Raw genomic sequence first — 54,024 nt, forward strand, 5'->3', positions numbered from 1 at the left:
CCTGATGTTCAGCTTTAACTCGTTAACATATTAAACATTTAGCCACATATTCCACTATATCTCTTTTCATACCTGGCCACCAATATAGTTCTAGTAAATCACGATACATCTTTGTTCCTCCGGGATGTAATGTAAAAGAACTGTTATGTGCTTCTCGGAGTATTAACTCTTTCAATTCTGAAGTAGTTGGAATACAAAGTCGATTTTGATATCTCAAATAATTATGTTCATCAATGCTAAAATTTTCTATCATATCATTCTGCACCATCTCTCTCTTCTTCATTAGCTTTTCATTTTTAACTGTGCTGCTTTGATTTGATCAAACATTACTGGTTTTACTCTTAATTCAGCCAGAAGAATTCCATTATCAACAATACTGAGCTGTGCAAACATTGTTCTCAATTCAGTTGCAACCTTCCTACTTGATGCGTCAGCTACCACATTAGCTTTACCCGAATGATAGTCAATAACACAATCATAATATTTTAAAAGTTCTATCCACCGACGCTGTCTCAAATTCAATTCTTTCTATATTAGAAGATACTTGAGACTTTTATGATCAGTGTAGATATAACACTTCTCACTATACAGATAATGTCTCTAAATCTTTAAAGCAAAAATCACCGCTGCTAATTCTAGATCATGAGTCAGATAGTTACGTTCATGCGGTTTCAATTGCCGTGAAGCATAAGTAATTACCTTTCCATTTTGCATCAGTACACACCCGAGACCATTTAAAGAAGCATCACTATACACAACAAAATCTTTTCCCTACTCCGGTAAAATAAATATTGGTGCTTCTGTTAACATTTGCTTCAACGTTTCAAAACTTTTCTGACATTGTTCACTCCAAACAAATGGAACATTCTTTTGTAGTAAATTTTTTATCGGTAAAGCTATCTTTGAAAATCCATTTACAAATCTTCTGTAATATCTGGCTAAAACCAAGGAAACTACGTACTTCTGATACATTTTTGGGAATTTTCCACTGAATTATGGCTTCAATCTTCTTTGGATCTACTCTAATCCCATCTACTGATGCTACGTGACCAAGAAATACAACCTTCGGTAACCAAAACTCACACTTACTCAATTTCCCATACAATTGCTTCTCTTGCAATATTTGCAAAACAATTCGAAGATGCTGTTCATGTTCAGTTTCAGACTTTGAATATACTAGAATATCATCAATAAAAATCACTATGAATTGATCCAAATATGGCTGAAAATTTTAGTTCATAAGATCTATAAAAGCAGTCGGAGCATTTGTTAAGCCAAATGGCATTACCAAAAATTCATAATATCCATACCGTGTACGAAAAGCTGTCTTCGGTACATCACTCTCCTTTACCTTTAACTGATAATATCCCGACCTCAAATTAATTTTTGAAAATACATAAGCACCCTTTAGTTGATCAAAGAAATCATCAATACGAGGTAACGAGTATTTATTCTTAATAGTCACCTTATTCAACTGTAGATAATCAATACACAACCGCATCGAACCATCTTTCTTTTTAACTAATAACATTAGAGTTCCCCACGGTGACGTACCAGGTCGTATAAACCCTCGGTCCAATAAGTCTTGCAGTTGTACCTTCAGCTTCTTCAACTCAGTAGGTGACATTCGATATGGAGGTATTAACACTGGATCTATACCCGGGTATACTTCAATTACAAATTCCACTTCCCGATCAGGAGGCAATCCAGATAATTCTTCAGGAAACACATCATACAATTCACATACATTTCGGATTTTACTACACTGACTTTCAACTGAATTGGAATTAATAACATATGCTAAGAAAGTAGCACATCCTTGATAAAGAAGCTTACTAGCTTTAATTGCTGAAATAACACGAACTGATCTACTGGTCTGAATACCATTTTTACTTCAACCTGATCACCATTCTCATTCTGAACAGTAAATTTCTTTCTATAACAGTCTAAAATTACTCCATGTTCTGACAATCAATCCATACACAGTATAATGTCAAAGTCGCCGAATGGCATAATTAACAGATCAACAGAAAAGATTTTATCCTGAATCATTAATGGACATCTTCGACATATCTGATTCACTAATATAGTTTGCCCCAATGGACTAGACACTTCTATCGTTATTCTAGATAATTTAGGTTTTAAATTTCTCGTCTCAACTAGTTTTGTATTACATAGGAATGTGACGATCTTGGATCTATTAAAACATAAACGGGTTCTGAATGTAATAAGAATATACCCGTCACTACATCATGAGCATCTCCCTCATCTCGAGTTCTTACAACATATGCTCGGACCGAAGCTCTTACTTTAGATTGTTGTGTAGCATTTTCACTAGTATTTCTAGTACCTCCTCTAGCAACTGGACCACTTTGGCCTGATCCCTGGCCTATAGAAGCAGATTCAGATCTTTGTGATACCGTTGGTGCTACCTTACCAACCTTCAGACAGTCTTTTACAAAATGATCAGTGTATCCACATCGGAAACAACCCCCAGTTAATCTTCTACATTCATCCCTATGTCTGTTCCCGCAATGTTCACATTCTAGAATTTCAGTATAATCATATTAGGGTTTTAAGGCAACTAATAAAATCTTTTAGGGTTCATGTGTACGGTTCACATAAGGCTGAAGCAATAAAGTTTTGTTCGAGATGTATTACTATAACAGTTCAATTTTCATTGGTGCTAGAAAAAGTAGTTTTGGAATCTCATTTTCATAAATTGGACCCGTAAAATATTTACGAGTTTGGTATAAAAGTTTATTAAAGTTTAGCCCATCAATTTGTCTATTAATTGCTTGATTAACGTATATGGATCAAATTGTAAAAGTCTTATCACTATAAATTTTTAATTGGTCAAAGAATTAGATACTTAAATTACAATTAACCGAAGGTCCCAAATGATAATTAAATCATTTTATTTTATGACTTAGTGGATTATGATGTAAGAATCCACTTGTTTTGATTAATGATGATTATGTTTAATTAATTAAAGTTTAATTAAAATAATTAAGTAATTATAAAATTTGGTGGAATTTTTCTCTTTTTCTTCTTCCTATCTTCATCGAAACAAACGTGAAAAACCTAAGGAAAATCATTTTTTAGCTAAAAAATTCTATCCCTGATTGGTAAGTTTTTGTCTTTTTTTTTTGTAATTTTTATATTTTTAAGATTATGGGAGCTTAATTTAGTTAGTTTGTATATCAATTGTAAAATTGTTAAAAATTTTTAAAGTTTTCATTGTTGGTTTCTTCGAGAATTTGGTGTTAAATCAATATATTTTAAGCTTAAATATGAAAAAGGACTAGATTATAATGTTTAATTGTTAGTTTTGTTAAAAAAATCAAAGTGAATAAAATGTAAAATTTATGTGAAAAATATTAGTAGTAATGAATAATAGAGGATCCCTAATGGATGTAATTGAGATCGATTTTAAAATCAAGACTTAAAATTGAATAATATAATTTTTTTAATTTCAAGGACTAAATTAAAATTTAAGGGGCATTCAAATGGTACTTGTACTTTCAATTTATCCAATTTGGTATCTATACTATTTTTCCGGTGTTAAGTTCTGACAATAAATGACTTGTGGCCCACTGTTATAATGCCACATGGCCTTGTGGGCCACAGCAAAAATTGAACGTTCTGACCATAGGGACTTGGTAGAAATTATCCATTTTCATTTTTAAGGTCAAAATCATTTTTTAAAAATAAATAAATTAAATTGAAACGAACTCCCTTTTGGTCGCCGCGGCTGTCGACCAGACTTCCAATTACTTAATCCGATCACTGGCACCAACAGAGTCTTCCTCCTCCTCTCTTTTGCCTCTTTGCCTTCTCCATTATTTGGATCACCATCAACCTTACCACTCTCCTAATCTCCCACACCTCCACTGCTCACCATCTCCTCCTCCCAACAACACCAATTTTCACTCTCGCCCCCTCCCTAAACTGCACCACTCACATCCCTTTAAAACATCCAATCCCTTCTCTTGATTCCCACACCGTCTTTAACCCTAAATACTACAACTTACACTGCCCACCACCATTACAATAACCACACAACCTCAAAGCACCACTCGATTCCCATACCCACCACGATCGTCCCCCAACCCATTACCCGATTCCATCTTCTAGCCCCAATCTTGTCAAAGACTCACCTAACCCATCATGAAAACCCAATCAAAATTCAACCAATAAGCTCAATAAAAACAATCAATCTTCAAAGAGAGAGGAGGCTTCAAATCTAGCGCAAACTGGAGAAAGAAAGGGAGGCTCTAGATTAGTTTACAAGGATAGGAGTAATCAAGGAAAAGGGAAGGGGTAAGGAAAAAAATTATTTATGAATTTTAATAATTTTTACCTAAAAAATAGTAAAGGGAAATCTTTTATCAAGTCCTTATTTTGCTTTTTAAGTATGTTCCACAATGCCACACTTCTATGTTTTAAATTAGCGGTGTTAGATTGGAGTACCAAAATAATAGACGGAACAAAAGTACAAGTATTACATTGAACAATTGAAAAACATAACTACCACAATGAAAGATTTGGTAGAGTACAGGGGTAATTTTTGCTATTATCCCAAAATTAAATATACTTTTAACTATATATAATGATAATAAAAGATATATAAACGTTCTGCAATCAAATTTTTATATTAAACTTGACATTTACAAATTTCAAAATATTTCAAAAAAAAATATTTTCGTTGAATCTGAAAAATTATTTTTTAACAAACATAATTTTGAAAATGATTTTTTGGTATAAAAATAAATTAAGTCATGCCTATAAAAATAGCAAACTTAATGCTTCTACCATCTTCCACTATTATCTGGTAGATATTCTAATGTGGTGGATAATCAAAAATAACCAAACGATCTATTTTGTCTTCATCTACTTTAGCTAAATAATCAATAACTTGATTCTCATTCTGAATGCACCGAAATTTAACTTATCGATTCTTGGAGCACCATATATCATTCTAATCTCATCAATGTTACTTACTGCTGCTAGATTGTTTCGAACAACTTTCCAATTCTACTTGTCTAAGTTAGTTTCAGTCCTTCTAGGACAGCCCAAGCCTCTCACCACCTCACCTATTGCCGCCCTTGATCTGCTTCTTAACACTGAACCATCCCTGTTGATCTTAACCCATCGAGGAGGAGCCGGTGGTTGCCATCTTTTTACCGTCATGGACTTGAAAATGATATTAAAATTGGTGAAAAAGCTATGAAATCATTTGTTTCCATTTTTTTTCAAAACCTATGGAATCATGTGTTAATCAAGAAGTGATGTTATCTTTAATAGCTAATGTTTTTTTATTCTCCTCTACCCAATAGAGAAAAAGCCAGAAAAAGAAAAAGGTGTTACTGTCAATCTATCAAGATTCTGGGAATAAAAATCTATGGTTTTAAATTAAGTTTGAGAAAGTTTTTTCTTTTTAATAAATATTTAATCAAAGTGGCCTGAAAAATGAAATTTGAATGTTGGCCACCACTTCTTGTCGTCGTTTTGACAGCAACTGCAGCATCCTGTTTTAGACTTTTGATTTTGAAGTCAAAATTATCGTTTTGTGAATTTCGATTCACTGTGAATCACAATTTTTCATTTTTTTATTTATTTAAAACAGATGAATGTGCCAGAATGAAATCCAACAGTGGAATTTATTATTGATCTTCTATATGTTTACGCTTTTAATACATATTAAAATTATAAATATGTGAATATATTATATTAAAATTATATATACTAAAACCATGTTCCTGAATAAATTATAGTTTATTAATAAAATAAGTTGATCAAATTTTCTTATAAAACCTTATATTGTGCTTAAATTATAAATTTAATCCTTGTACTCAAATATAATTAATTTTAATTATTATATTTTTTGAATTATAAAACTTAACTTTTAATTTAAAGTGTAATTATTGAAACCACTAACTAAAATAGTGTTTGCTTTTTTTACGAATAATACGTAAAAATAATAAATTAACGTGACATTTTATATATATGATAATATGTTTATTGCATAAGATTTTGAAAGTAACAAATTGAAACAATTTAATAGAATCACTTATATCGTTATTAAAATTTCAAAATTTCAAAATTTGCAAAATACAACTATAATTGACTAAATTATAATACAAAGCAATGTTCTTATAATCAAACTGATGATAAAACAGTGAGGTGATCAATACTCTATTCAAATGGTTCAACCATTACAAATTAAAATTTTTTAAAAGTTTTTCTTTATTTTTAATAAAAATAAGAAAAAATTAATTAACACAAATAAATAACAACATAAAAATTCAATTTATAAATTATAATAAATTAAACATTTATTTTAAATTAAATTCGACTCAACTAACACTTCACTTAACCAGTTGAACTGATTTTACATAAGTTAAATCCTTCTCCAAATTTATGGTAAGGATTCCATCACCAATTTTTAATTGGTTACAACTGAATTACAAAGACTAAACTTGACAAGGATAAAAACAAAACAAAAAGCAATTATAAATGAGTGACATCCATGATGCTAGACATTAGCAGAAGTAGATAAGGCAAATTTGGTATCTCCAACAAGCACCAGTTGAGACTAACAAGTCAAATTTGGTATCTCTTTGATTTCTTTGTCTTACTGAGAAAGAGATGTCTACTTTTCTTTCAATTTCAATGTGGGTTGATGTCAGCCCACTACTTTGTACCTTTTCATGCTTAACACCTTAACCTCTAGCAGTAACTAATATTTATTACCATAAAATGATGTCAGAATCTGTAATTTTTTTAAAGATAATTTGGCGGAAGAGTGCAGTCATGTAAGAATGTTCCAAACATGGTGGGGGTGGAGGGAATAATTTGGATAAAAAAACTGAGGTGGGCAATTAAAAGAATATATAATAAATGTCCAGAGGTGGGAAAGGGAAAATGGAGGGACCCCAACAAGACTTTCAAGGCAGCTAAGCGCTATAATGGTTGAAAGAAAATAATATACATGTATTCATACAAGAGTTCAGAAAAAGGGACACCCCCCACTAATACTATCATTAGGACTAGATGCACACTCAAATTTCTATTTTTCATTAACAAAGCTGCAAGATATTTGTCAAGAAAGAAAACAAGGGTATATATATTATAGGTCAAATTATGACATTGATCCCTATAATTGGATTTCTCCACTTATATATTGTAGTTAATTAATCCAAATAGTTAACAAAGTTAACTATTCCAATTAAAATGCTAGAGTGAGTTTTTTTATTTATTTACAACTACCCTTCCAAAAACAGCAATATGTCAGCTCAATGAGTTAAAATCATTATTACGAAGAACTGACTAAGATATTGGTCCAAAGAGTTGCTTTAAACCATTAGATCAAGAACCAATACAAACCAATTAAACTGCTGATTGAACCGTGTTTTTCTATTTTTTAAAATTTTTAATCAAACCTATTAGACTGGTCAAACTGGTGGCTAGACCAATTCGACCACCAATCTGAATTTAAAAAACATTGGTTAAAATAGGTGTTTTTAAGAAAAATCCATGATAATATTTTAACTGGAATAGTTAACTATGTTAATTATTTAAACTATTTATAATGAGACTAACCTCAAATTTAAACATTTAAACATAGTAGAGAGACCAAAACCATAATTTAATCAATATAATATATATACACACATCAAAAGTGTTGAAAAGAAGATATGAACCATGAAGAAGTGCAGAGAAAACCAGTTAGTCTATAACTATGAGATATGGGTTTTTTTTTTCCAATATTTAAGGTAAAATTATATGAAACAAAAGAATAAACAGACAGAAGGAACTACTGCATAAAGATATAAACGTATGAAAATGGTGGGATGGAACTTGCCTTGGGAGGGAAAGAATGGAAAAATAAAGGCCAGGGCAGGGCAGGCTCAGCAAATAAAACTCAAGCCACTGCACCACTATCATATCCCACAAGTCCCGTCATCCACGAAATCTTACTATTCATGGTGGAGACAAGTCCGTCCTAACTTTTCCTCTTTGAGGTCCAGTAACTCCATTAGTGTGACAAACAGGTTGAACCAACGACATATTAGTAAGAGAGACTTACCAGAATCAAGGGGTTCAACTTCAATGTTTGAAGCAAGGTCGACCAAGAGAATTCTTATAGTAGCATATATGAGAGAGACCAACAATAAGAGGAAGTTCACCCATGCCAGGGAAATTTCATTATGGAATTTAAAAACAATAGTCAACATGAAGGATTCAACTTTGAGCATCAAAATTTATGTTGCTAGACTGTCGACTAAATCTTCTGCAATATATTCATGTTCCACTGAGTGTAGGCCATACTATCGCTCCAAGAGCATTACCATTTCACAGTGTGGAGTATGCGGGAAAAGGTCGACAGCCATGGCTTTTACAGGTTGGAAAGGCTCTGAAATAGGCATAGACTTGGCTCTGTGCCGTGCTAAACCGGCACTACTCATGTTCCTCCAGCCCCGGTTGTCTTTCTTCCCTTTCTCAACTTTCTCGGGAGATGGTGTGCAGAGCTCAATGGCATTTGCCACTAAGCTTTCGGGATTGCAAGAAATATACCTACGAAACAGAATGAGGGTCGAATTCAGGTTTGCTAAGAGAGGGAATGAAACAGCCAAAATAATAAAATAAAAAGCTCATAAGAACTTACACAAGCCTGCGTAATGGAGCATGAGTTCTTAAAACTTTGACCACCTGAATTTTCAGAAAACAATAAATGAGATCGAAGATTACAAGATGAGATAGATTTGCATTTAATTTTTTTTAAACCTATAGGTTTGCAAAAATTAACTGATAGTAGAACAGTGTCTAATACTAAAGCCATCCAAGGTTTTCAAACTGGACCTGTTGTCAGACAGGTCAGGCCACCAATTCTCAATCCGACTGCTTTGGCCGGTTCAATTGAATAAATTATTAAAAATCATAAATATTAAAAAAAGAAAAAAAAAAGGTTCAACTGCTGGTTCAACCAGTTCGTGGGTCAACTGGTCCAACCCCTTGTTCCGGACCGGAACCCAAGCTAATTCCTGGTCCGACCGGATGGTCCGGTCTGGTTCTGAAAACAGTGAAGCAATCTAATTTTAGAGAGAACTCAGTATGGATCCAGAATCTTCAAAATAACTGCTACTTGACAGGGATCAAATTTAAACAAGGCAATAGGTCATAATCATAGAACTTAAAGGAATTGGAACAAATAAAACTGCTGGTATATCAAGAGTACAAATACTTACAGTGGGATGAAGTCCCATACGTGGAGGATCAACAATAGCAACAACATTTTTGAATTGTGGCACCAAAGAATTTCCATCTTTGGATGTGGAACTTTCCTGAAGTTGATTTTGGATCTCTTTTCCATCATTTTCTGAACATTTTTCAGGCTCTTGGCACGAGCTCTCTCCATCATTATGTGCATTGGTTGCGCATGTATCTATCTCTTCACCGGTTAATGTTCCTTTCTCACTACTTTCTAAGGCACTTGAAAGTTGACCTTGTTTTTCAGAAACATTGAGGTACTCTTTCAACAGAGACCCTATTACATCCTCAGCCTGTTCCTCATGGAGAGCAAATAAGTAAATAACGAAACAAAGAAATGCAGTTGGACAACTATACTCCCTCCCCCCCCCCTCCTTTCTCTCAAAATAATTAAATCAAGCAAGGAGGCAAGCAGGAAAATCAAACCTTTGAACATATGAATCTACAATTTTTTATCCCATTAATCTCAGCATTCTTATACGCATCTTGAACTGCAGAAGCATTCATTTCAATGCCAATAACCTGCAGATTTTAATGCCGAGACAAGTTCAGCTATTAAAAACGGAGAATCGGCTATGTATATACAGTTTAACTGAAATCATAATCAACTAGTTTAATACTTCACAAGAACAACATCAACAAGCCTCAGCATAGTAACTCTTTTCAATTATTATCCAACATGGAGCTCAATCTATGTCATATATTCAGGGATGTAGAGTCTCAATCGTGCATGATGAAGGGAGGGAATTGGATGGTGTTATTACCATACCAACACGATGCGCTAACGTGAGTCCAATCGTGCCGGTCCCACAGCATATATCAAACAGTAAGGTATCAGGACCCAAACCAGCCCACTCACCAGCAAGTGAGTATAATTTCTCAGCAGCAAGAGTATTGACCTGCAATAGAGTTGCAGTTGCAAATTATCCAGATTTACCACCAAAAACGTTTCAACCAGAAAAGAAAGGAACTCAGGCTCAAGGTCCTAACCTGAAAAAATGCTGTTGGAGATATTGAAAACCGAAGGTTGCTTATACAATCATGAATTCTAGCTTCTATGATGTTATTGGCTGTCTCTAGCTGAAGGCTGCTTTCCGTCTTCGGGATGGGTATTGAACGCAATGGAGCATCAGTTGGTGCCACGTTTGATATTCCTTGATGATCCTGGACGAAAACAATGACCACAGGGAAGAGCCATTAGATGAGGAGACGACATATGCTACCTGGCTTAGATCACGCAATTACAATGGTAGAGAAAAGAATTATGACTGGATGCAAATATAGAATTCTGCAGAATACAAAAGAATTATAATGGAACAAGTACCTGAACAACAAAAACATTTAAAGGCAGAGGAGGAGAATTTGCGGCAGCACCTGCTGCAAATGCTTGAGCGAGCCTCTCAAACTCATTGGTTACTTGTGCCTCATCAAGCCCAACTGAGCAAACCTAAGCAATCAGTACATAACAAATAAGTTAGCAGATATGTAGTATATGTTTGTCTAAGGTAGTATATTGGTCATTTAACTTCATCCATGATGAAAAACTTAGTCTACCCACCCAACTGAAAAGATTATAGCAACTTGAGGCTTAAGTATTTTCTCCTTCCATTCTTAATCAGAGTATTTCCATGCATCTTAATAACAAGATACGGCTACAAAAGTAACCTGAAAGATAAGAATTGAGCTTTTGGAATAGACACAGACCTGAACAATGAGCATGACCTCTGAAATATTGGCCTCAAAATTTTCATCTGCAACCTTCCCAGCTGATCTTCCTTCCCGGACCTTGTAAATTGAAATAGAATTTGAACATACAATTAAACAGACTTTACCACCAATTTGATTTAATGCAGCAGAACTAAAGGCAGCAATAGTACTAGTACTAGTTTGGTAAATTTGTTATGCTCAAAGCCATTGCTCAAGAAAAAACATACCGCTAACTGACGCCAAAATCCTGTATTTTTAAATCTGTTCCAAATTGGGAAGCTTGAATGTTGCAAAAACTCCTGAAAGATTGAAGCATATCTGCAAGCAATTTTAGAAACATTTGGGCAGTCCACAGGTTCTTCAACAGCTGTCACACCCTCCCTGAAAGGATTATTGTCTTTAGAGGCAAATAGCAGCTAAAAAGAGGTTCCCAAGCAGGTTAGAAGTATTACCTAAAATTCCCAAGCATGAACCCCACAGTTGGTTTTCCCTGTTGAGAATATCCAACAGAAAACTCACACTTATTACGGTATCCATTTACAACTGGTGATTCAATTATACCTTCTACTTCACATGGAAGACCGCCTATACAAATCAAGATTAAAGACAAGCACAGCCATTAGTAACCCTACCATTCATTCTGATTTAAAGAAGAACTGATGAAGTACTTGTTGAACTGCAAATTAAAATTATTATAATCAACATATAAGCTCAATGAGAGGATCAGTTTTTAATGAGTAAATGTGAAACATACCTCTTTCCCTAGATTGAAGAACCCACTGAGGAAGTGAAACACCGTTAGGACATGCTTTACGTGCATTTCTCGTCTGCCAAATAATAAAGGACAGTGAGTCTGATATAATTAATAACGAAAATCATCCTAGCAAAAACAGAGCAGAAGAAAAGCCTTTCTAACAAGTTTTTTGAGCATCTGCATGACAGAATTCTTCTTGTGCTCCAATTGATCACTATAAGGCATATGAGCAAGGGGAGTGACTGCATCACGTGCACATTTTGCCTTTGAGGTGGAATCATCAAGTGCAGAACCATCATCATTTGTAGCACCATCTTGTACCTCGTTTGAAGCGATAGGGACACCTGCATTCTCCTTGATCGATGCATCATCAATAGTCTGTTGAGAGCTCAGAGTCGCAGCCATTGCCGATTTCACTTTCCTCTCGAATGGTCGAGGAACGACGTTTGCAACTTTCAAATTTTTGTTGCCAAAAGATTTCCCTTCCAATTCCTTTCAAATTGAACAGAATTTATTATGCCAGTCAGAAACTTACAATATTGGATCACTGGGTTTCTATATAACTGAAACATGAGATATACCTCAACTGCACTTTTCAATTGTTCTGCACTTTCAAAACTCACAAAACCAACCACCATGCCTTTCTTTTTCTTTGCAGATTTAAAAGTAATTCCCTAGGAGAAGAAAACAATTCATATGAAACACAAAACCAAAAACAAACAAAAAAAAAAACTTCGGGATACATTCTGTTGCAATGCATGGAATTTATCAAATTATGCAAGTCATGATTGAACTTTAACTATCAACAAACTAGATCACTTGTCCAACTTTGGTGAACTATTTTAATGTAAAAATTGCCTTAACATGATTTAGGACTTACTTTCTAAACAGAGTGACAAATATATTTGGAGCTAACTTTTCATGAGAATTACTTAAAATTAACATACATGACTTAATTTGTTAATAATAGATCTACGTGAAAATTAACATTAAATTAACTGTGTAAAATATCCAAGAAACTTCAAAACCGTTTATATGAAGACTTCAAAATTAATAGAACACACTTACTTGTTCACTAAGAAACTTCCTCAAATTATCCGCATGCCATTTCCTTGGCAAATGCACCAAGCATTTACTCAATTGAGGGTCTCCACACGCTTCACCATCCTCCCCGCCATCCATAACCATCTCCGTCATCATAACCTCCTGCTCCTCGTCTTCCTTCGCTGCCACCTTCTCCCCATTCTCCCCTTTCATTGCCTTCTTCGCTCGCTCTGAGGTCGGGTCCCACGTGTTATCCAGACGTGGTCGGAGCTCCTCCTCGCCGTGCGCGTACTTGCACGTGCTGCCATGAGTGCAGGACCCATCTTGACGCCTGAAGTAAGAGCAAAGGGTGGTTTTCCATAGAGGGTGGGGAGACGAATTCTGGGTCGGGTCATCGTCGTCCCGCTTGCGCTTCTCTCCGGGGTTGGTGTCGGCCGTTGATTGGGGATCGGACGGCGGGACTGATTCGCAATTAGGTTGGGGTGAATCTTGGCCGTTGGTTTGGGCGGCCGAGTCTAAGGTTTTAGTTTCAGAAAGTTGGTTTTTTGGTGAAGCCGCCATGGGAGTTATCGGAGGACTACTAGGTTTAGTTCAGTTCAGTTTCAGTTTTTCTAAAGTGACAAACGTGATTTTATTTATGCCCAAATAAATGGTTATAGGTAAATAAAAGTTAACTTCTTTATTTTGTGGGTTTTTTTAGATGATAATAAAAATTTTAATTACGAAAATGAGAATGTTGTAAATGATATATTTTTTATAGTGAATTTAGATTACTTTTTTTTTTTAACAAAAGAGATAGTAGTAGGCAATTATAATAATCAATTCATAAATTAGATGAATCTAGATCTATTACGATCTTCAACTAAGAAATTTCTAATTGAAACCGGCAAAACTATAAATAAACGGAGCAAAGAGTCTCTTGTATCAGCACATTTAGTCATATGATCAACAACCCTATTTTGATCCTCAAAATATGTCAGACACGAACCTCTTATCTTCACGGCAACAATTGATGTAATAACCTTAATTCCACTAATCTACTCATCATTCCAAGCATCCTCAACAACTATACGCTCCTCGACAAATTGAGAATCACCCCTCCATAAGAGTTTTCTCGAGGATCCTTTTAAGGTCACAAACCAACTCTTTTATTGTCGACTTCAACTCAGCCGAATCATGCAAATGATTCCCCATCATCTCATCCGATGGTCTTCCTTGCTACCCGGAAATTATATTATGAACTCTCAATTGCAACTCTTGAGAGGTGTCACTTTTTTCACCGAATCTAAACATCTCATTTTCCTTCCCATTATGCGCATGCAGCGTACTTCTATTTCTTCAAATACAATGACACATCTACTGGTTGTATGGCTATGTTTTTTCCCCAGTCAATAACACCCACAAGTCCTAGCTTTGATCCATCAACCAAGTCCCATCTCAGGTAGGGCTAATTAGATTAATAATTTTAAATTTACCAATCAACCAATTTTTTTATATTTTAATGTATTTTTATTTTATTATATACACTTTATTATCTTTCCATCAATTGTATATATACTCACAATTTAATCTAATATTTTTGTACATTTTATTATCGTACATATTATTTCATGTGTTATTATGATTAATTAATTTCAAACCATATGTTTCATTATTTATTGTATATTATATATAAACACGCGCCTATATTCTAAATCTGTGGTTTTCATACGCATACATGTTATAGGATCTTTAATTTTATTTAAGAATTATAAATTCTATCACATGCCTACGCTCGTGGAAACTAGTATTTAAAACACAAAGGTTAGTTTAAAATAATATATAATAAATAATAAAATGTGTGGTTTGAAACTAATTAATACATTAAAGTGTGAGTAAAATAAAATTTAAACACGTTAATACATCATATTAATAATACCAAATGCACTATAGTTATTTATCATAGTGTTGTCATCAATCTTGCATCGATGATCACTTGAGTTCGTGTCGATTTAACTTGTGACATCAACTTAATCAACAAAATTATTAATACTTAAAAGTATGCTAAATTAAACATGTCTGTTAGGATCGACCCGATTAAGCAACGAATAAGAAAAATAGTAGAATAAATTGAGAAATTGACAGACAAATTTAACGTGGAAAAATCCCTCCAAAGAGGATAAAAAACCACGGGCAAAGATAATTTTACTATAATTGCAAAAGAACAAAGAATACAAAAGATGGAGATAAAATTGAACCCCGAAAACCCAAAAACAAAGAACCCTCAAAACGTAAACGCAAAATTCTCTAAATGTGTTATGAGTTCCAATCTCTAATGGGTATATTTTTCTAAGGTTGTAAAAGAGCTTATTTATAGGCTAAATTCATATGTCAAATAATAATAAAATAATCTAAACTAATCAGTGTTTGATTGAAACAAGTAACAGAGTTTAACTGAAAGATTATTTTTCAAATTTAACTGAAAATAAGAATCATATTTAACAATGTCAATTTAAAATATTGTTACAATATAACTATCATCGTCTTTTATATTGATCTTTTTTTCATTTAATCTATCATCATCTAAACCTACTCATTTTTTACCCAGCCCAACTCACGAGTAAATTTAATTATCTTTAATCAATACTAAGGCATTGGACTATTGATGCAATCAATTGCTTCAGAATTACAAATTATAATTACAATACTATATTAGAAAAATATATAAATTAAATTTAATCGGAACATTCACATTAGAGAATGATACGGGGAGGTAAGGGTGAATTTAAAGCAAATTCAGTATAACATGTATTGTGAATTAAATAAATATGTAATGACGATGAATGGATATTACAATTTTTACCTCAACATTAATTAAAATAATCTTTAAAATAATATATATTATTAATAATTAATATCCTCAATTTTATAGTTCAAACCAATATAAACTCTATTTTATATAAAAAAAAATCATATGATTTTATCTATTATAAACATTATTATTTATTTCATTTTTTTAACGTCATATTACTATAATGTATTTATGATCATGAAGGCACTAAATTGCTTGTGTCTGTCACTAATATTAAAAACTCGATTATCTATAATAAAATTCATTTTCGAGTTTATTTATATGCCCTTAATATATATATTCTTAGGTTCTCAAATTATAAAATATTATCGATATTTCGAATTTAAATAATTTTTGAAATAGATCAACACCTAATTAATAGATAATTACTTGGAGTACAACTAAGTATATTTTTAAACATATATAATGTTTAATATAAAAATATTATTTGGACACAAGAATTGATTGAATTAATAATGAAAACTTGACCTATTTCAATGTGTGGGTTGAATTCATTTTAGTTAAAATTAATTGTATCGGTTTAATTTAAAGTTAGAATTAAGTATTAATTTTTTAAATTTTTATTATTTTATTAAAAAATTATTACTAAATTTTATAAGTGTCCAGCGTATCAAGTGGAGTTATGTCAATACGACATTACTTTGGGTTTCAAATGTTGTGTTTTTATTACCATTCAAGTTGAATGGAATTAAATTCAAAGGGATGGAGTTGAAGTTTTGGTTGGAGTCAAAATTCACTCATAAATTTTCTTAAGATGTGATAAAAAGGCCCAAATTTATTGAGCCCAACAAAACCATGGGCGCCCGATCCGACCCATACAAAATATGATACCAATACTTAAAAGAGTAAACCCTAGGCTGTCCCGATTCTCAGTTTATCCCTAAATTTGATGTTGCAAATCTTTGAATTCCTCCATGGCCAGAAAGCGAAAGCAAAGCTCCTCTGATCCAGAACCCCCGAAAATAGCGTCGGAACCTCAACCGGCCCAAGAAAAACAGCAGCAACAACCCGTATACATACCCGAAGATCCGAACCCGAATCCAAACGTGGACGAAGAACAGCAAGTACTAGAAGTGGAAGAGGAAATCGAAGAAGAAGTAGAAGTAGAAGAGGAATTTGAAGAAGAGGAGGAGGAGGAGGAGGAAGATGACGAGGACGACGAAGAAGCGGAAAACGAAACCTTAGTAGGTTCATCATACGCCGCCGTTTTAAACGGAGCACGAAGAGAAACGGGTCGAGAAGATGAATGCGACGACGAACCTGTCGAGAAACTTCTAGAACCGTTCGCTAAAGATCAATTGATTACCCTTATTAAAAAAGCGGTCGAGAATCACCCGGATTTTATCTCGTCGGTTCGGGAGTTCGCGGATGCGGACCCGGCCCATCGGAAGATCTTTGTACACGGGTTGAGTTGGGATACCACTGCCGAAACCCTTACCGGCGAGTTTTCAAAGTACGGCGAGATCGAAGAATGCAAAGCGGTTACCGATAGGGTTTCCGGGAAATCGAAAGGTTACGCTTTTATTCTATTTAAACATAGGAGTGGGGCGCGGCGGGCTTTGAAACAGCCACAGAAGAAGATCGGTATTCGAACCACTTCTTGTCAGCTGGCAGTGCAAGGACCGGTTCCTGCTCCGCCTCCCACGGGTCCACCGGTTTCCGAGTATACCCAGAGGAAGATTTTTGTTAGTAACGTATCGCCTGAATTGGACCCGGGGCATTTGCTTGAGTTTTTTAAACAGTATGGGGAAATTGAGGAAGGTCCAATGGGGCTTGATAAGCAGACAGGGAAACCTAAAGGGTTTGCTCTTTTTGTATATAGGTCGGTCGATAGTGCAAAAAAAGCATTAGAGGAGCCTCATAAGAATTTTCAAGGTCATGTTCTTCATTGCCAAAAGGCTATTGATGGGCCAAAACAGACTAAAGGTGTTTCTGGTGGGCATCATCAGCAGTATCAGCATCATCACCAAGGGCAACATCAGAGCCCGTCTCATCACCATCATGCTAAGAAGGGAAAGTATTCGACTGGTGGGTCAGAGACTGGTCATTTGATGGCACCATCAGGGCCTGCTGGAGCTGGGTTCAACCATGGTGTTGCTCCTGCTGGGTTTAACCCTGGAGTGGCTGCTGCTGCTGCACCGGGTTTAAACCCTGCTCTGGGACAAGCTTTGACTGCGTTGCTCACTTCACAGGGAGCTGGTTTGGGGCTCGGTAATCTGCTTGGAGGGTTTACTGGTGCGGCTGCGAACCAGGGAGCACATGCTGCCGGTTATGGGAATCAGGTTGCAGGAGGCTATGGAAACCAGATGGGGGTGCAGGGTGGGTATCATAACCCACAATTGGGGCAGGGCGGTGCTGGTAGGTCTCAACCTGGTGGTGGTGCTCCTTATATGGGCCATTAGGTAAGCCCCAAGGTAAATGTATAAAATTTCGTGGTTGCTTTTATATAATTTCTATAGCTATTGATTTGCATGCGTAATTGACCTTCAAAATGATAAACCTAATATAATTGACTGACTTGTGATACTGTATGAATCTAATCATGAACTCACACTGTTTGAGATGAGTAGTGTCTAGGATCAGGTAATGTAATTTCTAAGCATAAAAAGGAATTGCATAAAAATGTAGTACAAGCTTGCTTTGCCTTTCTGAAAGCACATAGGTGTTTATTCTGTAAGTTCAAAAGAGTTCAATTGTTGATTGCTTGAGATGACTTATGTTATATCGTTTGATATTTTAACTTTAAAATTAATTGTTTATAACTAGTATTAAACAACTGAAAAAAAGCTCTTAGTATGTTTTAGCTTTGGATTTAATTGTTTAACACTAGTTTTACAAACTAATTTTTGTTGTTTGAGAAAGATTGGTCGTCTTAAGACTGGTATATTGAGTCTTAGCTTGTCTATCTCCCCTGCCATCAAGGGTTATTATCAATTTCATGATCATCAACATTTTGTTTAAAATTCATTCATAATTTAGTTCCTTTCAAAGTTAAGAGAACATCATCTCACTTTATTTTATTTATTGAATTTCATTTTGTATTCTTGCATTTGCTGCACTAGAAATTTTAGTTAGTTAAACCATGAAAACAGAGTCTTATTTGGTTTTGCCTAAGATATGAAATCCTAGTTCATCTTTCTCATGTACCATTTTTCCATGAATCTTTTGTTTTATAAACTCTTTTTTATGCTTCTATTTATTGTGCAGATTCTCTCATAGATGCATCAATCATTTTGTTTTCGACACTGGTGATTCTGAAGTTACTGGCACTCTTTGCAAATGTGGTCTTTAAATTTGTAACAAAAGTCAACCTCAAACCTGTATTTTTATTTCTATTTAGAACTCTTTCCCCCTCACGTGTTTTAAAAAAAGATGTACTATTTCAGCTTGGATATTCGTTTCTTGAAAAGTGTTGGGGAACAGGTAGAATTTCTTCTCAGAGGACACAATTGCTGTTTTCAGGTTTCCAAGTGTTACGCAAACAATGACCTTTTTTTTTTCTTTTTTGAACTTTTTCTTAAATTGACAGATGTTTTATGGTGACTATTTCTTATATGAATCAGAATGTTTTTAATTTAGTTTTATGCGAGACAAAACTTTTCCACGGTGTTGTTACATTTTCTTGGTTTCTTGTGATTTTTTAAACTAGTTTTACCTTATCATAAATTGCCCTTTTTTTTTCTGGCGTTCCTCAAGTTTAACTTCATATGGATTGCTGTTTCCATTACTTTGATGGTAGTCTCTGTAGCATACCAGATTGTGAAGTCGTTAGCTCCAAGTATTGGACAAAATGAGATTTCGAACTGCAGGTACAATGGCTATATATAGTCCTGACCGTTGCTTTCATGCTTAGGCTTTGCTTGGTATGAAGAATGGAAAAGAGTGCAGATGGATATTTTGTTAATCTAATGATTAAGCTACAAAGTATAAAATGATAATGGATCTAAACAATTTGATTAACAAATTTTACATCTTCACTCCTTTCCATCATTCGTACAAAGCAAAGCCTTACTATATTCCTAAGTTAGGCACCCCCAGCTCCTACCAATCTCCCAAGTTCCCGACCCCTTTTCTCCATATATTTCTCGGTGGTTGAGGATCCTTGCCTTCAGAATGAACAAGTGAAGTTATTGATGTTCCTTTCTACAACGACTTGTGAACTGGCACCTTTGTCTTCAATGACAATTGTTTGTTCATGTAAATTATTTTGGTCAACATGTTTTGTACTCGATTCGAGATGGGGAATGGAACCAGCCAACATGTTTTGAGGATGCTCTGACCTGTTGTTTATTTTAAAAATAAACACAAAAAAAAAAAAAGTGCCCAACATGTCTGGAAATTGTGCCTTCATCTTGTTTGAGTTGATAGAGTTGAGATTCGTGAGGCAAAGAATTTGTTGTTAGGTGAGTTGCTGGGACCTGACAGGCAAAGGATCTACTTGTTCCAGGTATGGAACTGGTCTTGGTTGGTCCTCACCCCTTTATGAAAGTGAACTGTCTACCTGCCTGCATCTTTAAATTGGTTGCTCCTAATATTAATGCCTTCCTTGATGTACATATGTTTATACGGAAAGATAAGTGTTAAAGATAGAAAGGAAATCGACTTGTGCAGGTAATGATTTCATCGTGACAATGTGCAAAAACAAGGCACTCCATGCATTATAATCACAATGTCATGGCATTACAATATGTTGTAATTATAGAACTAGAGATAAAATTTATAATGTTTTTGAAGATGGAAAGTTGTTTAGTATTTGTTTAATTTAATTTCTTTTTTATTTAATAGGAAGATGTGTATTCTAATAAGATGTAAACAATTTAATTTAACAAAAAATACCTATCTATGAATTAATTTTAAGTAAACGACTGTGATGTGATTTGAGAATTTCATTGACCTTTTAAGTAGAATACTAGATTCTTTTCTCATAAAATGCGTTTATTTTTTGTAACTTATAAAATAAATAATATAAAAATTTAGAAAGGTAAATTATAATATTATGTTAAAATAGAAAAGATAAAACAATATGTTATATTTATGATTCATTATAAGCACAAAAGATATTAAATATGAAGATATTTAAGTTAAATTAATAAATACATTTAATAAGGATAATTAAAAAACAATGTTTGAGGTTTTATATGGTCGATATTTTGAATATTGATCAATTTAGTAATATGATAAAAATAAATGATATTTTCGTCCGACTTTTATATATTATAGATTAAATATTAAAATAGAATGTCTTTGTTGATCTATACTAATATTATTATGGGTAAATGAGTTGGTACGCTATGTGTGGGCAAGAAATATTTTCCAAATGAATGATAGGTTATAATGTAAGTGATATTTTAATAAAGGTAGTTATTCAAATGAAAGTGTATTTATTTATTTGTGTTAAAAATAGGATTTTTTTTTAAATAGAGTTGGTGATATAAAGGTGTTGTTTGATAAATTAGGAAATAAAAGTTAAATTTTTAATGTTGAGTGTAATAAATTATGAACTTAAATTATAAGAATAGTATGGCATTTATGGAACATTAAGTGTTGAAAATGATATATTATTTGATAAATATAATTTTAAAAAATGAGAAATCTAAAAATGTCAAATATTAAATAAAAAAAGTAACCATCCAAATTAATAAAATATTTAATTTAAATTATTATGGTTTGATTTTTTATTTATGGAATCTCTTGATATTTGATTTTTAATGTAATATTTAAAGGTTTTTTTAATGAAAACATTGAAAATAATATTTTATAAAAATATAAAAGATAGAAACTCTTAATTTATTTATTTTTTTTTGAAAAAATAAGAAGTTCATAGTTATTTTTTAATCAAATTGGTATTCGGCTGTTTAATAACACCATCTCAATTAAGAGTTAAGATAATAGTATAGATAAATTGAAATTCTTTTGGAATGCAAACAAGTCCTAGTAATATTAAATCCAACGAGTATTAATAACATAACACTTTAGCTGTATTTTTAAATTTAATAAATAAATTAAAATTTAAAATATAAAAATGTTTTTAAGTGAATAGTTATTTTTATTATTAAAAAATTAAAAATAAAATATAAATTTAAAATTTAGAATGAGTAATCTTGTTCTTAATCAAAAAGTGTTTACTGGTCGAACGGCTCACTTGAGTTTAATTTTTAAATACCGTTGATTTGATTTACCATTCAAAAATTTAAAATCTGTAAAAAAATAAATTTATATTAATATTTATATATTTTTATAATATTTCTACCTTTGTCTTATTTTAATATCGTGATCTTAATTTAAACATGTTTTAATACGTTCGAATTTACGCCTTTTTATGACGATATTAATCAAAGTAGAATTCATAATTTGTTTTTTTAAATAACTGTAGGTGTGTTTTTTATTTATTAATAATAATAATAATAACCTACATAATTTGGGCCATTTCTAAATATATAAGGGTCTCTTATTATAGAAACGGATCCGGGCCGACCCAAAAGCTCTGAATCTAGGGTTTTTGATGTGACCCATCCTACGCAAAATCTATCTTCCCAAGCCACGTTTTCTTTTCCTACTTCCAATCCAATTCTATTTCGTCTCCAGCTATATAGATTGCGTTAGCTCAAGTGTGTAAATAGTGAAAACTTGCCCTGGCAATAGTTATTTCTATCTCAATGCTATAAAACCAAAGCAAAAAAGTAAAGCAGACATTCATGCCTTTGTTGGCTTTTTGAAGTTTTTAACCCTCACTACTCTCACTTTTGCAAACTTCCTTGGTCTCTCTATCTGCAACTGTCAATCTTTCTCAAATACTTCCCAAAAAAAAAAAAAAACCCCACTTTTTATTACTGTTAAAAACCCACCCCAAAACCTTTGATCTTTTTGAATTACACCTTCATTTAGTGAATCAAAGAGTGCTTTTTTGTTTGTTTGTTTGCTTCTTTTTTTTTGTTCTTGTGACGAATTGAATTGATTTACTGACTTTGGGTTTTTTTTGGTTTGTTGGAGAATTTTGGTGGGTGGTTGTAGAGATTATGGTAATGGCTGATAATGAAGCAGGGGATGGTCATAACGAGGTCAAGTCACCATGGAAGACTCCTGCAATTGATGGGGAGAAAGTGGGTGATGCTCCTGTTATGGGTACCCAATCTTGGCCTGACCTTGGTGGGAATCAACAAGCCCCTCAAAACAACAACCCTCAGGTTGCTGCTGATGTGTGTGCCCCAGCAGCTCCACACCCATCAGTAGAGCAGGTTCGTCATTGCTTTTTGGGGTTTATTTTTGTTTAATTGGTGATTGATCGCTTTTAGGAGTGAATGTATAAAAATCTTTAGATGTAATTTGAGTTTGTTTTGGTAGACTAAGTGTGTCATGTGGAATTATTAGGTTTAATGTGGTCTCAAATGGACAATTTTAAAGACCAGTTTTTTAGCCTCTTAGAATTTTGATTTGAATATCAGTTTATCTCCCAACCCTTCAGTAGGTCAGGTTAGTCTTTGCATTGGTGATTGATCACTTTTATGAGTGTGAAATTTGGATAAATTTGATCTAGCTTTAGGTGTAATTTGAGTTTGTTTTGGTAGACTAAGTGTGTCTTATGGAATTATTAGTGCTAATGTGTTTTTTTTTTATTTAGAAAAAAGGACAATTTGAAAGACCAGGTCTTTAGCCTCTTTTACTTATATATTTCATTTGAATATCAGTCAATTGCTTTCTGGTTTCTTAAATTTCTTTGATCACTTTATACCAATTAAAAGTCTTCTGGAGAGACTAAGCTATATTGACTAATGAGCAATGACCACCCTTTCATGACCTCCGCTTGTTAGACATGTTAAAAGGATGATTGTAGGAGTTGTTTTCACATGTCAAGAAGAATTGAAATATAATGTCAGATGAGTGTTCTTAATAAACCTTTGTGGAATATATCTTTCCTTTGAAGAATTCCCTATATCATTGAGCCATTTCTGATTCTCAGTCAGTCTGGTTGTCTGCGTTTGCTTCTTCTTTGCATTTTCCGTTACCTTTATGCATGATTATATTGCGGGTCATCATATTGAGGCCTGATATATTTAGTTGTTGCCAATGTACTTGTTTTTTTCTTCCTTGCAATTAAGAAGAAAAATTGAACAAATTGTTATCTCAGTGTACCTTAATTTTATCATCTTTCTCATTTTTTGGGTCTTTCAGAGAGCAGCTGGGCAGCCGAAATCAAATGGATCTGGAAACCCCAATGCTTCTTATAAGCATTCATCAGCACGCCATCAGAAGTCAGACTCTAAACGCAATCCTAATGCTGGGCCTCGTTTTCCTGTACCTTTACCTTATTATCAACCACCGGTGCCAGCTGTTTTTCATCCTATGGTACCTCCACCACACATTGCAGTTCCTGGACCTGGGTATGCTTACCACCCTGTCCCTGGACCTTTTCCCGGTATTGATCCTCAGTTGGTAAAATCTGGATCTGAGACAACAATGCAAGCCTTTGGTCCCCCAGTTCAAGGTGTTGATGCCAGCAGAAATATGCAGCTTCCTCCCAGAGGAGATCCCAATGCTTATCCTGCCAACTTCTCTAATAGAAGACCCAACGTGCAAGAACCTGGTGGACATTTTAATCCTGGCTGGAACCATCAACGGGCATTTAATCCTAGAGAACCCATTCCCATGCAGCCGGGTGTTGGACCGAGATCTTTTGCTAGACCTCCATTCTTTGGTCCAGCTCCTGGGTTCATGATTGGTCCAGGTTACCCTGGTAATATCTCAATCCCCGTATTTTTGTTTAAAACACTACAACATGTTTCATTACTTCTTACTTTGTCAAGCTTCCTTGCTGCTTATGTCTGCCAGCAAGGTAAGGCATGTATTATGCCATTTGTTCTTGTTTCAGCTCTTGTTTTGTATTATGCCTTTCATAAACTCCTTTTTATTATGACCTTCAGGAGCTTTGTGCTATGTGCCTATCGCTCCTCCAGGCTCCATTAGGGGACCACATTCTCCACGCTTTGTTCCATACCCTATAAATCCAGAGTCTACTGTGCTCCCTCCGGAGATGGTAACTTTGAGGGCTAATATAGTGAAACAAATCGAGTATTATTTCAGGTGAGGAAGGCTTCTTTGCCTCCTATTTATTTAATATCTTTTTGTCTGGGTACCACAGTCTAGAATTGCTTCTAAATTCCTCCACTTCCGCCATTTATAGATGCCATTATCAATGTTGGCATTTATGGGTATTTTTACTTAGTGCTTTGCTAGTAAGTGATTGATTCATTCGCCGTAAATCTTTGCACTTCCAAGTCTGATTTTGTGCACACGTTATTAATGGGGCCACTGAAGGACAAGAACTCTTACAAAAAACTGATATTGTGGTAGCCACTTTAGAAAATTTTCAACCTATGACCTCATATCAATTATCTTTTGTATGTCATTGGAGTTTTTGGTAAAGCAATCATAGTCTTAGGTATTTGGCATAAGTTTCATGCACCATGTAATTGGCTCAAATTGAGAGGCCAAAAATATGAACTTTTTGATTGTTTTTCATTAATGATTGCCGTAGAGTTAATTGTTTTTCCAGCGCTACATAATGTGCATATCTTTTTGTTTACCTTTCTTACCCTCTTATTTTTTTCAGTGATGAAAATCTTCAAAATGACCATTACCTGATTTCCTTGATGGATGATCAAGGTTGGGTTCCAGTCTCCACAATTGCAGACTTTAAAAGAGTATGTTAACTCACTACTACTTAGCTTATATGGCGGCATGGATTATATGCCACTGCTGTATTTTGTGTTGTTGGGTTTTTTCTGTTTTATTTATGGTTGTTGCATCATTAACTGATTGAATAGATTTTCTATCATCTTCATTTTTTTCCTTAGCCCGAGAACTAAAGCTTTTGTGTGGTTTTTTCACTTTCTGAGTTGCAGGTTAAGAGAATGAGTACTGACATACAGTTTATCCTTGATGCTCTTCAGAGTTCTAGTACTGTAGAAGTGCAGGTTAAGACTTTTATTTCTCTTTTGGGTCTACTGTTCTGAAATTTGATCTTTTACTAATGTATGCAAGTTCGGATCAGGCCACATGTTCAATTCTGAGCTCTGAATCGATATACTTTTATCTTCTCCATATGGTTAACTTTATTTTACCCATTGAACCAAATTCATAGTAATTTTGGTTAGCTATCAACCGATGGTGGTGATGGTGCTTATTTTCATACCTTAAGGTTTAAATTGTCTTATCTGTCATTGTTGTGTGGGTACATTGGTTAGTGATACTGCCTTTTGATGCTGTTCTTCACCTCAATGACCTTGTCTCTACTTGGTAATTGATATTATAGGGTGACAAGATACGAAGACGTGATGAGTGGTCCAAGTGGATCCCAGTTGGTTCAACAACATTGTCGTCAGAAGCTCCGGCTACTCAGTACCAGCCAAAAGAGAATGTTACTGATTCCTGTGGAAATTATCTGCATGAAGATAATTCAAAGGACATCTGTCAAGAAAACTTTAATATTCCTTTGGAAAGCGGGAGCTTGGATCATGTACCAGCTGAGGGAAATCATGCAGAAGTGATGTATAAAAGTAACAGAAAACATGCAGCCGTGCAAGTTCAATTAGATGGTGAGAAACGAGCATTTTCTGGTGGAAATGGTAACTTGAACAGGAAATTAACTGTTGATTCCAACATTAAATTCTCAGATATTGATCAGTTACAAGGAATTGATCGCATAAGGTTCAATTACCACAGAACTGAAAGTGTGGAATTATCGCCAGATGTAATAGTACAGAATGCTGCTGACCTGTCAAATGATTTTGCACATACATTTATGCTGGATGAAGAGCTGGAGCTTGAGCAAAAAACAACAAAAACTCTTTCTGCATTTAACAGGTACTAGATTGTGTTTGTATTTAATTGGCTTATCTCTTTCAGTGTTGAGCTAGGGAAATTTTTCATCTGTATAAAGGCTTATTTCGATGCTTTCAAATGCTAATAATGATCCCTTGAACATCTGAATGGCATTTTTTTTTTCAGACTGGATGAGGAAGAGGATGACATGGTCAATGATCGGGATGTTCAGAGACTTGTGATTGTTACCCAGGTAATGCCTTACAGCTCTGTATGGATTCTTTTTCAGCCTTATTATTATATTTAATGTTTAAAGATTGGTTCATCGGAGCATCTAAGTTCGTGTTTTTACTTAGTAATTTATAATAGTTGTTCTTACTATCATGACCTTCAATAGTATCGTATTGATTGTTCAATATCATTAGAGAAGATAAGAATCCCCGACTTATATTTGCTATCCAATGGAAATCCAATTCAAAAAAGAATATACATATGTATAGAAAAATTACCCCATCTAAATCAGTTTTTTCACAGGCATTGAATTTATGAAGCATATACATGAATTATGTAATGCTTCCATTTTGTGAAGTTGAAGCATTCTAAACTTCATTCAAGAGGGACAGTGTTCTTCCTCGGGTGAAATTGATGGATAACTTTTTTTTCTTTTCACATCGGTAGTGATTTAGCTTTTAGAGACATTAAGAGCGAATAGTTGGCTCTGCTCACTCCTCTCCCCTCCTCTTTAGGGGTGTAATCAAGCCGAGTCAAACCTGAATAGTGGCAAGCTCGAGCTTCACTTGAAATTCAAGGCTCGAGCTTGATCAAACATCAATTTCTAAGCTCAAACTCAGCTGGAGACTTAATTGAGCTACTCAATCTCAATTAAGCTTGTTTGTTTTTAAGCTCGAGTTTGTTTGTACTTAAAACTATTTCTATATAATAAGGGTAAGAATGTCATTGCATAATATAAAAATATTTTTAATGAAAAGCTTGATTAGGCATGTGAGCCATATGGTGCTCGAATTGGGCTTTGATTGATAGCTCAAGCTACTTGAGTTGTAGCTCGGCTCAATAATTACCGAATCAAATTTGAGTTCTTTTCAAGTCAAACTCAAGTAGCTTGCGAGCATCGGTGTCTCATTACACCCCTACTCCTCTTTCATCTCTTTCCTCCCAATTTCTTCCACTTTTCTTTATTCTTAATTGGGACTGGTATGTTCTCTCTGTTTTTAGCTTATGCCTGTAAGCGTATGCTTTCTTTGGGTAATGTTTTACTTGTATTATACCGTAGAATGGTTCTGGTTCCATTTTTACGGAACATATCTTTTCTTCTGATGTGCAGAATAGTGGGATAACTGAAGGATCAAAAGCTGGTGCAAAAGATTCAAAGGCCATATCCAGTGAGCTTGCTGCTATGATAAATGATGGTCTTGTCTTCTATGAACAGGTTGGCACTAGTTTTTTTCTTATTTATTTCAAACTATGTTATGGTACATATTAATAAATTTCTCGTTTGGTGTTTTATTTTCTGTAATCTAATTATCGGAACATGATTGTTGCAAGCAGGAGCTGAAAACTAAACGATCTAGTCGTAGAAAGAATAATTCTAATTATGAAAATAAAGACGGAAATCCAAGGTCTCCAAGGGGTGCATTAGGAGTATCAAATCTGAAGACGGGTGAAAATGCTGCTGGGAGCAGTAATCTTGAAGAATCTGGAGGATCAAGTTCCCGAAGGAAGCAAAATAAAGGCTTCTCCAAGCAACAGTCATTCCATAAGCAGAGATTTTTCTCCAGCAATTCAAAGAATCATGGAGCTAGTCGTAATTCCATTGCAATAATATCAGAAAGTCCGCCAAGTAATTCAGTTGGATATTTCTTTGGTTCTACTCCCCCAGATAGTCACGGGTTAGTTATAAGTGACCATTTCTTCACTTTAAATATCATGACTTCTGTAAGTTCTTTTTGCTTTCTTTCAGTAGTAACTTCCATTACTTTATGAGTGCAAGAATATAGACTTGTTGCTATAGGTTTCAAATATAAATTAAACCTAATTAAATTGACTAGATGATGAGATTTTCCTGAGTTAATTGATGTCTAAGCTTCAATTTTTTACAGCCCTAGGCAGCCTTCGAAGTTGAGCTGTTCACCACATGGGAATCTTTCCAGCAGTCCACCAATCGGTTCCTTGCCAAAGTCATTCCCACCTTTTCAGCATCCAAGTCATCAGCTATTAGAAGAAAATGGTTTTAAGCAACAGAAGTAAGGAATGGTGGATCATTTCCCTAATATATATGTATTTGTGTATACTTTTGCTTTTGCTCATCATGACTTGATGAGATTTTTGTTGCACGAAAAAAATATACTTTGTGGTTTGTTCTTGAGTCCGTCAGCGTGCACTTGTACTTCCTTACAGAGGGGAGGGAGCGATGGAGAGAGAGCACTTGTGAAGAAAAGTTGGCTAATTTAGTTATATTTTTACATTCAGGTACCTAAAGTTTCACAAGCGCTGCCTGAATGACAGGAAGAAGTTGGGAATCGGATGCAGTGAGGTTGACTTTATATTTGAACTTTCTGAGCTATTAAAGAACTGTTTTACATTAAATGAAAAAGCCACTATTGCACAGCTTATATTGTTTAATCTCCATTACAAAGAAACAAGTTGTTTGGTTTCTTTCGATTTTTTGCCCCATGGATACCATTTGCAATCACTGTACCACAACGGAAGCTGAAGCCCTGAATATGTGTTAATGTTTAATAGCTGATTTATCCTCGTACACACATATATATGGTATTCCTAAGACTTCATATCTGTTTGGACATGTTTCTTGTTTCTTTAAATCATATCATCATCAATGCTGCAAAGCTACTCTAGCTAAGCATTTGAATGCATTTTTCCAGTTGTTAAGAAATATAACTTTTCTAATGGTTCCCCTTGGTTATGCATGCAGGAAATGAATTCACTATACAGGTTTTGGTCGTATTTCCTCAGGGATATGTTTGTCCCTTCTATGTATAATGAGTTCCGGAAACTTGCTCTTGAAGATGCAGCTGCAAATTACAATTATGGGATAGAGTGTCTTTTCAGATTTTATAGGTAACATTGATGGTTATCTAAAAAAAGATAATTTTGGTTCATTTTTAGTTGTTTTCTTTACTTCTTTCTTTTCTATATGTATACTGATTACGTTCTTCAATTTTTTCAGTTATGGTCTAGAGAAGAAATATCGAGATGATCTTTATAACGATTTTGAACAACTTACCCTTGATTTCTATCATAAGGGCAATCTTTATGGCCTTGAAAAATACTGGTAATTTCCTTTTTTCGCCTAACATTTATGCCTTTAAATGAGCGCTGCATGCTAATGTTTGAAAATGAGTATGTAGAAAAAGAATCCTGATTCTTGGAGATGACATAATATTTCGGGTTTCTTGCTTGCAAATCTAAGGCTGTTAATTGAACTAGTATTTACAAAATATCCGGCAGGGCATTCCATCACTTCCGAGATCAGAAAGAACTGATAAAGAAACATCCCGAACTGGATAGGTTACTGAGGGAGGAATACCGGCGATTGGAAGATTTCCGTACCAAAGAGAAGAATACTAGTAGCACAAGAGAGGAGCGCCATTAATGAGTGACGTAATTGATCCCTAGTGTTATTGAACCCCAATTTTGACAAGCAACTCTGATGACCGGATCAGAGAGTAGGAAGGAGTTCAAGGTCTATATGAATTATGGTTTGGTTTATGAATGCAGAGGGAAGATGAGTTGTGTAATGTATATTGGAAGGGGTCAGATAAATTCTGGTGCGGCTGCCGATTCTGGAGGCTATCCATTTTTGTGTTTCCTGATATTTGTGTAGGCTTTTTTGGCTCGAGGGTATATCTTTTTTCTTGAGTGATCTGCCAAGCTTTTGGAGATGCCATGTCAATGGAAATGGCATGCCTGTGTTTTTCTTTGATCATTTTAACTTCCCCCTTGAAATTGTTGTACATAAGGGAAACTGGACAAGTTTCAAGTTTTAAGCCCCTCAACCCCGCCCCCCACACCCCCCCCCCAAAAAAAAAACCAAAAAAAAAAAACGTTGTAAAAACCTGGTGGAAATTGAACAATAAGAGATTTAATTCTTAATCTTACACTGTAAATCATTTTCTTTCATCTCGTTTTTACTCGCTAATATAAGATCATATATATTTTGGTATGGTAAAGGTTTATTGTGGATGAAGTTGGCTGGATTTTATTTATGAATTACCAATGATTGGCTTTTTATGTTTTGAGGTTTCTCCGGCATACGTTTAGATGCATTTACTAGATCCCTTCTTTATCGGGCAATGTGATGTTTTCCGTCCTGTTTGATCACGCTGAGACCGCAAAGGTTGTTATGTTTCATGGTGTGCATGCTACTTAATATATGATATTTCTTTTAGGGTAAATTCCACGCATGATTGTTTTTATTTACGTTTTAGTCACTTATATTTGAAATATTACGTTTTAGTCATTTATGTTATCATGTTGTAACATTTTAGTCACTGAGTCATTAATCGTCGTTAATGGTGTAACGGTAAGCTGATGTGGCACATTAAATCATTATTTCAAACATAATTTTAGGTTGAATTATACAATTGATTCAATTTAATTTTTTCTTTTATGTTTTTTAAATTTCCCTTTTTTTTTTCCATTCACTTTTGTTTCTCTCACTATTTTCATACCTTTTCCATTTCTTTTAACATATTAAGAAGTCGAATTGGTAGTGAAAAAAGAAGTAGGAAGTCGACTATCATCATTGCTTATAACCAAAACCCATAAACCCATACCATGCTTCTTTCTTCACTGCCAATTCGACTTCCTGGTATGTTAAAAGAAATAAAGAAGGTAGGAAAATAGAGGGAGAAGCAGAAGAGAATGAAAAATAAAGAAAAAAGAAAAAAAGTTAAAAGAACATAAAAGAATTAAATTGCTCAAAACGAAAAATTATAGGGATTAACTGTATAATTTAACCTAAAGTTTTTGTTTGAAATGATAATTTAACGTGCCATGTCAGCTTACCGTTACACCGTTAACGACAATTAACGACTCAGTGACTAAAATGCTACAACACGATAACGTAAGTGACTAAAACGTAGCATTTCAAGCATAAGTGACTAAAATGTAACATAAGGTAAACAAAAATGACTATAGGTGTAGTTTACCCTTTCTTTTATGATAATAATAATGAGTTAAAAATGTTGAGGGCTAGAGACAGTGGCTGAGTCAAGGTGGGGCTGGTAGTAGTTTTGTTCCCTTAAAATAGAAAATTTTCTATTTAAATCTTTTATAGTTTATAAAATTTTAAATTAGTAGTGATAAAATTATATTTTGGTCCCTCAAAATAATAAAATTTTAATTTAATCTTTTAAAAATTATAAAGATATAGACTATTAAAATAATAAAATTATATTTTTACTATTATAAAAATATTCAATTTAGTTTTTCCTCTTATTATTATTATTTTTTTAACTCCACCACTGGCAAGAGATGGAAGGATTTTAATTGGGATATAGGTTTATGCATTATAGTACAAAAATCTTGATTTTTATACTTTTAAAATGACCGCAAAGATCCCTCTACTTTATAATAACAAGCAAAATAGTCCTTTTGTAATAGCAGAAAAGAGATTAAAATTATGAAGTGGGCTTAATTAAATTATGTGACTTTAGTTTAAAATATAACATGAATAATTTCTAACTAACACGACACGTTAATTATATTCATTGTAATTTAATCGGAACCATTAAAGTTAATCAATGAATAGAGTATGGAATCATGTCGACTTAAAATAATAATTCAAGTTAAGCTATAATGAGTTGGGTGAATATACCATCAATAAAAGTTCACATTATGTAATTAGACCATTTTAATTTGATAATTCAACTAAAATATTTTAAATTTTATATCAATTTAAAATATTAACTCATAATTTAAGAACACATGTTGCAGTGAATGAAATAGGGCTGAGAAAAAATTTAAGAAAATAAAAATAAAAATATTTAATTTTGATTTTGATCTGATTTTATCAATTTCGGTTTAGTTATTATGATTCAATTCAATTTTTAGTATACAAGATTAAAAAAAGCTTCTATTATCCAAACTGAATAAAATTATATTTTTATTTAGCTTATAATTAGTTTTAAATTTTTATATTTTTATAATAAAAAATAAATATTTAATATATATATATAAATGAATGAAAATAACTAAAAGGGTATATATATTTTAAACTTTTAGAAATTAATAACTGGTAAAAATTTGGTTCGATTCAGTCACCTTTAATATTTAACTAATATAATTTTTGTTGATTAAATCTTAAGTCGATTAGTATCCATATTGTTCTCAGTCGGGGAGAACGTGAGTACAAAGGTTAAAACATGCTTCAAATCCCTATGTAGTTCATAAATTTCAAATTTAATCTCCCTACTTTTATTTTTTAAGAATTTAATCACTCTACTTTTCAATTTTAAAAATCCAAGTCTAGTTGTTGTCATCGCTAAAATTCTTTTGTTAAATTTACTGGTGTGACATTTTAATTTTTTTTAAAATCATTTGATACTAATGTAACAAAAAAAATAACGTTGAAAATACTAATGTGGATTTCTTTTTTAAAAACACCCTTTCAATGCCATCATAATAATTTTTGTTGTCGTAATAGTGTTCTTAAGAAACAAATGACATCAACATTGTAATTGAAATAGTTAGTAATATTAACTATTTAGGCTAACTAATGACATTATAAAAGTAGAGGGACAATTTATCTCAAAATTTAAAGTAAATGGATTCAATTCAAGTCTCAACATAATATAGGGACCAAAACTAAAATTTGACTATTTAATTATAATGTAACAAAGGAAAATCCAAATAAGACCGTTATGGCATTCAAATTATATATAATCACGTAATACTATAATAGAAAAGTTAACAATATTAACTAATTGATCTAGCTAATAAATTATAAAAATATAGAGATCAATTTATTTTAAAAATTAAATTATAAAAATTAAATTTTAAATTTAAGCATGATAAAGGAACTACAACTGAAATTTAACATTTTCATATGGTATAAAAGAAAAAAATCATATACCCAAATCCCCTTCATTTTATATATAGTTTTGAATTATTAAATTAATTCCTGTTAATATTTTACATATTAAATATATAAAAAAATTTAAAATTTACTTTTATTTTTAATTATTATTTTTAACATATTAACTTTTCTGGTAAGATGGTTAAATAATAGTAAAATAATCTTTGAGTTCTAAGTTCAATTCCTCTTTCAAGCACATTTATATTTTTTATTTCATATTGTTTCACGCTTTTTTTTTTATATTTTTAATTAATTTTTTAATTAATAAATATATTATTTTTAAATTTTTTATTTTAATTAATAACTCTTTTATTTATAAAATCAAATAATTATTGTAAATTAGATAATAAAAAATATTTTTTTTTATAAAATTGATATTTATCATTTTGTTAAATATATTTTATTTTTTAAAAACATCAATTAATTTTTTTGATATATTTTTCTTTATATATAATATTTTTATGTCAAATATTTATTTTCTCTACCTATATTGTTGGTATATTGATTTCTAATATTATAAAATTAAATAATTATTTCAAACATCTTATTATTTTTATATGTAAAATATTATAATTGTTTTTCACCGTGAGTATGATATTTCAAATATTTTTATATGTGAAATATTTCAAATACACATAAAAAATATATATAATATTAAAATTTACTACACTCGTGATATGGATTAAAAAATAAATATTACACATATACAAATTATATTTATTAAAAATAATGATATTTAGAAATAATTATTTGATTTTATAAATAAAAAATAAAAAATATATTAATTAAAAATATAAATTAGAAATAAATAAATAAAAACTTGAAAACAATATGTGCTTAAAAAGGGAATTGAATCTAGAACTCAATGAATTGAACCCGAGATTAAAGGACAAAATCACTAACATTTAATCATTTGACCAAATGAGCTAATGAGCTAATGTATTAAAAGAGTTAGAAAATGCTTCCCACGTTTTCTGGTTCTCTCTCCAAAATTTAATTATATATGTTCTTTTTGACATAATACATAAAACTATCTATAGTCCATTCCTAACCTATAAATAAGAGGATGATACGTTTCAATATACTTGAACCACGTCCTTCTACCTTAACAACAATGTCCATACTAATCAAATTAAGGCTCAACCTATATTTCCATAAATATATTTTAAAATCAACATTTTCTCCCACAAAATGTGGAGTCCAAAATTACCCATTATTCATTTCCGCCGAAAACCCATCACCATGGCAATGCCATAAACACTAATTTGAATTTATAGTTATATAAATTCAAATTCAATTATTTAAAAATTAAAATAACCATAATTTCATATTATAATCAATCCGAAGTCAGAAAATAATTAGGCGCTACAGTTTTGTGCGTCATTTTCATATGACAAGCATGTTTTCCCTTGATTGTCGCACAAAATTTCGTCCCTAATTTCCCCCTCTCCCTCATAAATCAACCTTTTTCGGTGATTTTATGTGTATATTTTAAAAATTAATCTTTATACTTTTAATTTTAAGAAATTAATTTATTTTATTTTTTAAATTTTAAATTCAATTATTAATACTGTTAAAATTGTTCAATTAAATTTAGGTTAATTAGAACACCATTTTTTATTTTACATCACTACTAATTTTAACAAAAAAAAGTTAACAATAATATTAAAAGTCAGACATAATTTTTGAAATATAAAAAAGTAAAGAGAATAAATTTTTGAAAATAAAAGTATAAAGACAAAATTTTAAATCTATGAAAAATATATAAACCCGTGACATATTTTAACTTTTTTTTATATAAATTATGGGTAATTACATTAGATACAGGCTAAATTTGAAATCGAGTTGATCCAAATTTTCGTTTTATTGATTTTGGAGTTAAAAAATTCCATTTAATATCTGAGTTTAGTTTAAATATTTAATTTGATATCAAAATCAAATAAAATCATATGGTCCAATGCATATTTGACACACATGTTCTAGTAAAAAAACATAAGTACTTAATTGGGACAGTAAAAAAAAAGTTTAGGTACCAAATTAAACACTAAAGCTAAATTCAAGTACTTGATTATGACAAAAAACTCAAGTATCAAATTGAGACAAAAATAACTCGGATACTGAATTAAACATTGAAGCCAAATTAAAATACTTAATTGATACCAAAAAATCCAAATATCAAATTGAAAAAACTTAAATACTAAATCAATCTTTAAAACTAAATTCAAGTAATAAATTAAAAAAAAATCAAATTCAACATTCTCTTATTTTTATTTTTTGAAGTAGTAGATTCCACTACTACCACCCATATACCATTTGATGATTACAGTTGTCTCCATTTGCCTGAAAAATGATGAAACTTTTTCATACAAAAAGGTGTATGGTATTGTTTCAATGTTTGAATTTTGAAACCAATTTATCTCTAATTTTGTTTGCCATGGATTTTTCTCCCAATTATGACTTGCTTTGGATTAGGTTTTTTTTTCTTTTAAAAGTTAATTTGAAAAAAAAAATCATTTAAGAGAATGAAAGAATATATCAAGAATGTAAAACAGTTAAATGATAATATAGTCTTTAAAATAATTAAATCAAATAACATATTCTTTATTACACGATAAGCGATAAGTAGCTTTTATGTACTTGTTGAAAATAAATTTTATTTTAAATTATCTAACGCATTTAATAAATTAAATTATTAAAAATATTAATTTTCGATTAATTAAAATTTCCAGATACTTAATTTATATGTATCATAATACAATTTTTCATATAATGTTTCAAAATTTTAAATAAATGTTTGAAGATATGAAAGATTGAAAATATTTGTTACTTTTTTTAATTATAAACTTCTAGATTTTAAAAAAAAAAAACTTTTTAGTTATTGTATTTATAAAAAAAATTATATCAAAATTTTATCAGATAAATATAATATATTTAAATAAATATACTATACTGATAAAAATTTAATTTATTGTATAATTTTATGAACTTTTATGGTGTGTTTGGAGGAAAAATTTGTAGGAAATATTTTATTTGTATTAAAATTTTTAAAATTCTAAAAATGAATTTATTTATTTAGGTAAATATATCGGAGAATTTCAAAATTGATAAGTACTATCGAGAACTCAATTTCCTTTTTTGAATTCCACCTAAAGAGGTGTTTTTTTTTAATCTTCAAAATTTTATTTAATTAATACAATTTAAAAATATTTTTATTTAATTCTAATATATATTTTTAAAATTTTATTTTATTAAAAATATTTATAAATTTTTACATATATAACTATATCCATATTAAATATTTTTTTATATTTTTATTTTTAATATAAATAATTTTTTATTCGTATTTTTGGGTTTTTGATAAAGAATTATGACCCGTTCAATGTGCATAATTTTAGGTGTTTTTCGTTAACTTTTATATATATATATATATATATATAGCAAATGGACCAACTATTGCTAGGCTTGTCTTTTTCCATACTTTAGTTGGTCGCACCTTTTGAATAGAAATTACATCCAGTCAAATATTTGCATTTATTGAATTATTTAATTTTAAATTTTAAATTTTACTTAAAATTTGATTTATTCATCATTAGTAAATTATTAGAATATTATTATTTAAATTTAAATTAATATTATTATATGTGAGATATTCAAATCCTTAAAAATTTCAATACTTTTTTTGAATATCTAAATCCACAAAAATTCAAACTGGAATATGTTAAATTATTTGTAAGTAAAAACTATAAGCATTCTATAATGGGTGGATTTTGGTATTCGCATTTGAATACTCATCCATTATTCGAATAAGGGACATTCGATGTATCTATTTATATCCACTTCAAATTCGCAATATCTAAACTTAAAAAGAAAATGGACATCTGCAAATATCAAAATCCGCAATCCAATTTGCAATTCCTAGTTTGAACTCAAGTTGGGTTTGATATTACTTTGGTCAAAATTTGGTACGTGCTTCTGTCACAGACTTAGAGTTTTCACAAGCAATCCATGCGGCCTTAGGCAGTTTCTTCGCTAAAAAAGGCCTAAGTCAGCCTAACTCGCAACAATTGAGGATTCAACAGAACTCCTCTAAGGCACCCACAAAGAATAGCAGAAGAACAATGTAAGAACAAACTTCAAAGATGAACAAAAGCCACTGAAAAGCAAGAACACTTGAGAGAAAAGTTTGAGTGAATACTTTCATAATTTTATTAATAACTAAACGAATTACAATGAAAGGGAGAGGCCTCTATTTATAACTGAGCCTTTCCAATATCAACGGTACACATCGAAATACATCAATGGCTAAGATTTAAAACTATCTAGATATCAAATCTCTAAGATGACAAAATCGTATCTTCTAAATATTACATTTAATGTTTAGGATCACATATCTTTGAAGATCCCCTTCCATATTTGCCAAGCATATATTTGAAGATCACTTTTCATATTTACCAAGCTCTAGAGATGGGCTTTCAATCTCTCCAAGTAATGGACCAGTGCGATTGGGCCGAATGACTTCCCTCGAATACGATGGATCGCACAAGTTCATCATGGTTGCAGGTTCTCATGCGCAACCCATGGCATTTTCCCCCACATGTTCTAGTGACGCCCTCGTCGCGTCTCCCTCATGGAACTGGTCTATATTTTTTGGAACAACCATAATGCCTCAGCAGGTTCCCAACTTGCGTCGCTGTCGGGAAGTCCCTTCTATCGAACCAAGTATTCATGTCGTGACCGAAGGTACCTTTGACTAATCACACGATCTGCCTCAATGTTTTCAACTTCACGATCGTAAGAGATCTTTACCCCCATTAGTGCTCATTCAGACTTGCCTCGATTCGGACCCTCTTGATCCCCATGGAATGGCTTAAGCATGCTTACATGAAATACTGGGTGGACTTTAAGCTTTACTGGCAACTTAAGCTTATAGGCTACTTTGCCTACCCTCTTTAAAACTTTAAATGACCCTTCGTACCTTCGCACAAGCCCCTTGTGCGAACCTGTATATCGCAACATCAAGTTCAATTTGGGAAGGACTGAGTCACCCACCTGAAATTGCACATCTCTTCGATTCTGATCGGCCTACTTCTTGTTGTGCTTGCTTGCCTTGTGTAAACAAGCTATAGCCTAGTCATTTTTCTTTTGCCAATCCTTCACAAATCAATAAGCAGCAAAATTTGGTCCTGTATAACAAGTCGCAATATCGTTGGTTTGAGTGGCTATTGACTCGTCACTATCTCGAACGGGTTTTGATTTTTAGCCTCATTTCGTTGCAAGTTGTATAAAAATTGGGCCACATCTAACAACATTGGCCAATCCCTTTGTGTGGCATTCACATAGTGCCGAAGATATGTCTTCAACAACGTATTCACTCGTTCGGTTTGCCAACCTGTTTATGGATACATTCTTGTGGAGAAGTTTAAGTCTTAGCCCAATGACTTGAACAACTCCGTCCAGAATCGGCTCGTAAATCACCCATCTCGGTCACTGATAACAGACAGTGGCACTCCCCAATATTGCACCACGCGTCTAAGAAATAAACGGGTTGCCTCATCAGCAGGGTACTCCTTGGTAGCTAGAATAAATGTCACATACTTTGAAAACCTGTCCATTACAACAAGAATATTTGCAAACCCATCAGACTTAGACAAACCAATAATAAAATCCATGGATACACTCTCCCATGGTCTTTCAAGAATGGGCAAGTGTTGTAACAAACTAGCCGGACTCTTTAACTCGACCTTGTCTTGTTGGTATACTAGACAAATCTTCACATAGGTCTCCACATCTTCACCTATGTAAGGCCAAGAGTAACGATTCTCCAAAAGGGCCAAGGTACGGTGCATTCTTGGATGGCCCGCCCATTTTGAGTCATGACATTCCTTCATGACTTCCTTGTGCAATTTTTCATAGTAAGGCACATAGAAGTGGTGCCCATTAGTGTATAGTAATTCCCTATCAAGCCAAAATCTCATCGTTTTCCCCTCATTGGCAAGCTCAATCAAGCTTTTGGCTATGAGGTCATAGGACAATCCTTCTCGAATGCGCTCTAATAAGGACCCATCGGGTTGGCTGATTGTCGCAAATTTCATCTTTCGGCTAAGTGCATTAGCCACAATGTTGGCACTCATTGGCTTATATTCCATTATGAAATCAAACTCCGCTAGGAAAACCTGCCAACGAGCTTGTTTGGGAGACAACTTTTTCTGGGTTAAAAAATAACTGTTGGCAACGTTATCGGTAAGGACCACGAACTTGGAACCCAGTAAATAATGCCTCCATATGTGCAAGCGATGCACCACAGCAGTCATTTACCTTTCTTGGACCATGTATCTTTACTCTGTCTCATTAAGCTTTCAGCTCTCAAAAGTAATTGGATGCTCATCTTGCATTAGTACTCCCCCAATAGCATAATCTGATACATCCATGCGTTCCTCATAAGGCTTCGAATAATCCGGCAAAATAAGTACGGACTCCCTTGTCGTCGCTTGCTTTAATTAATTAAAAGCCCTCTCACATTGTAGATTCTAATCACATACCTTCCCCTTTTTCAACATGCCCATCAATGGTGTGGTAATTCTAGAGTAACCCTTAATGAAGCGTCGATAGTAATTTGCTAATCCAAGGAAGGATCTCAACTCTGTCACCTTGGTTGGAGGCTTCCACTCAGTAATAGCCTGAATCTTGCTCTCATCCATTCAGATCTTGCCATCTCCCACAATGTGGCCTAAGAATGGTACTTCTTATTGGGAAAATGAGTACTTCTCCTTTTTGACGAATAGCTCACTTTCCCTCAAAGTTTGGAAAACCTCCCTCAAATGTCTCACATGCTCCTCGAGAGACTTACTATACACCACAATATCCTTGAGGTAAACAACCACGAAATGGTCAAGGAAAGGTTGAAGTACTTTATTCATTAGGGTGCAGAATGTAGCTAGGGCATTCATGAGTCTGAAAGACATCACAAGGAACTTATACGAACCATACCGTGTCACACAAGCTGTCTTTGGCTCGTCACCCTTGGCTATCGAAACTTGATGGTACCCCGATCTCAAATCTAACTTGGTAAACTATCTTGCACTACTAAGTTGATCAAATAAATCCGCAATAAGAGGAATAGGGTACCTATTCTTCACAGTGATCTTGTTTAGAGCCCGATAATCGATGCACATTCTCAACGACCCATCATGTTTTTTTTGGAACAATACTGGCGCACCATTCAATTATTTTCGTAACTCTTCTAATCCCGGTGGAGACATACGATATTGGGCCCTTGCTGGCGGCACCATGTTGGACACTAACTTAATCTTATGGTCCACCTCCCTCTTAGGTGGCAAACTTTTAGGCAACTGAGCGGGCATAACATCCTGAAAAGACTGTAATAATTCTCCCACTTCTTTCGAAATCTCACCAACGGACTTAACGACTTCCTCATTCTTCAAGGTGGCCAAACAGAAGACTTCCTCTCTACGTACTCCTTTAGCAAATTGAATTGCTGACAGCGTTTTTCCCTCCAAGCCTCTTTTCTTGTCATTTTCACCATACATTGATGGTTTGAATCTGAAATCACCGTGTAATTACCCGAAGGGACAATGAAAGCATTAATCTGGTCAAGAAAACTTAGTCCAACCATAAAATTATCAAGTGGTATTACCTTAATGGATGCTTTACAGGTCCAATTGCCAAGTTGAAGATCCTGTAACAGTCCGTTTTTAGTCAAATCAAAACAGTGGTTTCAGGACTAAAAATCTAAAGTCAAATTAATTATTTTATTATTTTAATGTCTACAGTATGATAATATATTTTTTTGAAAGTTTCGTTAAGAAATTTTATTGTTTGATTAGTCAATTTGATAAAAATGACTAAATCGCGTAAAATGTAGAACTTGAGTTCTATTAGTTAAAGGTGTCTATTAGCTATGGAACATTAAAGTAGAAGTTCTTGTGTTGTAGTTAGACCATTATAATGGTGGGTGGACAATTATGGGCATATATTAAGTGATATTTAATGTTTTAAAACAAGGTTAATATAGTAATTTGTTAATAACATAAGTTAAAATAAAAAAAAATATGATGTTTTCATCTTCATTAAGCTACCACCACCAAAATTAGGGATTGAAAACACCATTTCAAAGCTTGGAACATTCGGCCATGGTATATTGAGCATGTAAGTCCATTTTTTGTCATGTTTTTAATGATTTCTATATTTTTAAGATCGTTACAACTAGGTCTAGCTAGCCCAAAGATTATTTTGAAAAATTGTTCAAGATTTTGAATGTTTCCATTGATGAATGTTGGTGTATTTTGATGTTTAATGGTAGATTATGCATGCTTGTTGTTAGATATACAAGTTTTGTTAAGTGATTTTTAGTGAAAAAGCAAATTAGGGATTAAATTATGAAATGTGGAAACTTTGAAGTTAAAATGTGAAATAAATGAGAAAAATAGTCTACTAGGGACCTAATTAAAATTTGGCTAGCATGAGTTGTGGTTAAATTATAATAATTTGTGTTTTTATGAAATATGGACTAAATTGTAAGAGATGTGAAACATTAAGGGCAATTGTGTAAAAATGTTTTAGAGTGATTTTGGACTAAATTAAATAGAGAGATGATTAAATAAGTTAATTTTGATTATCTATAAATCAAGAAAATTGAAGCTCGGATCTAGATCGAGGGAAAAACAAAGTTCTCAACTAATCGACTAGTTTAGCTATTTTTACATTCGAGGTAAGTTTGTATGTAATAAATTTCATTATAAATGTATTTTAAATGCTTTGATATTGCATAAATTGTGAATACAAAACTATGGACATATTCGACAATGATTCGATGACGATTCGGCATTAGAAATCCTTGTTGAACCTTAGGAATATATTTGGATACTAGTAACATGTCATTAGGGAATTCATTGATTTTGCTCCGGGACATGATATCAGCACTTCAGGTGCTAGTTACATTGATTTGGCTTCGGAGCATGATATCGGCACTTCGGATGCGAGTTATATTGATTTGGTTTTGGGCCATGTTATCGAAACTTAAAGTGCTAGACTCCCAAGTATCCGAAATTTATTCTGAATGGCTCAACGGGTAATTGAATGATGTGATTAAGTATGAAATTGATACGATATGGTACATGTATGTACACAAATCATATAAGCTTTAAAACGAATAAATGGTGAAGAATACATGAAGTTTTGTGAATGAGTATTTGAAAGGTTTGTTAGTTAATATGAATTATATGTGTTTATATTCAATTGATGAATTATGTGTTTATGGTTATATTAAGTCCATTTCATACGAGCTTACTAAGTTATAAAGCTTACTTTTTTTATTTTCCCATGTTTTGTAGTGAATTCAAAGTTAGCTCGAACTCGGGGATCTTCGGAGACATCGTCACACTATCCAACTATGAATTTGGTACTTTTGAGCTTATGTTTTAAGTATATGGCCTATATAGGGACTTTGGTCATTTTGATTATGTGTTGTGCCATTTGAAATGGCTTGTAAATACTTATGCTTTGGTTTGTATATATATATAGCCATGAGAGTTAGCTTAGTTTGGTTGGTTTGAATATGTATATAAATGTATGTATGTGGCTTATGTTATGAACTTGAGGTTGACTTTGAAATGTTTATGGATAGCACATATTATAGTAGTCAAATGAGAGAAATTTAAAATGATATATGCTTGTGAAATTGAGCATAACGATGCATGTTTAGAAATGCTTACATAGTTGAATTGTATAAATGAAGTTTAGTATGAATTGAATGGTATATTGTGGTATGGATATGTTTTTGTATTGGTTGGTGTTTGAAATGGCTTGAATGATCTTTGATTGAGAGTAGTTGAATGCATATATTTGCCATGTTTTATGCCAATTGGGTTATTGTAGGTATATGAAGTTTTGTGTGGTAAAATGGCTTGGTAAATAGCCTATTTTTGACCACACGGGCAGAAAGACGGGTATGTGTCTTAGCCGTATATGACACACGATTATATTACACAGCCGTGTGTCCCCTGGTATTGAAATTAAAATCAAGTCAGTATGCTCCACACAGCCTCACACACAGGCGTATGACTTGGCCTTGTGGCATAAGTCAGTATACCCTACAGGTTTAGCACGGGCTAGCACACGGCTTGGTACACAGACGTGTATGGCCATTTTTAGGGCACATGGGCTAGCCACACGGGCGTGTGTATTGTCCATGTGACCCAAGTCAGAGAGTTACACAGGGTCAGGCACGGGTTAGGACACGGCCATGTGCTCCCATTTCAAATGTCCACACGGCTTGTGACACGAGCATGTTTGTTGGCCGTGTGTCTCACACGGCTGGGCCACACGGGTGTGTGTCCCCTGTATTTGAAAAAAAATTCTAAATGTTCTATGAGTTTTCAAAGTTATCGGTTTAGTCCCGAACCTCTCCAATGTATGTTTAGGGCTTCAAAGGCTCGTATTAGGGACAAAATGTTTAGTTGTGAATGGAATGTATATGTTTTGATTAAATGTATGTGAAATGTATGTGTAATGTGGTATAAGTCTGGTAATGCTTTATAACCCTATTCCGGTGTTGAATACACGTGAGGGGTTGAAACACTTTCTGAGTTCACCATTTTGATCCGACCCAACTCATTCTCTATCTTGAGGCTAAGTTTATGAGTGGCCTCTTCAGACATGAACAAATCAGACGCACCTGTGTCGACAAGCGCATCTAATTTTCTGTTAGCCACAATAATGTCTATAAATATCAGCCTATGACTCGTCTTGTCTTCGACACCCCCTAGTATCAAACCAAGATTGTTATCCTTCATATTTGACTCCACTTTGGCTTCCATAGCAGAGTGCGACCTTCTTTGGACAATCTTTGATCATATGTAGGCCATCACAATGGAAGTAACTTATATGTCCACTATTCTTTTTGTCCTAAGGCCTCTTACCGTTACCATTTCTAGTGGGCCTTTCTTTGTCTCCCCCATTATTTCCCTTTGGATTGAATTTGGGCTTAGAAGACTCAGGCATGTCTTTCTTCCCATCAAATTCAGCCAACTATTCTGCTACAGACATGGCCTTGGTCAGCTCTTGGACTCCTCGGCGTTGCAACTCTTGCTTCGCCCAAGGTTTCAACCCATCTATGAAGGAAAAGAATACCTTTTTCTCACCCATATCTGAGATTTGAAGCATGAGTTCGCTAAATTCCTATGCATACTCTCTCACAGTGCCTTGTTACGAAAGTCGGCGCAACTTTGCCCGAGCCTCACCCTTGGCATACTCTGGATAAAATTGTGCCTTAAACTCGCATTGAAACTCCTCTCAAGTCTCAATTTCGGTCTCACCATGTCTCACATCGCCACCATAACAAAGCAACGTCAGTAAGATACATAGCAACAGTAATTACCTTAGTGGCATCGTCTGTGATGCCTTTGGCACGAAAGTATTGCTCGACTCCCCACAAAAAATTACCCACATCTCTTGCGGACCTTGTTCCCTTGAACTCCTTGGGCTTGGGAACATCAACATTGGGCTTGGTTGCGACAACAACAAACCATCCATTGCCCAAAGTAGCCTTGTAGTTGTGAGTTCACCATTGAGCTCCACAATCTTGTCTTTCAAAGCCGTCATCATAGCCTCAATGGCATCATCCCTACAAGTCAGCTTTTCAACAGAGTCCAACACATAATCTCTAATTTGCTCATTCATGGAAAGCAACCCATTATTGAACCTATCATCGATATCATCAATTCTCTCCTTGACATCCCCCACGAATTCCTCAAAAGTGACGACTTGATCTTCCAAAGCTGACAGTATGTCCCTCAAATGACTAGCTTTCCTAGCCCTCCCACAGGTCTCCATTCCCTCAATGTTCTTAGTAACTTCTTTTGACATCTTTTAATAGTGCCTTCGAACCTGGCTCGGATACCAACTATCATGGGCTAAGAGTTTTCACAAGAAATTCGTGTGGCCTTAGGCAGTTTCTTCGCTAAAAAATACTTGAGTCAGCCTAACCCGTACAATTGAAGATTCAATAGAACTCCTCTAAGGCACCCACAAAGAACAGCAGAAGAACGATGTAAGAACAAACTTGAAAGATGAACAAAAGCCATTGAAAAGCAAGAACACTTGAGAGAAAAGTTTGAGTAAATACTCTCAAAATTCTATTAATAACTGAACAAATTACAATGAAGGGGAAATGCCTCTATTTATAGCTGAGCCTTCCCAATATCAACGGTACAGATCGAAATACATCAATGGCTAAGATTTAAAACTATCTAGATATCAAATCTCTAAGATTACAGAATTGTATCTTCTAAAGATTACATTTAATGCCTAGGATCACATATATTTGAAGATACCCTTCCATGTTTGCCAAGCATATATTTGAAGATCACTTTCCATATTTACCAAGCTCCGAAAGTAGGCTTTCAATCTCTCCGAGCAATAGACTCGTCTGATTGGGCCGAATGACCTCCTTCGAATGCGATGGATAGCACAAGTTCGTCATGGTTGCAGGTTCCCATGCGCAACCCACGACACTTTGAGTAAGTTACAGATTTAGTTTTTATACTTTAATTCCGTCGATTTTAGTTTTTATCGTTTGAATTTAAAATATTGGTCTTAAAACAAATGGTAACAATTAAATTTGTTAGGTCAAATTTTGTTGTTAATCTCGTACTATGCCTAAGTCATAGATTTAGTAGTTGTTCTCTAATTTGATCATTTTTAGTTTATATATTTTAAAATTTAGTCTAGATTCAAAAGCGTTAGCAGTTAAATCCATTAACTAAAATGAATTGTTTTTCCTATGATATTATGTGAAAACATCAAGCTGACATGTCACTTACACATCTGTTAATATATTTGCCACATAAGATTTTAGAAATAACAATATTTAACTTAAATTTACAGGCTATCGGTTGTTTGGGGGCTGAAATTTCAAAAGTCAACATTTAATCCTACATTTGACAATTTTTCCAACTTATTGTTGTTTTCTTTTTCATGTTAGTCTTGAAAATCGGCAACTTTCTAAAATTTGATCTATACGATGAAATGACACTTTTAGATTATCTCAAGTCATCACATTTTTTAAATAAAATTATAATTTTTTTATGATGTTATCATATAGACCAAAATTTTTAAAAAAAACCTAAAATTTAGGACTAAATATTGCTTTATCTCTAAAATATATAAACATTTAACTATGGTTTTAGTCTACCCACTGCACTAAATTTTTATAATTATTAGTATATCTAAATTACTAACATTGTTAATTGTTATGTTAAAATGATGTCAAGTTTATTTTTATATAACTTAAAGATTCTATTATCATATAAAATTATTATTGGTTTAATACGGTTATATTAAATTTTATGAGTATTATTTAAAATAACAAACAAATATTGTACATTTGTCACATAAAATTTTGAAAAAAAAATTTACCGTTTTTATTTTTATTAAAAAAATTAATAAATTTAGTAGTACACAATAATTTTTTTGAATAATCTCATTATAAATTCTGATCATATTTGTTCTTTTTGGCACAATACCTAACTACTCATAGCCCTTTTTCAACCCATAAATAGAAGAATAATGCGCTTCAGCCTTCAATACATTCAAACTCATACCTTCCGACATTGACATTAATTACTGAATTACAAAGTATCCATTGCTTCGAATTCAAATTTGATTGCCTTCTATACTTCACAAGCAATAGCTAGTTCAGAACTCCATGAGCAATGTCATATCCCTCATTACGAGTTTGTACACATGTTTTTAAAACTACTCGATTAGTTACGGCACTCGATACATTTCTTAAAATATCAATGTTAATCAAGCTAAGATTAAATTATTCGTAAATAAATTTTATACTGTTTAAATTCAATAATTATTGAACAAAAAAATTTCAATAATTAAATTAACTCAGTCAACCCAAACCAAAGACCAAAGTCGAAGGTTTTTTTTTTCCCCATAAATTCACATGAAATTCAATTTTCCTTTCCCTTAACGTAAAAACCCAGAAAAAGCAAAAGAGTTCCATGTTTTTCGCTGCCATTTCCAAAGCCGATTCTACTTTAGAAATTTTGATACAAGTAAAGTAATAGAATCTTAAAGAAGAAAAAAAAGTGCTAAAAAAGCTAGCTTTTTTTTTTCTATTGTTCCTTCTTTACTCTGGGTTCTTTTTTCAAAGCATAAAAACCTAATTTGTAACAGAGCAGCTGCAACTATCATCACCCATGGCGGCACCGATCTGGGTATGGGCTTTTTACGTAGCCCTAACTCTATTTCCTTCCGTTTTGGGAAACTCAGAAGGCGATGCTCTTTATACTTTGAGAAGAAGCCTATCGGATCCGGATAACGTGCTGCAGAGCTGGGATCCCACCCTTGTTAACCCTTGTACTTGGTTCCACATCACTTGCAATCAAGATAATCGAGTCACTAGAGTGTATGCCCATTTCCCTTCTTTGTTCTTTTTGAAGATCTACAATGTTTTGATTTTGGGTTCATTTATTTATATGGGTTTTCTTTTTATTTTCATTTTTTGGCTGGAGAGGGCTTAGTTTCATTGTTTGATGGTAGTAAAACTCGTTGCTTAAATTGGGTTTTAGTTTATTTAATTTAATTTATCGTTTGGCTTTTTACCCCTTTTTATATGGAAGAAATGATGGTTACAATTTCACTGTGAAACTGTGAGATTACCTGGGATTGTAGATTTTATTTTGGTGGGCTTATGGCAATGTTATATGGTGGGGGAAAAAAGTGGGTGAATTCAGTGAAGAACTGTTGGATTGTATATGAGTTTGTATTTTGCTCATGAACAGTTATTGAACAAGGGCAAATATGGTGGTAAAAATAGTTCAATCTGGATTAATGATAGAGTTGGGATAATAACACTATTTATAGAAGTTTTTGGTAATGTTATAGGTTCTAAAATAGTGTTTTAATGCTTTTTTCTATTGAGGATTCGTGTCTTGGATGCAAGAATTATCATGTTTAGGCTGTTATAAGCTGAACTACTTTAGCATTTCTTTGGCATAGGTGTGTTCGAGTCGAAAAAAGCTGGAGAATTGACTCTGTCAATAAGAAATGTTTATGTATTATCTCCATTTTAAGCATTGGGTTGTATTGGAGTTTTTGTTTTCTGTTGAAATTTCAGGTTTTTCTTGATGTGCTTATGGTTTACTTGTTTTTTTAGAAGAATATGTTTATAATTTTTTGACATAAAAATGGTACAATTAGGTGCTTGATGGTTTTGATTATATGATCTTAGTTGTAGTTTCCAAATTGGTAAGTAGTATTCTGATGATTTTTCAATGGTAAATCGCTTATGGTTTCTTTCCCCCCTTTTTTGTACAGGGATTTAGGTAATTCAAACCTATCTGGACATTTGGTACCAGAGCTCGGGAAGCTTGAGCATTTGCAGTATCTGTATGTTCTGCTTCTTTTCTCTTGAACTTATTTCTTGCTCACCCTTAATAGTGGCATTTTGGGGTTTCCGACATTTACGGGATACAGCTGTTGGTATTCAAGCTTTGTTATTCATTTTGGACTCTTTTTTTTTTTCTATCATGCAGGGAGCTTTACAAAAATAATATTCAAGGAACCATCCCTACCGAGCTTGGCAACTTGAAGAGCCTTATCAGTTTGGACTTATATAACAACAACATCTCCGGCACCATTCCTCCTTCACTTGGGAAACTTAAGTCTCTTGTATTCTTGTGAGTGTTCAAGTTCAATGTTTGTCTCTTCATGCATGATTGGACTATCATGAAGCTTTGTTTCTCTCGGTTGTCTTCCCTTCTCAGCTTCACTTGAAAAACCAATGATGAATTAATAGTAGATTATTTGGGGCTTACCTAAGCTACGAGCTCCTAGTTTTTTATGTGCCACCGTGATTACGCCGTTCCTAGTTAATTCTCATTTCACAAACTGGAATGCTAGTCATTTCTAATTTATTATTCTCTTAGGATTAGTTTATGTATTGTTGTAACATCTGATCATTTGTCTTTAAACCTTGGCTTAGCCAAAATGGTTCACCTTTCTCTCTTAGGGTTCGATCCTCAACACTTGTAAATTTCCCTTACCTAGTGTCCCCTAGACCTTGGCCTACTTTGTACCGGAAATATATAAAAGCTAATCTCTCTCTCATTGTTGTTTCATGTTACAGGCGGCTTAATGACAACAGGTTAACTGGACCTATCCCTAGGGAGCTTGTTGGTATTTCAAGCCTCAAAGTTGTGTAAGTCTTGCAATTTTTCAAATAGTTTATTTCCAAAATACAATTCTCTGGTGTTGTTTTGCAAAGCATTAAAGCTCACGGTTATCGAGACATTTACCTCTTTTCTTCCAGTGACGTCTCAAACAATGATTTGTGTGGAACAATTCCTACCAGTGGTCCATTTGAGCACATTCCTTTGAGCAAGTAAGTTCACCGTTGTTTCTTTTATTTGCTTTAATATTTTTGATCAAGTTACTGATGGTGATTGTTTACGATGATGTTGGAAGTATCTGCATGTTATGGTGCCAATTATTTATCTTTGAGGCACCTTGCTTGCTAGTCTTGATACTACTTCATTTCCTTTGCATAAACTATACCTTGGTATCGACATATCTTCCCAATTGTGCACCTTTTCATATTTCATCCCGTACTCAAGGTTTTTAAAACATGCCCCATTGAAAACTATGTTGCTTGAACTGTTCATTCTTCTTAAGGTACCCAATTCCGACACTTATGGATATGGGGGTAGATTTCCAAGGATCCTCCAAATATGTAAAACTTGGAAAAATCTTACCATACCTGTGTCGGATACTGATCGCCGACTCCAATTAGCATAGATTAAAATCCTTTCTATTCTTGTGTTTTTTGCTTTGGTGGGACCTCCATGTGAAGATGCTTTGACTTTTATGGAACTATGCCATTTGTTTATTTTTGTTTTCCCTGTATGCAAAAAGTGACTGATCTTAAATATTGTTCCAAATCGTATAGCTTCGAGGAAAACCCTCGTCTCGAAGGCCCGGAGTTGTTGGGGCTTGCAAGTTACGATACAAACTGCTCGTGAAGAAACCGATTGATGCTACAAAAGTTTGGAATTTAAATATGTAGTCACAAGATTTTAAGTGTATTATCAGAGTATAATGGGGTAATTGTGGAAATGCAATCTCGTATAAGTATCTGTAAATCAGAATTTATTAGCATATGTAACAAAAACTATCATGCTCTTCCTATGATGTTTTCAGACAAACTAGTATTTGATGTAATGGTAGCGACAAGGTTACTTCTTGTGTGCATCCTTATATTCCCATCTTTTTTCATATCACTTCTGAATTTATTTTGGTTTAAAGCATGCATAGTATTCATCTTTGTTAATTTGATACCTCTATTTGGCGAGTCGGGTTGGTTTTAGTAATTTTACCTTTTCTGGAGTAAGTGGTTTATTTATAGCAATATTTAAACACCGATTGAGGTCGTGTCATGGGTTAATTGATCAACAATTTACTTGGAGAAATTATCACATACCATTCCATGTATAAAATAAGTAATATGATTATGAGAGAATGTCTTTTTTTTTTATATATATATTTTCAATAAAATCAATATAAATTTTACTGAGATTTGAATTCACGTCATTAGTATCTACAAAACAAATTTTGTTGTTTCAATTAAAGCTTTATTTTAAGTATTTTATATGTTCTAATTTTATTATACATTTTTCACTGATATCATTGGACTTCTTTTACCCAAATAATATAAAAAATAATAATTAATTACGAAAATAGGTATTTATTATAGTATTACAGTACTTGGATGGTACTGCCTAGACACCTGTGACACCTGACATATTGGCTGTACTAGATTAAAATATGATGATCTAAAATATTTAGAGATTTAATTTATAAATTTCTCATTTTGATTGACAATTGAAAAAAAGTGGATTTAATAGAAGGATTTGAATAGTAATAACAATTTGACTTGAATTTTTAATTTTGAAAAAGTGTAACTAAATTTCTGAAAAAAAAATAGGGAGATTAAATTCCAAACTTAGCATATTTTAACTTTCATTTTTTTTCCTTTTTTCTTTACATTGTAGAAAATTGGTTAATTTTCAATTTTAATCTCTCTATTATCTTTAAAATCGAGATTTAATATTTATGCTTCAATTGCTAACATAATTTGGTTTCTATATTTTTATAATGTCATTAATTAGTCTAAATAATTAATATCGTTAACTTTTCGATTAACATGTTCTATGGTTATATATAATTTGAAAGCAGATTTTAGATCCAAAAAGTGGATAAACTAAATTCTTGAAAACAAAAGTAGGGCGACTAAATCCCAAATCTATAAAGTGTATAAGACCTAGAGTATATATATATTGATACAATGTTTAGAACTGTTTATAACCCCTCCAACCCTTAAATAAGAGAATAAATGCGATATATCTTCCTATATTGACAACAAAATTAATACCAACCGAGTAACTCAGTTGAAGACTTAAAGTATATTTTAATCTTTAAATTTTTAATAAATAATTGATATAAATAAAATAATTAACCTAATGCGAAACGTAAATCAACCATTATAATATATATATCCTGAATCCCAATAGATTTATTACTTATGAATAAAGAAAAACAAAGGATTAAATCCAAAATCGACTAAAGCATAATAACCAAAAATCACTTAAATAAAATATCGAAACCTTATAATTTTTACCATGAATTTCAAACATTTAATTAATCGAAATATTAAATCATAACATCAAAATCCATAAAATTTAAAAGAGAATCATTCCAAAATTTAAAAATAAATTAATTTATCTCCACGTATGAAACGACGAGATTTAGATGTCACTTGATAGAACTGTAAAAATCTGATATAAAATCAAATAAATTATGATCTATTATGTAAGATCATCAAGAACAAATATGAGATGTGGAAGCGTGCTTAAATCCATTGATATTTTGAAATTTTTGAGTCTTATAGTTATGATCTTCCACTTTAAAGAAGGTAGATCTCTTTTTCAAAATATGGAATGTTAGAAAGTTACATATGTAACTTTCCCATGTTAACCTTAATTTGGCAACTTAACTTCACACTTTTCTTAATTTGGTATTTAGTTTTTTTTTTTAATTTAGTACTTGAATTTGATACATTTTTCTAATTTGGTATCTAAGTTTTCTTTGTCCAATTTAATATATGAATTTGACATTTTTCCTAATTTGATACCTAAGGTTTTTTTTTGTGTGTTCTAATTTGGTACCCAAACTTGCCAAACATAATATAAAGGCTTAATGACAAATTTGGCCACTAACATTTACATGTTTTGTCAAAATGGCCCTAATTGTATTTTTGAGCCTTTTTTGGCCATCAACCTTTATTCTTTTTTTCAATCCGTTTTTTTCTAACAAATTTAATGAATAAGTTTAAGGTTACAAATTTTCTTTTCTTTCAAAAGATTTCAATCTTTCATACGTTTGTCTACTGAGAAGTTTTTCTATTGATTTAATTTTTGTAGATAATTATGTTTATTTTCTTTAAATTAAAAGTTATTTTTTAAATTTAATGTATTATTTATTTATTTTATTATTTTCCACATGTAATCATCTTATTGAGTTATCTAAGTAATAAATTACATCTCATTAAAAATATTTCACATATGAAATTCCACATCATCCTTACTAATTTTTTTTAACCGTATTTTCATTAAATCTAATAGAAAAAGCAGATTGAAAAAAAGAACAAAGGTTGATGGTCAAAAAAGGCTCAAAATTACAATTAGGATTATTTTGATAAAACATGCAAACGTTAGTGGCCAAGTTTGTCATTAAGCCTAATATAAACTACTCCAATGTGCTAATAGTGTTTTTTTATATGCTAGTATAAGTAATCAATGTGTGACCGACATGTAGTAGATGACATGAATTTTTTTTTAAAATGTTCAGTTACTTCTAATTTAATTTGTTTTAAAATTTAATTTAACATAATAAATTTATTTCTATTTTAGTTTTTTAAAACTCTTGTTTTCTTCTTAAATATTAATTTGTTAAACTTGGCTCAAAGCACCATTTTTGAACATGAAATTACTTTAATATTGATAATATATTTTTGGAATTGAAAGCTTTATAAAACCCAAGCCATGCTTTTAAGTATGTGGTCTCTTTTTATCATTTTTGCCATTAAATTGCACGTCGTCTGTAAAATGTTGATATGCATGAGTTATTTTTGTACCCTCGTAAAAAATTAACACAATTATAGTTTTGAGGTAATTTGTACGATATTTAACAAGTTTAGGTATCAAAACGGATTAACAAAGCTTCGGTACCAAGTTAGGAAAAAGTGTTAGGTTCAAGCACCAAATGAACCAAAAAAAGCTTAGGTACTGATTAGGAAAAAAATGTCAAGTTCAGTTATCAAATGTTATATTAAGCCAAGTACAAATGATGAATAAAGTTATTAAGTATTACATT

The 54,024-nt window shown here is 32.7% G+C and overlaps 4 protein-coding genes across 5 annotated transcripts; 3 read left to right on the forward strand and 1 right to left on the reverse strand.

The window, feature by feature from the left end:
• Window positions 1-8,177: 8,177 nt before the first annotated feature.
• On the reverse strand, window positions 8,178-13,496 carry LOC107963867 (zinc finger CCCH domain-containing protein 24). Its single transcript, XM_041107027.1, has 14 exons — window positions 12,803-13,496; window positions 12,316-12,408; window positions 11,897-12,226; window positions 11,735-11,807; window positions 11,433-11,565; window positions 11,208-11,361; window positions 10,978-11,058; window positions 10,598-10,720; window positions 10,264-10,437; window positions 10,038-10,172; window positions 9,700-9,795; window positions 9,252-9,566; window positions 8,672-8,715; window positions 8,178-8,580 (listed from the first exon to the last, which is right to left on the reverse strand). The coding sequence occupies exons 1-14, from the start codon at window positions 13,337-13,339 to the stop codon at window positions 8,334-8,336; spliced, it is 2,535 nt and encodes an 844-aa protein (XP_040962961.1). The 5' UTR covers window positions 13,340-13,496; the 3' UTR covers window positions 8,178-8,333.
• A 2,862-nt stretch (window positions 13,497-16,358) lies between these two features.
• LOC107963866 (UBP1-associated protein 2B) lies at window positions 16,359-19,203 on the forward strand. 2 transcript variants are annotated; one of them, XM_016900368.2, is made up of 2 exons: window positions 16,359-18,043; window positions 18,837-19,203. In XM_016900368.2, the coding sequence occupies exon 1, from the start codon at window positions 16,544-16,546 to the stop codon at window positions 18,029-18,031; it is 1,488 nt and encodes a 495-aa protein (XP_016755857.2). In that variant the 5' UTR covers window positions 16,359-16,543; the 3' UTR covers window positions 18,032-18,043; window positions 18,837-19,203. The 2 variants fall into 2 exon arrangements, with proteins under 2 accessions (XP_016755857.2, XP_016755856.2); XM_016900367.2 differs by having other exon boundaries at window positions 16,485-18,031.
• A 3,049-nt stretch (window positions 19,204-22,252) lies between these two features.
• LOC107963865 (la-related protein 1A) lies at window positions 22,253-30,605 on the forward strand. Its single transcript, XM_016900366.2, has 15 exons — window positions 22,253-22,864; window positions 23,799-24,360; window positions 24,548-24,707; window positions 25,237-25,327; window positions 25,529-25,600; window positions 25,939-26,221; window positions 26,300-26,489; window positions 26,634-26,700; window positions 27,790-27,894; window positions 28,014-28,354; window positions 28,565-28,708; window positions 28,935-28,998; window positions 29,398-29,543; window positions 29,653-29,757; window positions 29,934-30,605. Exons 1-15 carry the CDS (start codon window positions 22,646-22,648, stop codon window positions 30,076-30,078), a joined length of 2,694 nt encoding a protein of 897 aa, XP_016755855.1. The 5' UTR covers window positions 22,253-22,645; the 3' UTR covers window positions 30,079-30,605.
• A 16,894-nt stretch (window positions 30,606-47,499) lies between these two features.
• LOC107963864 (leucine-rich repeat protein 1) lies at window positions 47,500-50,844 on the forward strand. Its single transcript, XM_016900365.2, has 6 exons — window positions 47,500-48,001; window positions 48,913-48,984; window positions 49,131-49,274; window positions 49,724-49,795; window positions 49,907-49,978; window positions 50,543-50,844. Exons 1-6 carry the CDS (start codon window positions 47,793-47,795, stop codon window positions 50,613-50,615), a joined length of 642 nt encoding a protein of 213 aa, XP_016755854.1. The 5' UTR covers window positions 47,500-47,792; the 3' UTR covers window positions 50,616-50,844.
• Window positions 50,845-54,024: the final 3,180 nt, after the last annotated feature.

The sequence above is a fragment of the Gossypium hirsutum genome, chromosome A03 (assembly GCF_007990345.1).
Source record: "Gossypium hirsutum isolate 1008001.06 chromosome A03, Gossypium_hirsutum_v2.1, whole genome shotgun sequence".
NCBI lineage: Eukaryota > Viridiplantae > Streptophyta > Magnoliopsida > Malvales > Malvaceae > Gossypium > Gossypium hirsutum.

Bases quoted from the DNA above. Each gene is read 5' to 3' on its own strand.
- LOC107963864 (XM_016900365.2), top strand. From the start codon at position 47,793: ATGGCGGCACCGATCTGGGTATGGGCTTTTTACGTAGCCCTAACTCTA. The intron at 49,796-49,906 runs GTAAGTCTTGCA...CTTTTCTTCCAG, and splicing joins ATTTCAAGCCTCAAAGTTGT to TGACGTCTCAAACAATGATT. The intron at 49,979-50,542 runs GTAAGTTCACCG...CAAATCGTATAG, and splicing joins GAGCACATTCCTTTGAGCAA to CTTCGAGGAAAACCCTCGTC.
- LOC107963866 (XM_016900368.2), top strand. From the start codon at position 16,544: ATGGCCAGAAAGCGAAAGCAAAGCTCCTCTGATCCAGAACCCCCGAAA.
- LOC107963865 (XM_016900366.2), top strand. From the start codon at position 22,646: ATGGTAATGGCTGATAATGAAGCAGGGGATGGTCATAACGAGGTCAAG. The intron at 28,355-28,564 runs GTTAGTTATAAG...AATTTTTTACAG, and splicing joins ACTCCCCCAGATAGTCACGG to CCCTAGGCAGCCTTCGAAGT. The intron at 29,544-29,652 runs GTAACATTGATG...CAATTTTTTCAG, and splicing joins TGTCTTTTCAGATTTTATAG to TTATGGTCTAGAGAAGAAAT.
- LOC107963867 (XM_041107027.1), bottom strand. From the start codon at position 13,339: ATGGCGGCTTCACCAAAAAACCAACTTTCTGAAACTAAAACCTTAGAC. The intron at 12,409-12,802 runs GTAAGTGTGTTC...TTCTTCTCCTAG, and splicing joins GGAAGTTTCTTAGTGAACAA to GGAATTACTTTTAAATCTGC. The intron at 11,362-11,432 runs GTAATACTTCTA...TAATCCTTTCAG, and splicing joins TTCATGCTTGGGAATTTTAG to GGAGGGTGTGACAGCTGTTG.